This window comes from Nymphaea colorata, chromosome 11, assembly GCF_008831285.2.
Source record: "Nymphaea colorata isolate Beijing-Zhang1983 chromosome 11, ASM883128v2, whole genome shotgun sequence".
In the NCBI taxonomy this organism is placed as follows: Eukaryota; Viridiplantae; Streptophyta; class Magnoliopsida; order Nymphaeales; family Nymphaeaceae; genus Nymphaea; species Nymphaea colorata.
The window spans coordinates 7,329,141-7,390,176 of record NC_045148.1 but is presented as its reverse complement, the minus strand read 5'-3'; the positions used below and the strand labels follow the sequence as shown (position 1 = coordinate 7,390,176).

Below are 61,036 nucleotides of genomic sequence, written 5' to 3'. Positions count from 1 at the left end.
TGCTTGACTATTCGAATATAGTTACTGATTCATCCCAAGTATACGTAGTTAGAGGTTGAACATCAGAGGCCTAACCAATATCTATGTCTAATATATATAGATATATATATGTTGTAATATGCTTAGCTTGTATTGTTTCCGTTCATACTGTATTGTTTGCCAATAAAAGACAAGAGTCCTCCTCCCAGCAAGGTTTCATTGGAATGTGCACCTACCCATACTGTTCCAGTTTCAAGGAAGTTTGTCGGACGTACGGTAGATTAATGAGGTGGAGCAATGGGAAAGTTTGGTGGTTTTGGCACGGTTACGTTGCCAGGATGACAAGTCGGTTAATGGTAGGAAGAAAAGTCGGTAGAACAGCGGCGCGAGCATTTGCTTTGTAGCAAGCAGTCATAGACCTCAGTCCACACAAGTTGGGTTGCACTTGCACCTTCTAGCGGACCATCAAAACTTTACTGCTACTCTAACTGGTGTGCGAAGGAAATGAAGGAAGTTTTTGTCCTTTTTGTTCTCGTTTGACCGCAGATAACCTGCTGCTCAATGAAAAAAATATCATTTCAATAACCATAGAAACAACAACAGGATAAATGAAAAAATTTCTTGATTTCTGTCTTTTATACCAAAAGTTCAGACCAATGAAGACCTACTTTACTTTATGACCCCACAAGATCTTCCCTCCTCTCTCTCCTCTTCCTCCTCTACGGTCTAAGGCTGTATAGGTTTGTACAAGCAGTTGACTCACAAAAACTCAAGCCAGCGATCAACCTTCTATCAATAAATGAATCAACCATAACTATCTAGGCTTGCTTGACTTAAGGGGCACAATATGATACAAGGGGGCGGCAAGATGACTCACACTCAAGAAGAAGGAGTTCAACATTCAAATTATATGTTCATTGTGGCTCTCCAGTATGTTATTCTTTTAAACTATAAATATTAGAAAATATGATGTTCGTAAGTTTAAATCCCAAAACGAATTAAAACCTTAAAAATGATCCATAGCCAATTTTTATTAAAATAAACATTAAAAGAAACCAATATGGTGCACAAATTTTGATGTGCTAATATGGTTAATGATTAAAATAAGTTTATACTAAAAAAGCTTTTTGTCAAGACAAAATTAAAAAAAAAAAAAAGACCGTAAACAAACATTTATTTTTTACAAATTACCAAAATGTTTTTTCCTGTTTCACCTGGAGGTCATGACCGTGACTTACCTTCCTACTGAAGGTGAGACGGTGCCCATTTTTGTAGACTACCCACGTGAACAATGGGCGGTACCTACACAACAATCGAATTTAATAAAGAGCCACCAACAGTCCATCAGCCATTAGAGAGGAAGGGAAGAGAAGAGAAGAGAAAGGGAGAGAGATGGGAGAGGAGTGGCTTGTTCAGGGGCAGGCTATGATATGGGATCACATCTTGGCCTTCGCCACCTCAATGGCGCTCAAATGCGTCGTCGAGCTGGGCATCGCCGACATCATCGACCAGAACGGCGGCCCCATGACTCTGCACCAGATGGCTGCCCAGTTGCCGACGCCCTCGCCGGACCTCCACTGCCTCCGGCGCATCATGAGAGTCCTCGTCCACAAACGCGTCTTCGCACAGCACCAGCCCACCGGCAACAGCGGCGAGCCCACTTTCGGCCTGACTCCGGCCTCCAGGTGGTTGGTCAAGGACGGGGAGCTCACCCTGGCGCCCATGGTCCTTATGCACAACCACCTCTCCGCCTTGGCTCCATGGCATTGCTTCAGCAGGTGCGCGATGGAGGGCGGAGTGGCCTTTGAGATGGCCCATGCTGGCGTCGATCTCTGGGGGTATTGTTCTCGTGACCCTGGATTTGGCAAGTTATTCAACTCCGCCATGGCCTGCAACACCAAGCTCGTGACCAAGGCGATCATAGACGAATACAAGGACGGCTTCCGCCAACTCAACTCGCTTGTAGACGTCGGCGGCGGGGTCGGAACTGCAATCGGCGGGATCGTCAAGGCGTATCCACACATCACGGGGATCAACCTGGACCTCCCCCATGTTGTGGAAACTGCACCAGACTATGAGGGCGTCACCCATGTGGGTGGTGACATGTTCGCTGAGATTCCCAAGGCCGATGCCGTCTTCATGAAGGTTAGTAATGAGCAGGGTAGCTTTAATTGGTGATTGATGTGATCATTTAGCATAATTGACTGTTCTGCTAATGCACGTAGTGGATTTTGCATGACTGGGATGATGAGAACTGCTTGAAGATACTGAAGCAATGCCGGAAAGCGATTCCAGAGGAGACGGGCAAACTGATAATCGTGGACGCCGTGTTGCAGCCCAACGAAGAAGGGGGGTGGGCCGATACGCGGATGGTCTTCGACTTGGTGATGATGGCGCACACATCCGGTGGAAGGGAGAGGACGGAGATGGAATGGAAGAATCTGCTCAAGGAAGGAGGGTTCAATCGCTACAACATCATCTCCCTCCCTTCCCTTCCATCGCTCATAGAGGCATTTCCCAACTAAGACAAAGAATATTGAACCAGCTGGTAACTCCATAGATGGAGTTAAAGAAGTTGCCCAAGTAGGATAGCGGCTCCAAAGCTCTTGTGGTTGTAGTGAAATGGGTTTGATCAAATAAGGTAGTTGCCGTCCGGTTAAATCTTAGTTCCTGGCCGTGCTTAGTATGGGTTCAAGCTCCTTTAATTTATGTTCTATGCAACTCTTCTCGTGTTAATACTTGGAATGATATTGTTGTGCAACATTTGGATAAAGTATCTAGAAAACCACACGCCAAGGAAGAGAAGAGAAGAAGATACCATTTAACGTGGTTCAACTTTTAGTCTATGTCCACGATAGGAAATATCTCTTTCTTGTTAATTTTTACAAGAGAAGAGATTTTATTTATCTTCAATCTTTGTATCAGTCCCACATTTCTTGGGATTTAATTGATTTACAAAATCATGAGTTTCCCTTTTTTTTTGAGATAGTTGTCATACTGAGATCGACGTTATCTTTAGCATGGGTGTGATCTCTTTTAGCTACAATTTTGGATCTGATGTTGTTGGCATGGGCGTGATCTCCTCCGGTGTCAATATTGGAGCTGGTTGTGCTGTTGCCGAGTGTATCGTTTTGTGGCTTATTATCCCCTTGCAAGATGAACGCTCGAAAAAGAGTGTTTAGCTTGAATTTGAGGTTGTGAAAAGTAGTTTGAGCGAGAGGTTTTGTGAAAATGTTAGCCAGTTGATCAGCTCTAGGAATATAGTGAACCTGAAGATGATTCTTTGCGATGTGATCTCAAGCAAAATGAACATCAATCTCAATATGTTTGCTTCTATTATAAAATATAGGATTGGCAAAGAGAGAGGCAACACTTATGTCGTTACACCACAAACGAGGAACAAGCGGCATAGTGATGTGTATTTCCTGAAGTGAAAACGTGAGCCATAAAACCTTAGAGGAACAAGACGCTAGAGCATGGCATTCAGCTTCAATGCTCGATCGAGCAACAATAGGCTGTTTGTGAGCAGACCAAGAGACAAGAGATGAACCCATGAAGATCACAAATCCTCCAGTAGACTTTCGATCATCAATATTTCCAACCCAGTCTATATCTGTGTAAGCATCAATTTAAAAATTGGTGGTTAGTTTTAAAAGTAAACTGCAAGATAGCGTTGCCTTAATGTAACGTAAAATACGTTTGACCGCAGTCATGTGTACAGTAGTGGGATGCTACATGTACTGACAAACTTTGTTAACAGCAAAGAAGAGATTGGACCTTGCAAGTGTAAGATATTGCAGTGTACTAACAAGTTGCCGATAAGGAGTGGGATCAAATAAGGGTTCCCCAACATGTTTGGACAGCTTAAAGGTGGTCGACATGCGCGTTGCTTTCTGGAGAAGATCAAGCATGCCATTTTCTTGAGAAAGAAACAGACCTTTGAAAGAGAACATTGCTTGTATGCCTAAAAAATAGTGTAGGAGGCCAAGGCCTTTGATGCCAAACTCTTGATCTAGAGTGTGAATAATAGACTGAATCATAATAGCATTATTGCTTGTAATAATGATGTAGTCAACATAGATGAAAATATATAGTATTGAATCTTGCCGCAACCGCGTAAAAAGAGAGGGATCCACTTTAGAGCCAATGCAACACAATGAAACCAAGAAGGTAGTAAGTCGATGAAACCAGGCGCAAGGAGACTGTTTTAAACCATAAATAGCCTTATGCAACTGATAAACATGATGAGGAAATCGGTCATCAATGAAGCCCGAGGGCTGAGCCATATATACCTTCTCAGTGAGAATGCCATGAAGGAAAATATTTTGAACATCAAGTTGTTCAGTACAACAATAGGTGATTGCGATCGTGAGGAGGACTCTTACACAGGGGTGTTTGACTACTGGATTGAAGGTTTCAAGGTAGTCAATACCATGTTCTTGGGTATAGCCCTTGGCGACTAAGCGAGCTTTGTACCATTCAAGTGTGCCATCAGCTTTCCTTTTGATACGAAAAACTCATTTTGAGGCAGTAATATCAGTAGAGGAAGGCGGCAGGACAAAGGTCCATGTGTGATTGTTGTTTAGAGTTGCAAGTTTAGCTTTCATGGCGCGAACCCATTGAACATGTTTCAAGGCTTGAGACACAGTATGAGGTTCAGTTTCAAGGTTTAGATGGGTGAGATGAATTTCAGGGAGAGGATATTTGGAGATGTTATAGGTTTTTGGGCTTTAGAGAACCAATTTGGAGGGGGTGTAGGGTTCGGTGTGGTGGTATAGGTTGAATTGGCATATCCTGAGTAGGGGAGATGGTGGTAGAAGGGGAATGAATGGGAGAGGTTGGTTGAGTTAAGAGATCTGGAGGTGGTATAAGATTTGATGGATTGTGGCACGGTTTGGTGGACGTGGTACGGTTTGGGATGACATGGTTATGACTAACGGGAGTGTGGGTGTAGGTTCATTGGGTTTGGCTGATGATGCCAAGGTTTTGAAGGGGTATATACCTTCATCAAATACCACATGCCTACTGATAAGAAGTTTGCTCGTATCTTGATCGAAGCAAATGTGTCCTTCGTGCATGCTGCTGTAACCAAAAAAGATATATTGCTTGCTGTGAAACTGCAATTTGTGAGAGTTGAAATCACGTAAACATGATTAGCAGGCACATCCAAAAACCTTTAAAAATTTATAATCTGGAGAGTTTTTGAACAAAACTTGATACCGTGACTTCATTTTAAGAACCCAAATTGACATTCTATTGATCAAGAAGACAACAGTTCTAAAGGCAAAGTCTCAATATTTATAAGGAAAGTTAGCATGTGCGAGAAGCGTCAATCCGATGCTAACTACATGCCTACGTTTGCTTTCTATGCTGCCATTTTGTTGGTGAGCATGTGGACAAACATCTCTATAAACAATACCAATCTGTTTGAGGTAGGTGAAAACAATTGGATATTCTCCTCCTCAATCACTTTGAACAACCTTGATTTTTCGATCAAATTGTTGTTATAACTTGAAAAGTTTTAAAAACAGAGAGATCATCTGATTTATTTTTTATAATGTATATTCAAGAAAAGTGAGAGAATGCATCCATAAAGTTAACATAGTAGCTATAACCATATAAAGATGAAAAGATGAAATAGCTGATGGTCCCTAAACATCAGTGAAAATCAAATCAAGTGGAGCTTCAATCTTATGTTGTGTCGGTACAAAAGGAAGAGCATGACTCTTCCCTTTTTGACATGCATCACATATCTTAGTATAAGACTTGCTGTCAATAGGTAAATCAAATTTATTCCAAACATGCATCACAGTTCTAAAATCAGAATGTCCAATTCGACTGTGCCAATCATCAACCGAGACTCCTTCTCCCACAAGTGCTGTTTTCTAGCGAGCTGGATAATGTTGTAACTTTAGCTGATATAAGCCTCATTTATTTGCTACCTCCATAAGTTTCTCCCCTACTGTCTGATTCTTAACATCGCAATGATTTGCGTCAAATTCTAAAACAACATCATTGTCAGGGGCAAATTTATGCACTGATAGAAGATTCTTGGAAATAGTAGGAACATGCAGCGCATTATTTAAAAAAAAAATGTGAGTCTGAGCTGGAGAGAGAAACATTACCAATATTCTTGATTTGAATACCAGCATCATTTCCAATTCTCAATTGATCCTACCCACGATATTCTGAGTGAACAGATAACTTGTTTAGATCGGCAGTCATGTGATGGGTAGCGCCAGTGTCTGGATACCAAAATCTATCATTGGTTTGAGGTATAGTTTTCATATCATAAGCTTCTCGGGATGATGATTCATTTTGAAATTTGTATAATTTGCAGACTAATTGTAATAACCCCAAAATTTTTTGAAAACAATTGTGTTATTTTACCCAAGCACAAAACCCAAATTTACGCGCAAGATTCAAATCCAAAATCCAAATTTCAGATCCAGATTAGATCCAAAACCCAAAAATTAAATCCAAATCAACATTTCAAAGTCAAAATCCAAAATCGAGTTCAAAACAACAGAGTCATATGCTATAAGTGTTGCGTGCCCATGCACAAACTTCTCCCCATTTTATGTTTCGTCCTGGTACCAAAATATATTTTTGAAGCTTAAAACGAAGTCGACCTCCTTTTTTGTAAATAAAACTAGGTTTATATGCCTTTTAAATAAATTAAACAAAAAAAGAAATTTTTATGATTTTTTACGAAAAACCCTTAGGAAAAAATAATAAAATATAAAAAAATAAAAACAAAGGATTGCGCGTCCCATGACAATTGGTCGCACCACAGGGCGTCGCAAGACAACACGTCGCCCGATGCGCAGACGCGATTGCGTAGCGTCGCGCGCTACGCTATCGCGTGAAGTTACAACATTATGCAACAGCGATCATTGCAGTGATCACTGCAGCGCCCGTCATGCGGTCACAGCAGCGCCCGTCATGCGCGAGGCAGCGCGCAAGGCGCTGCCGCGCGTGGTCTCCAAGTGCCGGTCGCTGTTGCGCTTGGCATGCAACAGCGCCCGGGCAGGGGTCTGCTATTGCAAGCCTCCCTCCTTTTCTTGCAAAAAAAACCGCCCCTTAGGGAGCGGTTTTGATTTCTTTGGGTGGACAATAGCCCTGCCCACACCTCAAAGGGGTGTTTGTAGGGCTAGTGGCCAATCCCACTTAGTCAAAACCTATTTTTTAAAAAAAAATTAAAAATAATTCAAAATTCTTTGAAATTCGAATGAAAATTTTATGAAATTCAAAAAAATTTAAATTTTGAGTTTTGGCTCCAAAACTCTCTATAAATATCCTCACAATCCCCCCTCTTGAGTATGAGATAGCCCTTAGAGAAACTCTAATGTATTCGCACTTTGGGTGGGCAATAGCCTTGAGCGAATTAATCCGAAATTGTTGATTGTATGTTGAACGTGCGAATTTTGACGGTGCTGCAGTCGAGACTTGAGAAACCGTGAAGAACACCGATAGACCGTCGCGATTCAATCACATGGCGCTGTTAAATTCAGCACTTCCAACTATCAAGCAGGGGTCCAACTGATTTCTAGGTCCCTGCAGATCATCCCTGCACATTCTTAGATTTCTTGGAGATCACGGGAGGAAGCGGTCGAATTTTGGAGTGCCGCCAGATTTCAGTGAGTCGCCTACGACAGCCGGCGGCCGATGCTCATCTGCTTCCACAAATCTGATAAAGATTGGGTATTCTGTGCCATCCGGTGACATGTTCTCACACTTCTCAATCGGAGGCATATTGGTGCTCATGGCATGATTGAACTACAATGTTGTTGTGCCCAATAACTAAAATACCCGGATAATAAGGAGGTGGGCAAGCATAAAAAGGTCACAAAATTGCACCTTCACAAAAGGACGAGCCCCTACAGCATGGTGTTCTACCCAGTGCCAGCCGTGTGTTTTGGGTCAAAAACACTATTGATGTAGTGATTCCTTGTGAAATGACTTTTCAACTTTTTTTTACAATCCCTTTTTACCATTTCAAAAAGTTTCTTCCTTTTTATTTTAATGAAGATATTTTGGTAATTCTACGCCCTCTGCAAGATTTTTTAGTGAACAGAGACTGAGGGATATGAGAGAAGGGTGAAAGATTCTGCCTTTCAATTGAATACTAGGACGAAATACTCCATCTTATGACCAGAATTCAATTGGTTCTTGTGTCGATCTTAAAAATTGTTCCGTTTTGAACAGCAATGCAGCCTTCACACATACTTGACCCAAAGGTTGGACACCGATATCAGTCAAGTCTTGACACGATGAAGAGTCGCATAGATCATAAGTTAAAAAGGAGACTGAACTTGTACCAAGCATAGCAAGGAACTAAGATGTAACCGTTCAAGTGGCGTTGGGAAAGTTACCATTGGCAAAAAAGAAAAAATCCAACAGTGGTTAATCACTAACAAATCTCTACCAGTGGAAGACTCTGGCCAAGGTCAAACCCATATAGCGGAGATTTTACTCGCCGCTATATAATTCCATAAAAAATGAAACAACCCTCCCACTTGAACATGATGGTTGAATACTGCTGCCATAATTTATTGACGGTAACTAATCTCCATGTCAAGGGTGAAGCTCATTTTTCCATAAATCAAAGTAAAACCAAGTTTGACTCAATCAATGGAATGTTTCTCCAACTTTATTAAGTTGACATTGCAAATAAGGTACACTAAAGACCTTTGAAATAGTTCTCCCCAGAAAAACTATCGCTTCAAAACAACTCCATGATTGAAAGGAGACATTCCCTTGGAATGCTTCCACCTTTATTCCCTCCTTTCATTTCATCAATTTCCGACCAGTTGCTCCATCTGTAACTGCTCTCTGCAAATAGAAGGATCACTGGTTCTTTCAATAATTTATTTTTTCTTAAAAAAAAAAAAGCACAATGCTTTTTTACTTGAAATGTGAAATCTAAGCTATCAGACCATTAATCCAAATACATTTCTAAATTACGTCATACTAGTTCATGGAAGCACTGTCTTGAACAAGATCAATTTTCTTTTGTAGAATGATAATATGCTGAGTCTCGTAATTCAACAGCGGCAAGGTTCTCTGAAGTTTGAGGCTAAGGACAGCTTTCATTGCTTTCAATTAGAAGCAATGCTATCCATGATGGCTGCCCATTAAGCATTGCAGCCGCAACAACATCATGACCCTCAAAATATGCAGATAAAATAACTCTCAAAAGGGAACAAGGTGGGCATCTTAACATATTCTCCTGAAGGAGTTGCACCACTGAGGCAAGTATTTGTAACTTATTTAGTCATGAAAAAAAATATAAAGTTCATGCAAACTGATATCACATATGGCCGAAAATATCGAAATAGAGAACTATGGTTACCAACACTGGGCTCAAATGGTTGTCCATCCGTCGGCAATCATTTCTTTTTTCATTAAAGCAAATACACCTAAGTTCAGTGTTGTACGTATCGTATGATATGGGACCGTATAGTACGATACGTATCGTCGCGTTTCAAAAAATATGATATGATACACCACATGTATCGTACAGTTACGATACAGGCACTGTATCGTGTGATACAGTTACGATACGTACGATACGGCTACGGTACGGTTACGATACGTACAATATAATTACGATAAGGTATTTTCTATTAATTTTTTATTATTTTTTGAGAATTTCTTATATTTTTTCTGATTATTTAAAAAAAAATACAATACAGTTACGATATTTTACGATACAACGTATTTTAAAGTCAAACCGATACGGCTTACCATACGCTTTTTACAACATTGCTTAAGTTACATCATACAATCATAATTGATGCCCAAGCAGTCTAAGTGGTTAGAATTAAGAATTACAATTGGCATTAACATACCCTAACCTAATCGTGATATTACGCTCTTCAAGAGAACAGTTTAGAGCAAGGCAATTCCAATATTAGCAAACATGTAACAGTTTCAAACACGATACTCTTTTGAATTGGAGAAATAGACATAACAACCTTTCCAAAATCCAAACCTCTATCAACCAACAAATCAATTATCCTTTTGATAAACTTCCTAAGTAGAAAATTACAAGTAAAATATTAATGACTTAAGCATAAAAGTCATGCTAAGGAAGGGGGACAGAAAAAAAAAATTGGCTTTTTGGGAATCATATCATCGATTTAACAATATAGTTGATTCTCCCTGTGCCACTTGTCCAATTACACCTGCAGAATTGGAATGAGTCATTACTGAGCTTACTATCAGGTGTTACACACGCCAGCATGACTAGAAAAAGTTCCAACCCATAAACCAAAATTCCAAAACAGTGGAACTTGAATCATGACAAGAGAAAATCATAAGAACAAACAAACACAATCACACATTCAATCAGCAATAGTTGTCTAACTCGATTATTTACATTTATTTCAAACGGTTACCAACCTATGTTGACGGTAGCTTGAGGGAAATTACTTCCAGTTAGAGTGGATGCAATTTTGTCAAACCAAGCTTACTAGGTCCTGCTCCATTAACATCTTCCCTTACTGTAGGATAGAACTTGACACTCCTATACCAAAACAATAGAACTTACTTCAAAAAAAGAGACTCATTCTTGTCATTAGAGAAACACCATCAGCCTTCTTGCTGTTCTAGGGCTTCTGGTTGAAACTGGTTATGTACGCCGTGCAGGTGCACGAAATTTGGTGTGCATATCAACTCTTGGTCAAGCACTTTGTGTTTGGTAAAAATTGAAAGAAATTGAAGTGGCTGTTGCTTGAATGACTCTTGCTTAAAAGGTCCCTAAGAGTGCGTTTGATGCACAGGGAAGAATTTAACGTGGTAAATTTTTCTGGAAAAAATTTCAGGATGAAATTTAACTCGCTTCCGATTTGAGGTCATGTTTGATGCACATGAAGAATTTAACCTGGTAATTTTAACCTTGTTTGATGCACAATGAAGAATTTAACCATGTTTGATGCACAATGAAGAATTTAACCTAGCAATGCGTAAAAACGAGTTTTGTATAAGATGAGTTTTGAAGTCACTTAAACAGACGCCATCAAAGTCGTTGTACATTGGAAAAATACACGCCATCAATGTTGTTTGCAGCCCTTTCATACAAGCAATCTATCCAGCCCCATTTGTATATGGAGGAAAATACATCAAATGCTTGGTTACATACTCTGCGAGCTCCACATTCCCGTGAAATTTACAACCAGCCAACAGAGAGCCCCAGATAAGACTATAAGGACACATTGGCATCGTTTCAACCATCTCCCTTGCTTCATCAAGCTGCCCAACTCGTGCAAGGAGATCAACCATGCATCCGTAGTGCTCAATTTTGGGGCTAACATTATACACTGTACTCATCATTTCAAAATACTGGCGACCTTCGTCTACCAACCCTGCATGAGTGCAGGCACAGAGCGCTCCAATAAAGGCAATATCATCAGGTTCAATGTCCAGTGCCAACATATCAGTAAACAAATTGACCGCTTCATTCCCGCGCCCATGCATTGCTAGCCCTTTGATCATAGTGGTCCATGCCAACAGGTTCTTCTCATTCATGAAAGATTTTCAAAGCAAGATCTACGCAGCCACACTTGGAATACATATCTATAAGTGCGGTACCAAGTATGACGCTCAGTTTCATACCGTTAGATCCAACAAAAGCATGAACCCACTTGCCCTCTTCGAGAGCGCCCACATGGGCACAAGCCGAGAGCACACTCACCAAAGTGGATTCATGGGGCATAACCTTATCAGCTTGCATTTGAGAAAAGATATTCAAGGCGTCCGAAGATCCCTGCTGCACAACATTGAGTTCCAGGACACAACATCTCGTTCAGAGATTCCATCAAACAGTTGGCCAGCAGTTTCGACGCGCCCGCAGAACCCATACATATGAATCAAGGAAATCCCCACGTACACATATGAGCTAAATCCAAATTTTATCACCTGCCCATGAATCGTTTCTCCCTGCCAGACGTCCGACAATTGTGTGCACGCCTTCAGAACAAACGGAAAAGTGTAGAGATCGGGGGCTTGACGAGACCGGAGAAGGTGAGTGTCGAATTGAATGGATTTAGTGGGAGTGGGACTGGTTGAATATCCCCTGATAATGGTATTGAAGAAGAAATCGGGACTTCGAATTTTGGGTGAACACAAGGTGCGCGTAGTGCAGATCATCAGAATCTGTGTCCGCGCAGAAGGGGAATAGGCGGCCAAGGAGGAAGACGTTGCTGTCGAGGAGGCCGGCAGTGATAAAGTGGGCGTGAATTTGCTTGAGCTGCTTCATAGTGGCGCATTTTTGGAGGATGACAGGTGGGAGAAATTTTCCGGTGATTAGGGCACTGATTTGGGAGAAGACGAGGGCATCAGAGAGCAAGAGAGAAAGGGGGAAAGATCACCGGCAGAAGAGCGGAGCGGCGACGGTCAGTGCGGCAACGGCGGAGCGGCGACGGTGGGTGCGGCCTCTTGTGCGACAGTGAGAAGGCGACAGAGTGAGAAGGCGACAGAGCGAGGAGGAGCTGCAGGCGCGGGTGATGGGAGGAAATGAGAAAGGTGTCGGGGGGGGCGGGGGGTAGGGGTGTCGAGCGCAGGGGGAAGGCGTCGAGCGGGTTTTGTTGATTGCATACCATGTGCACAAGTTTTTGGTGCACGGAGTGTGCATAGGAAAGAAGGGTGGGGCCTTTAATGTCAATTAGGATGTAATATTCCTTCTAACGCACCTCGAATTCAATTATTAGAGCCTCTGTTGTGTCAATCTTAAAAGACAGTGCAGCTTTCATGCATACCGTATTCAAATTTTTAACAACGATATCATTCTAAGTCTTAACACGAGAAGAGTTGCACAGAACATAAATTAAAGGCGCCTGAACCGATACTAAGCACGGCCAGGAACTAAGATTTAACCGGACGGCAACTAACTTATTTTATCAAACCCATTTCACTACAATCACAAGAGCTTTGGAGCCGCCATCCTACTTGGGCAACTTCTTCAACTCCATCCATGGAGCTACCAGCTGGTTCAATATTCTTTGCCTCAGTTGGGAAACGCTTCTATGAGCGATGGAAGGGAACGGAGGGAGATGATGTTGTAGCGATTGAACCCTCCTTCCTCCAGCAGATTCTTCCATTCCATCTCCGTCCTCTCCCTTCCACCGGATGTGTGCGCCATCATCGCCAAGTCGGAGAGAATCCGCGTATCGGCCCACGCCTCTTCTTCGCTGGGCTGCAACACGGCGTCCACGATTATCAGTTTGCCCGTCTCCTCTGGAATCGCTTTCCGGCATTGCTTCAGTATCTTCAAGCAGTTCTCATCATCCCAGTCATGCAAAATCCACTACGTGCATTAGCAGAACAGTCAATTATGCTAAATGATCACATCAATCACCAATTAAAGCTACCCTGCTCATTACTAACCTTCATGAAGACGGCATCGGCCTTGGGAATCTCAGCGAACATGTCACCACCCACATGGGTGACGCCCTCATAGTCTGGTGCAGTTTCCACAACATGGAGGAGGTCCAGGTTGATCCCCGTGATGTGTGGATACGCCTTGACGATCGCGCCGACTGCAGTTCCGACCCCGCCGCCGACGTCTACAAGCGAGCTGAGTTGCCGGAACCCGTCCTCGTATTCGTCTATAATCGCCTTGGTCACGAGCTTGGTGTTGCAGGCCATGGCGGAGTTGAATAACTTGCCAAATCCAGGGTCACGGGAACAATACCCCCAGAGATTGACGCCAGCATGGGCCTTCTCAAAGGCCACGCCGCCCTCCATCACGCACCTGCTGAAGCAATGCCATGGAACCAAGAAGGTGAGGTGGCTATGCATGAGGACCATGGGCGCCAGGGTGAGCTCCCCGTCCTTGACCAACCACCTGGAGGCTGCAGTCAGGCCGAAAGTGGGCTCGCCGCTGTTGCCGGTGGGCTGGTGCTGCGCGAAGACGCGTTTGTGGACGAGGACTCTCATGATGCGCCGGAGGCAGTGGAGGTCCGGCGAGGGCGTCGGCAGCTGGTTAGCCATCTGGTGCAGAGTCATGGGGCCGCCGTTCTGCTCGATGATGTCGGCGATGCCGAGCTCGACGACGCATTTGAGCGCCATTGAGGTGGCGAAGGCCAAGATGTGCTCCCATATCAGAGCCTGACCCTGAACCAGCCACTCCTCTTCCATCTCTCTCCCCTTCTCTTCTCTTCCTCTGACTCTTGGTGACTATTAAATTCGATCGCTGTGTTGGTACCGCCATTATTTACGTGGGTGGTCTAGAAAAGTAGGCACCGTAAGGTAACTCACGAATATGGCCTGTAACTGTATTGTAGAGAAAGTTGCGTGCATCTATTATTAAAACAGGAAAAAATATTTTGGTAATTTATAAAAAAAAAATTACTATCTTTTTACTTTTTTTTTTTCAGTTTCAATTTTGTTTTGAGAAAAACATAAAAATTCATGCACCATATATGCACCATATAACCAGGTTCGCTATAATGACCAAAATGCTCTTGAAATGTTTAAAAAGGAGTATTTTTAGAGGACAAAAAGCGGTTATGAAAAAAATTAAAAGTTTAAAATGTATATATTTTTTTCACAAAAAAATTCTAAAATACTTCAACTCTCCTTTTATTCATGTTTGTTGTGTGTATACCCCTGCGCACATAATTCGATCTGGTAAAATGAAGCACGGCAAAGTACGTAAGTAAGAAAGTATTGTGAGACCCACCAAGTGCGCAATGTCTTGAAAGAAGACGAAGAGAAGTACTACTCCAATGCTGTATTTGATTATTACATCTCTGTTTGCTTTTACTGTGAATAAGAAGAAGGAGCAGCTAGAAATTGTGTTGCATGATTTATGAGAGTACCATACTCACAAACTGATAGCTGGTAGCGGTTGCTGACTAGTGTCTGTGTGTGGGGCCGCCTTGAAATTTATATGTAAATTTTAAAAAAGTTATTAACATATATAAAAAAAATTGATAATTTTTAGTTCGTCTCTTACTAAAGTTTTGAAACTATAGTTCTGTTCATGTGATAAAAAAAAAATTCTAGTTCATCTAAGCCTTAGATGTCTGCAACATTTTGTGCTACAAAGCTAAGCACTGAAATACAAGTATATCACAAAGGGACACCAAAAACAGGCCTGCTTGCCTGTTCATCAAAAAGTAAGATAACATATAAATAATATAATAAATCATTGTCTAATCAAAAGTTCACATATTTAGAGACGCAATGATGAACTTTAGCTTCCTTTATTTGCTTATTTTCTCCTCAAAAAGAGGAGCTGTCTGTCATTTGTGGATGTCTATTGCTTGCTTGGGCAACGTATGCTACACGATATTGATCCGTTCTAAATCCAACATTTTTATTTGGTTTGCATGGTTCTAAAACTAGAAATGTGCAATTTTGAAGCCGGAATTAGCAAAGCTAACATATTTTTATAGTTTCTGATGCATATAGACAAACAGATTAAGAATAGGAATTTGATCCCCATACTGAGAAACACTTGAAAAGCTACCTGCTTACCATGACTAGCGGCAGACATCTATCTGATCATTATGTTCGAAAACCGCAAAGCCGATCTAAACATGTCGTTTTTTTCTTTGCTCATGTAAAAATGTATTTTGTGAACATTTTAAAAACCGTTTTGATCCAAACCTTTTCGATTATAAAGTTTTATTACATGTAATCGTAACTTTTTCATAAAAAAACTAAATGTATGACATTTTTTTGTTATATATATATATATATATATATATATATATATATATATATATATATATATATCCGTGTGTGTGTGTGTGTGGGTGTGTGTGTGTGTTGGGGAGGGGGGGTAAATACCATACCACATAGGTAGTAGACAAAAATGAGAAATCTTAAATTTGTTTTGACAATATTTTAATTAAAATGTGAACATCTTAATTAATGTGTTCATAAACGTTAATTTAATATAAATCATGTTCTAATTCAAGTTATTTTTACACAAAGTTTGTTTTTTCTACTATCAAAATTTTGATGTTATAGAAGTCATTTATTTTTGGATTATTATAAATGCATTGTAATGGTAAAAAAGTGACTAACCTAATACATGTTTATCATCAAATCACTCTTAACATCACATTTAAGCTTAGATAAGTACAAAAAGTGCATTTGTTAACACCTTAAATTTTTTCACATCAAAATTGAAGTCATGTCAAAATTTTACAAAAGAATTGTGAAAAATTACAATTTCAAAGCCAATTTCGAATCTAAAGAATATTTAAATTCAAATCATGAATTTGACTCATGACATGAATCCCGAAGCAGGATTACGAGTCCAAACTAGATCCAAATGTCATTTAGAAGGATGAGGCCTTTGCCCCAATTCAATTATTAGAGCCTCTATTGTTGCAATCTTAAAAGACTGTGCCTTTTTAAACTGCCATACGGAGCAACCTTCCTGCATACTTTAACTAAATGTTGCACAACAATATCATTCTAAGTCTTAGCACGAGAAGAGTTGCATAGAACATAAATTAAAGGAGCTTGCTGAGCACGGCCGGGAACTAAGATTTAACCGGACGGCAACTAACTTATTTGATCAAACCTACGTCACTACAACCACAGGAGCTTTGGAGCCATCCTACTTGGGCAACTTCTTCAACTCCATCTATGGAGCTACCAGCTGCTTCAATATTCTTTGCTTCAGTTGGGAAATGCCTCTATGAGCGATGGAAGGGAAGGGAGGGAGATGATGTTGTAGCGATTGAACCCTCCTTCCTCCAGCAGATTCTTCCATTCCATCTCCGTCCTCTCCCTTCCACCGGATGTGTGCGCCATCATCGCCAGGTCGAAGATCATCCGCGTATCGGCCCACGCCCCTTCTTCGTTGGGCTGCAACACGGCGTCCACGATTACCAGTTTGCCCGTCTCCTCTGGAATCGCTTTCCGGCATTGCTTCAGTATCTTCAAGCAGTTCTCATCATCCCAGTCATGCAAAATCCACTACGTGCATTAGCAGAACAGTCAATTATGCTAAATGATCACATCAATCACCAATTAAAGCTACCCTGCTCATTACTAACCTTCATGAAGACGGCATCGGCCTTGGGAATCTCAGCGAACATGTCACCACCCACATGGGTGACGCCCTCATAGTCTGGTGCAGTTTCCACAACATGGGGGAGGTCCAGGTTGATCCCCGTGATGTGTGGATACGCCTTGACGATCCCGCCGATTGCAGTTCCGACCCCGCCGCCGACGTCTACAAGCGAGCTGACTTGCCGGAAGCCGTCCTTGTATTCCTTTATGATCGCCTTGGTCACGAGCTTGGTGTTGCAGGCCATGGCGGAGTTGAATAACTTGCCGAATCCCGGGTCACGGGAACAATACCCCCAGAGATCGACGCCAGCATGGGCCTTCTCAAAGGCCACGCCGCCCTCCATCACGCACCTGCTGAAGCAATGCCATGAAGCCATGAAGGAGAGGTGGGTGTACATGAGGACCATGGGCGCCAGGGTGAGCTCCCCGCCCTTGACCAACCACCTGGAGGCCGGAGTCAGGCCGAAAGTGGGCTCGCCGCTGTTGCCGGTGGGCTGGTGCTGCGCGAAAACGCGTTTGTGGACGAGGACTCTCATGATGCGCCGGAGGCAGTGGAGGTCCGGCGAGGGCGTCGGCAGCTGGGCAACCATCTGGTGCAGAGTCATGGGGCCGCGGTTCTGCTCGATGATGTCGGCGATGCCGAGCTCGACGACGCATTTGAGCGCCATTGAGGTGGCGAAGGCCAAGATGTGCTCCCATATCAGAGCCTGACCCTGAACCAGCCACTCCTCTTCCATCTCTCTCCCCTTCTCTTCTCTTCTCTTCCTCTGACTCTTGGTGACTCTTTATTAAATTCGATCGTTGCGCAGGGACCGCCATCATTTACGTGGGTAGTCTGGAAAGATGGGCACCGTCACACCTTTTGTAGGAAGGTAAGTCGCGAACATGGCCTGTAACTTTATTGTAGAGAAAGTTGCGTGCGTCTATTATTAAAACAGGAAAAAATATTTTGGTAATTTATAAAAAAAATGTTTTTTGCTATTTTTTTACTTTTTTTTTCATTTTCAATTTTGTTTTGAGAAAGACATAAAAATTCATGCACCATAGACGACAAAAAAGAGGTTATGAAAAAAGTTAAAAGTTTAAAATGTATATATATATTTTTTTTTACAAAAAATTTCTAAAATACTTCAACCCTCTTTCTTTTTTTCATGTTTGTGTGTATACTCCTGCGCACATAATTCGATCTGGTAAAATGAAGGGCCACAAAGTAAGTATCTACGTCTTGAAAGAAGACGAAGAGAAGTATTACTCCAATGCTTTATTTGATTATTACAGTCTCTCTTTGCTTTTACTGCGGAAGATGTATAAGAAGAGGGAGTAGCTAGAGATCGGAGCGCCGACGTCAGCCGTCACCCAAATCCGGCATGCATTTTGGCCTGAGTAATGAAGGTGGAAGGTGAAATTGTGTTGCATGATTTATGAGAGTATCATACGTACTCACAAACATCACTGACATGCATAGCTGGCAGCGGTTGCTGACTAGCGTGGTGTGTGGGGCCGCCTTCAAATTTATATGTAAATTTTAAAATAGTTAATTTAACATGTATAAAAAAAAATTGATAATTTTTATTTCGGCTCTTACTAATGTTTTGAAACTATAATTTCGTTCATGTGATAAAAAAAGTTCTTAGCTCTGTCCTTTGATTTCTGTTTCAAATCCCCATAACATCAACTTTTTGTACAAAGCCGAACACAAACATACAAGTATATCACAAAGAGACACCAAAAACAGGACTGCTTGCCTGTTCACCAAAAAATAAGATAACATATAAATAATATAGTAAATCATTATCTAATCAAAAGTTCACTTATTTAGTGAGGCAATGATAAATCTTCCCTTCCTTTATTTGCTTATTTTCTCCTCAGGAAGAGAAGCTGTCTGTCATTTGTGGATGTCTATTGCTTGCTTGGGGCACGTATGCTAGACGATAATGATCCGCTCTAAATCCAACATTTTTATTTGGTTTGCATGGTTCTAAAACTAGAAATGTGCATTTTTGGAGCCGGAATTGGCAAAGCTAACATATTTTTATGGTTTCTAATCCTTATAGACAAAAAGATTAAGAATACGAATTTGATCCCCATACTGAGAAACACTTGAAAAGCTACCTACTTACGATAAAAAAAAAATCTGTGTAAACATCTGATCATTATGTTCGAAAACGGCAAAGCCAATCTAAACATGTCTCTTTTTTCTTTGCTCATATAAAAATGTTTTTTATGAAGATTTTAAAAACCGTTTTGATCCAAACTTTTCCGATTATAAAGTTTTATTGCATGTAAACGTAATTTTTTCATAGAAAACTAAATGTAGGACGTTTATATATATATATATATATACCACTTAAGTAGGAGACAAAAATCAGAAATCTTAAATTTGTTTTAACAATATTTTAAATAAGATGTGAACATTTTAATTAATGTGTTCATAAACATTAATTTAATAAAAATCATGTTCTAATACAAGTTATTTTATAAAAGTTTGATTTTCACTACCAAAATTTTGATGTTATATAAGTCATTTATTTTTGGGTTATTATAAATGCATTGTTACAATGAAAAAAAGTGACTAACTTAATACATGTTTATGGTCAAATCACTCTTAACATCACATTTAAGCTTAGATAATTATAAAAAGTGCACTTCAATAATATTACGTTTTTTAATTTTAATGGGTCTGCTTGATATTTAACAGTCTCTCTCTCCCTTTTTCTCTCTCTCTTTCTCTCTCTACATATATATATATATATATATATATATATATATATATATATATATATATAAAGAGTGGCCGAACCATGACTTCATGATTTATTTGTTGAATGAACAGCTCTTATGCTGTCCAATTTTTTTTTTCTCACACTCTCTCTATCCTACTCCTCCTTCCCCAACTCCCCCCTCCCTCCCCAACTAGATTCACCACCACCACCGACGGCTGCTGGCGTAGGGGAATGGCACCAGCGGCCGCTTCTCCCCCTCCAATCTGCCCTCCTTTAACAATAGATGAGTGGAAAACTCCACCTATCTTCTCCCTCCCTCCCTCCTACCAACGTTTCCATCGGCTGCTGTCGGTGGCATCCCCGGCACCGCGGTCGCCCTTGCTGTGGAAATGTTGTTGAGAGGGACTATATATATATATATATATATATATATATATATATATATATATGAAAAATACTCATGTAACTTGAAAAATAAACTCGATTTTTTGTGCTAGAATATTAATTTGTTTTATGTGTACGATGGGCAAATTTGATGTTTTCCTTAAAATCATGAATATGATCAAAAAATTAGAAGGCCAACTTGGAAAGAAGCACAGGCCAGCTTTAAATTCGATTACGAATATTTTGGGTATAGATAAGTGCAAATTTTTAAGTGATTGTGCCGTAATAAATATGTTACAGAATTTCTGGGTCCTTCCGGGCCACCGAATCTCATGCGTCAATGAAGCAAGCCCTAATCTCACCAAGTAAGTTTGAACTTAAAATCCTTATTAGTGATATAAATTTGGAAAGAATAAGGTGAAAAAATATTTTATTTTTTGTTTAAGAGGACTTTCCGCACATAGATTTGGATGAACAGAAAATTCAGGTACGTTATGAATAGCAAAAAAAACAAAACACGAATGGTAGTGGCTAAATGAATAAAATGCCACAAACATTCATTATTTGGTTTTATATGCACTCCTTTAGGGCATATATTTAACTGAAGATAAAGAAAATAAGCTTTCGTAAAAAAAGACTAAATAAAAGGGGATATACGTCATATATATATATATATATATATATATATATATATATATATATAACGTGCAAGATTCTTAGGTAAGTAGGAAGAGCATTTTGTTTTACCATTGAAGAAGAAAGCTGAAGCCTCCCTGCAACCCTCATTCCCATCGAATATATGTAGGTCTGCGCTTCAACTTATGCCTATGTGACCCTTATTTTGCAGTACAAATAGTTGACACTTCAAACTGACTGCCTACCATGCTTGTGTTGTAAATTGTGTCAATCCCCTCTAAGACTCTTAATTGCAAGTTTCGGTTACCAGGTTTTTTTTTTACGTATGCATCTGAATTATCAGAAAATGTAGGCATCATTTTGCAAATAAGACCAAACTAAATGCCACGCAGTTGGGCCTGAATCGGCTGATTCAAATCAAAACGGTGGCAAACCAATTCAATTCGGCCGCTGACTCACTATTTTAAGGTTTTTTTTAATTGATTTATATATATACATTTAGTTTGCTGAGACATGACTTTTAAAATATCTTGCCGATTCACAATCAATTTATCCGAATCGGTGAATCTGCTGATTCGCCCTCACTGGTTCGATTGGACAACCGATATTTACAAGACCGGTGCGAAGCTTTATTTAGGTAGCGATTAGATACTAAAAGACCATTCATTACTGACTTTTAATTTTAGGGGTCTCTAATTTTCAACGACAAAAACAGCAAGCACCAAATTTTTAGCCATCAAAACCCTCATGCTTTCCTTCTGTCTGCATGCTATTTTGGCTCTGCACGCTGCTGAAAGGCTTCTAATTATAGCCCATGATTAGCTGTATAATGGGTTCCATCCTAAATGAATTCATAGGGTGAAAGATCATCATTTTTTGTCACTTTCTTCTCGCCCTCTTTGCTTAAAATCTCATTCTAAGACATGGTTCGATTAGCCATGCATGGCCTCCTCCCAGTAGATGCCTGTGATGGTTCAACGCAGAATCTGAAAACCGGGTTCTGCATTTCTGGTATCCTTCCTCTGAATCAACCTCGGTAAATGGAGATAATGGAAAGATTCATCAGTTCTGGTTTCTCATGAATGCAATGAAAGATTCATTGGTGGAAAATGGAAATGCAATAAAGGAGATTGATGATATCCAGAACATTTGAGCGAGGCCTTCAATGAATGCAGAGGAAGGATATCAATGGAGGCCTCGGTCTCAGAACAAGCTCCATTGGAGGTATAGATCTTGTTAACTTTTACATCCGCCATAACGAGTTGAACTGGATCATGCGCATCTTTCTTCCTCTCTAGAGCTAGAGCTCCGCCAGGTAGCTCTGGAGAGTTTTTGCGTCGAGGTGCAATGAGGACGAAGGGAGGACAAAGTGTGGCTGCCTCCGGTCAATTCGCTTGCACCAACCTTCGTCGTTTTTTAGACTGTATGACACCTGTGGTTCCAACTCGATGCTTGCCAAAGGTTAGAGCAGTACCAATGCGTGTTTCAACCTTTCTTTTCTTGTTTTCAACAAGCAGTAGCGTGTGCTGCAGCTTTTCTTACATGGAACAATTTTTTCTGCTGTGTGAATTTGCAGGCAACTTTTAAAAATCCTAATAGGTTATGGCAGCCGTGGGAAGGGGATGACATTGAATATTTCACTTTAGGAGATCTGTGGAACACTTATAGCGAGTGGAGTGCTTATGGTGCAGGAACGCAAGTTGTATTAGATAATGAAGAAACTGTATTCCAATACTATGTTCCCTATCTTTCTGCAATCCAAATTTACATCGATTGGAGCTCTGTGGAGGACTCTTGCAGTGACGAAGGTGATACAGGAAATATTTGGATGGTAAAAGGAATGGACTACTTATCGGGGAAGAAAAATGGAAGCTTCTGGCATGGAAAGGAGAAACTGGGCTTTCTTTATTTTCAGTATTTTGAGACAGCATCCCCCTATGGAAGGATTCCGCTAGTAGACAAGGTACATGCCCCTTTTATTTAACTGTCTGTTTCTCCATGGTGAACCTGAGATCAAGTTTGATTTGAGACAAAATAAAAAAAGAAGATAATAACATGCTTTAAAATGCTGTATGACTACTGTCAACATGAACCTAATTCTGCGTGGAACTGATGCAGTCAACAGTATAGATTGTTAACAATTATAACTAGCTGGTATGAGTTCATTCTAAACAGCTAAAGATGAATCACGTCGCTTCTACATTCAGCAATGCATGAGTTGCTAAGTTTTTGCAGAGCTACACATTATTGGTAGGAGAAAAATGTAGCTTTGAGGAACTTGTTCACGCTTCACAATTGTTATGTTAACATAAACGCAACCAAAGGGTGATGTAACCACGTACCTATGTCCCTTTATATTGAACTGATGGCAAAAAATGAAACTCATGTCCTAGAAAGAATTATACAAATGTTCTAAATTGTTAAGAATCTGTATTGAAACCACACAGCAATCTGTTCAATAGAGGTCCAATAACTAACTAAACTACCTAGATGAAACTGTGACCATGAAACTTATAACATCAGCCTGTAATAGTCTAGTGGTTGAGATGTACAAATCTATAAACTTGGCTATGTTGCATCATGCCGCAGCCATCACCTATGAAAATTGTACCAACATTAGCTTCTTGATTCTTCTGATCATCCATCATCACCCATCTTGGCATGACAGTGCTTGCCTTTCCAATACATTACAAGAATGGATTTTCATCTGAGAAATGGTTGCTCTTTATGTCACAAAAACTAGTCGCAGATCAAGATCATTTGAGATAGGCTGCCAACTTTGCTAATGTGTGGGGAGTAACAGCATGTAACTATGTTGAATTTGCTTTGTGCTTTATGCCATCATCTTGCATTACGTGCTTGAAAACTCAATGATGAGAGGGAAGGCAATGCCCCAGTATCTTAACTCAGATTTTATATTGGACTACTTGTGCACTAACCGCCCAAAGGCATCATGTCACGCACATAAGAGCTCCTACGTTCACAAGAGGGGAACAAGACCAAACTCCCCACAGCCTTTTTGTCATTAATATGCAAAAGAACAGGAATTTTATTCCTGAAGTTTTTATCATATTTCACTCTACTAATAGTATTCTTAACCATAATCCATTAGTTAACATGTCTGTCGAGATCCATTCTCACTTTAGCTAATATAATCTAAAAGTGATGAATTGCATAAGCATTTTAATTCAGCTATTATTGTAGCTTTAACAATTTGATTTTATGATTGTTTTGCGTGCTAGATTAATGCATTCTCCCGATCACATCCTGGGCTGAAATCATTGAAAAGTGTAGATGTTCTTCCTGCCAGTTGGATGGCAGTTTCCTGGTATGTATTTCTTCCTTAAATTTCAATTCTCTTTCAAGTTGGTCCACTGTCCAGAGAGGAAAACTTTCCTTGATAACAGATTACAAGTGGAATTGCTGTTTCAGGTACCCAATTTATCATATTCCCTCGAACCGAACTGTGAGAGACTTGTCAACCTGTTTTCTTACGTACCATACTCTATCTTCTTCATTCCAAGGTTGGCCTTGATAGCTATCTCTTTTCTTCTACAAACTTTGTTCTGGTTAAACTAAGACGAAATTCTGAAATATGACTGCAGAGAAGGAAGCTGATGACCCTATGAGAAAAGTAGAAGATAGCGAAAGAATGATGCCCTTGCCACCCTTTGGCTTAGCCACTTACAAAATGCAAGGCAGAGTTTGGAACGATCCAGAAAGCACAGACCAGGAACACATCATTTCCATGTTAAGCGCAGCAGCCTCATGGCTAAAGCAACTCGGGGTCCAACACCATGACTTTAATTATTTCATGGGGCTCCGGCAATATTCTTAACATCAATTTTCACTAAAGCTATGATGATCAACAATCACTTCTAATGCTAAACCACAATCATCATTGTCATCATAGATGTCTACATACACATCATTGAAGCAAGGAATACGTGCAAGATACAAGGTAACAAGAAGCACTATATTTAATGCCATCAAAGGGACCATTCTTTGCTGTCAAAGCCCTGTTATCTGTTTATCGTTCTGCAGTAGTCTCTAACATGCTAGCTGTCTGGCCTTCAAGCGAAGAGAGTTACTCCTGGTGGATGATTTGAGTTCTGTCTTGGAGTTTCTTATCTAGTTTATTCTGGATTTTTTGCTTCAACCATCAGAATTACAAACTCAAGCAGAAAAAGAAAATGCAAATGTGAGAGATTGTGCAAGTCTTGCATGATATTAGTTGCATATATGTTCACTGCATTCCACGTTTCCCTCAACCTCTTTTATACTCAGAAATTTGAATGAATGATCCTCAAATATCCATAAAACTTTGCAAATCAGGTATATTAGATTCCTTAAGGGTGCATTTGTTTCACCTTAGATCTCAGGTCCATGGTGATCTGAGATCCCTAGGATCTCAAATCCATAGATTTATTAAGATGAGACCCCCCCCCCCCTTCTTAAATCCATGGTTTTTAACATGTAATATGGATTTGAAATCCATGCTACTGAGATTCTCAATTTGTTTACACTGAGGATTTCTAAAACACACCTTTTTATGCAACCTCGGATCTAACATCCAAGGCTATTAAACACAACCTAAAGGAAATGCAAGTTCCAATTAGTTGATGCAAGAAGAGAAAGAGAGAGAAGCAGTTATTAGAGTTCTGTTCCTTAAATAGAAGAGCCATGAGAGATTGCACAGCTATAGACCATGACATTGCTTGCTGTGTGCTATACATTCTTTAACCTTTTAGGGAAAACCTAAAACAAAAAATTGATCAGCTTACCATAGAAAAGCACCATATCATTATTGAAAAGTTTGCAGGAATGCTACAGTTTTAATAAAGGGCGCCCTTAATTTGTCTTAAATGGCTCTGTGCATGCATTTCCAAAATGGCTCTGTGCATGCATTTCCAAAGCAGAGAGGGTAAAAATGATGAAGATGCAGAGAGACACATTCATTTCACAGATATTTATTACAGAACAGATAATTCATTGCACATATCATTTGCCTTACGGCTTTAGCTTCCCTTAAATTTTTTTCCTCTTAGAGGGGAGTAAAAATGTACATCTTACAAGCATGAGGTCCAACATATGCTGCAAGCTGGAATTGCTGACTCCTTGAAACATATAACTGCTGTAATACATAAGAAACTATGTCAATAACGACCCATAACTTGGTATGAATTTAAGTTCCCGCACATTTTCATGAAAAAGATTCCACACATTTTCATGATAAAGCCAGAGATGCAAGAGTTAATATTTACCGCCCATAGATCTCTCACAGCAACACGGGTGTATAAGGATATGCCGATCTCACTCCATCCTGCAGTTATAAGAGCACGCAATGAGCTTCTATTCCATAGGACGACTGCAATTCTTCTCGCAGACAGTGGTCCAGCCCATACCTATGCCAAGAAAATTATTTCGATATCAAATAAATGCAAGAAATAAAACACTTCTGATTTAAAACTCAGCTGGCACTTTATTTTCTAATTTCTAAAATTGCCCATATTACTTGTGAACTACCTCCAACCCATTTGTTGATCTGATTTTCCTTCCTGGGACACCCAACGGGTCTTGATTAACAGATATAACCTCTTTATTTCCAATGATGTTCAAGGTTGCTCTGCTTGCAGACCGAATATCGCATCCAATCAGCAATGGAGCCTGTCAGTAGTTTGAAAACTTTGAAGCAGGTAATAGAACAAAAACAAATGATAAAGCAACATAAAGAATGACAGAAACTAGGGAAGTCTACCTTCATCAGTGCCCAGATACTAAAATGTGAACGATATTCCTCTATGTTCATCCCACCATTTCCTACTTCCAGCATATCAGGATCTGTCATTGGGAAAACAGCCGATCTCAGATGGTGAATTTAAAATGCATTGTTTCAGAAAACAAAATGGCACTTTGATACCACATGAAGAAAATTTGACAGTAGTTCTTACAACTATACCCAACTTCCTTACACTAGCCAAGAGAGTTTGACCTGAGGTTATAATTTTTCCAGTCACCAATACTTGAAGACAGGTACATGCTTTCTACCATGATATAGAAATCACTTTTACATGAGCTGCAAATACTACAGTTTGATTGTCTGTTATGCACATCAAGCTATCCATAAGGTGAATTTTACAATTTTCCTTTATTCCTCATGTATATGTTAGTCCCTTTATATTCAGAATGTAGGTATGTCTGTGTCGGTATTAGTTACTTTCAAGTTACCTTCCTCCGGGTGCATATGTATACTTTTTCTTTCTATTTTGCTGCTAGAATTAAAGGTATGTTAATGCATTTCCATGTACCTCTTTCAATATAATGAATGTGTGTGTGTGTGTGTATATGTTTTTTGCCTTACTCAAGCTATCATTATGTTGTGTTCTGATGAAATAGTTGCCCTTCCTTAGTCTTCTGACATGCAAGCACTTTTTTATATGACAGTCTTTCTTCCTTTATTTTTGATCTATGAAGACAGGGAAGGAGACAAGAATCCCATGCATCTGTGCGCATGAAATTTGAAGTGCATTCAGCAAACGTTATAAAAAGGATCCAACTTCCAAGGTACTGAAGCTAAAAATGCTGAAAAGAAGAGCATTTACTTAAGTACACATGCACTGGTCTGGAAAAAGTGTGTCCATCATGTAGAGAAGTTAAACGTCAGGTTATGTTGTTCAAACTCAGCTAAGATGACCAAGGGCAGCCTCAAGCTTGACCAAAGGTTAAATTACCACTCAGTTCAAGTTTGAATGTGGTCCAAACCATCTTGACAAGCACAAGCCCCATACCAAATCCTATGAGTAACAGCTTGGAGTTGCTATTAGCTCAGCCTGATCTAACCATGCTTTTTCATGTCCTTGTTACTGGTAAAGAGACAATGTAATTACCCCATCCAAAACTAATCTGAGTGCTCATTATAGCAGAGAGGCAAACTCTTTAGCATTCTTTCCTATCTTTGTTTTGTTGAGTTAAAGAACAGATTAATGGATTATGATCAAACCATGAGCATCTAAAAAATAAGCAAAAGAAGCCCCATCATATTGCATCGCATATTTTATGGCCCAAAATTTAGTGAAGCTCAATGTATGCAAAACATTCCATTTATGTTAATGACTTAAGGACCATTAGTCCAGGCTTAAGTCAATGCTTGTTCACTAAGGAATAACAAAATGGCTGGTCTCATCTTGTTTATGAGCAAGCTGTCAAACCCATCTGAAAATGCCTAGACTGTCAATCACCCTTATCTGTTATTTAGGCAAATTCTGTATTTTGAATCAATTGTTTAAATAACAGAATCCATAGGAACTAGAGGTTGCACTTTGTATCCATAAAGATGACAGGTGAACTGCTCGAAAAGCTTTAGTATCGTTTAAAAGTTTTTGAAATTCCAGTTCGGCCCTTGCCCTCCCTGATCCTCATTTGGCTCCTTCCCTAGCAATCACTATGTATCATTACACATTATATAATTGCTCAACCTATAAATGAACTAATAACAGAAAGAACAAGTGTGCAATAAAAATCAACAAAACTAACACAGATATGTCACTGCACGTTTGTCAAAATGTGTGTCCACTGTCTATGATAGACGACATATATTAAGGGAATAAAATCACTCAATGTACAGGTTCATATACCATTCCATCTACCAGGTCCAGCATATCTCCCCCACAGATTATTGATATCTGCAATAGATGTCATGCTGAAAGAGGAACATGAGGAAACAGAATATTAATCATAAAACCAACTCGATGAAGAAAGTCAACTATGGGTTACAATTGAATAAAAGAATTCATCATGCAGTTGAGGTTTGTAAAAGCAGTGGGAGGTCAAGACCTATCCCATGTGTCTTTAATGTCTCCGGTAGTCCGCCATGCATTGCCAATACGGGCAGCCCATTGTGCTGGATTTTGATCACCCCTACAAGATGATCACTTTATATAAGATAACCAAATGCCAAAAACGTACAAAACAAATGTGCAAGACGTACAAATGGAAACATCCAACACAAAGCAAGAATACTCTTGGTGAATAATTTTATGAAGACTTTTTGTGTCAATGATCTGGTCAACACTCAATCTACCGTGCAGCAAGATGATTTCTCAAATTTTGCCAACACTTCCCACTTGCTATGCATTTTCAGACGATCAAAACAGGAAATGCTGCTTGTTCTTCCCATGTATGTCAAGCATCCCACCTCTAAATTGATAACGCACATGCTTAAGATACTTCTCCTACCCATGCTACTGACTGAAGCACAAAACAGTAAAATTCCTAGTTTTACGTATTTGTAATTTAGTTTACCATTCACAAATAGAATAGAAGATTGGTCTTCCAGAACTTAATAATGCCTGGCTCATTTTCAAATACCTGCATTTAAAACAAGAGCAAATGAAACTGAAACAATGGAGCAACTCAAGGAAAAAAAATTGTACAAGCAGGAGAAGATTCGAAGAAGATTAAAGCATAAAGCACACAGAAACTCGTGCTTGAGACTTGTTATCTGAACCAAAATAGTCCCACAAAAAGGTCAATTGTTCATCTGTTGTTGGAGCACCTGAGCTCATCAGTGAAGTCAAAAAAGAAAAATCAATAAGATGACCATAAATAGTGGTCGGCCAAATCCTCATAGAACCTTTTCAACCACCTATGAGAAAGGTGATAGACACTACACACAACTTCGAACGGTACAGTTAACAATAAATTTTGTGCATATAGCAGACCTGAATGGTAGTACAAACATATAGAATATTTATAAATTTATTTACTTGTTGCTACCTTTTGCTACTTAATGCAGAATAGTTGAGATTCTAACACCGGATAGATTTTTTAATCACTTATTCGGTCATTAAGTGCATCCCATGGCCAAATCCATCCACATGGATTTCCCATTTCAGCAACTAGAATAGGTGAACGTTTGTATGTGCCAGTGCATGTCACGTTGTAAGTTTTGTAAAAGTTGCCGACTCCTGGAATCCAGTTCCACATCCATGCGACATGTCTCGAAATTTTACCTTTAATCAGATGAATGTCTAAACTTTTAGATGATCCAACTAGATTCACAAAGGAAAGAAAGCAGTCAAAAGATATTGAAAAAAAAAAGCAAAAAGAATGAGAAACTCAACCTATCTTGAGGCCTGGCACCATCATTGTAGCAGTTATCATATTTCAAATAATCAACACCCTGTGAAAAATAATATCTTATAAAATCAAAAACATGTCAAAATTATTCTACATTCTTTTTATGATGAGAGAAACTGCTAATCTTTTTGGCATGGTCGGATATGATTACTGATTTGTGAGGCTGAAAACTAAAATGCCCTATTCTAATTGTAACGTTTCTAACTATTCCTACCCTGACCACCAAGAAATTTCTATTGCTTCGACCTTGCAGCGAATGAAGCAGCCTTCGGTATTGAACCGCGTACCTACTTGAACGTTGGAGCTTTTAAGCCAACTGGCCTAGTCAAGGTGAACCAGGTTGGCAATTAAAGTTTTACATAGAGTCTAAGACTAATGATAGGAAGAGGAAAACATTCAGTGAGAAAGATATTTCTAACCCAAGAGGCAAATATTCTCGCGTCTTGCTCCTCATGACCAAGAGAACCAGGCATGGTTTTGCTGCAGGTAGTGTAACTGAAAAGATAACATGGAAGAAGATCCATCTCAATGGAATTAGTGATTACAGTAAAGTTCACATTCCAAGCCATGTAAAAAGAGTCATACCCGGCATCAGAGTATATCCCCAACTTCAATCCCTTGCTGTGAACATAATCCGCAAGAGCTTTGATGCCAGATGGGAAAGTCGAAGCTCGGGCAACTAGATTACCATATCTATCTCTGCTTCCCTCTGCCCAACAATCATCTGCTTTGCGTTCAAGTTATTAATGCTAAAGTTCCAAATCACTAATCAACCTTACAGGAAGTCTAACAACCATCTTTTCAACTCAAGTCTCAAACTGCACATTTTCTAGTTTCAACATTATCTGCGCTCTGGCACGGATTCCTCTTATCATCAGAAATCACTTAAAAGCTATCTCTATCTCTCTCTCTCTGTCTCTCTCTCTCACGCATCAATCAAGGTAAGGGCTAAACACTTTTTAATGGATAACTAGAAATAGTCTTGAAAATAAAAACAGAGTAGTGGAAAAGGTCATCAAGTGAATCATTACCAATGTTAACATATCGATATCCAAGTGAGGCCAAACCAGTTGCAACCAGAGCATCAGCTGTATTCGGCGTTTGATCAGTAAAAATAACCCGGAATAAGAAACCATTTCGCAGTTCAATGTCAGACGGTAAAGCACATGGAGCAAAAGGGTCGCAGCAAGTTACCCGTAGATTTCACTGTCCACTCATCGATGTTACAGTAAAAATGGTTCCAACTATTCCACCTGCAGACACCATCTTCACAAGTTGCAGTGAAAATCCATCATCACCCGAAACGGGTAAAATAAAGGAAAAGAAAGATGAATAGGCGAAAGAACATCGACGTTTATAATTTTTTTTACCCCATAGGGGGGGTGCGGCCGACGCCATTGTTCAGCAGGAAGCGTCGGTAGGCCACCATTGCCTCCCCATCTGAGATATTATAGCTTTGGGCTGCTGATGAAGATTGCACACAGAAGCCCAACAGAAGAAGCTGTATGAGGATCATCATCATCAACATCCTACTCACTCTGGCTAATGCTGCAAGGAAATCCCAACGGGCAGTTCCGTGATGAAACTCCATTGGAGCGTACAGCACTCAAGTATCACCCGTGGCTTCTAATGAGAGCGAGACACGGCATCCACCAGAGGCATAGTATTATTGTTGGCTGTTGGCCTTGATCAATAAATAGAAGTATTTATAGCGCACCTCTCGAACTGAGAAAAATTCTCGGAAGACGATTTCCCATGTCAGAGCTTTCAGTGTCCTAAGAAAAGTATGTATACGAGCATCTTTTTTTCGTTTTGTAGCCAATCTTTCGTGCTTATTCTCAAGCAGAGTTATACGACGGCAATTTCAGTAGAGTCGGTAAGGATCTCGATTAAATGAATCGACCGAGTCAGCCATTCAACGGAGTCATAAATCCAGGTGAACAGAAAGATTAATCCCACCGTTTGGGTAAGAGCTGAAGTTTTCTTCCTTTCTCAGCCTTGGAATTGTGTCGATATTAAATGGCAATGTTTCTACATGTTTCAACTCTGCATATAGAACCCACATTCCTCACGATACTCGTTACTACGAATCAAATTAGAGACATGCCACATAACGTGCCTCAAATTCAATCGTTTGAGCTATGCTTCTTGAGACAATTCAACAATGTCATGAATCATTACCAAATATCACATTATATTTGCATGCAAAGTTAAAAACTTTAAACTAAACAAATGCATCTCTTTGCATGGAAAGATGGGTCGAGCCGGTTTGAGATTATTTCAATTGGAATCAATTCATTCCGCCGATTTTAGAGGGTCGTTTCACATTTTTTAGCTTGTCGGACATTAATTAAATAATATTAAAGGCCAATACAATTTCGTATTCTTTTATAAGTTTTTCACATTTCAACTTAATTTAAAACATTTCAAATGAATTTTTTAGTTCTGTAAAATAGAAAAATAAGGTGATACAGGTCATTATGTATCATATACTAAACAAACCAATAACATTTGCAACGGCGCTAGAAAGAAAATTTTAGCTAAGAGGTACTAGTTATATAATTTTAAATTTTTAAAAAGTACTTATATGTAAATGAGAAAAACTGTCATGTGGGTTTGTCTGGATAATTGTGCACACCTTACCCATACCAACCTACCTCCACCCACCATGCCCACACCTACTACCGACACTATTTTAAACATTGGTCTGCATGTTCCCATCCATGCGTCAAATTCTAGTTTGATTTACACCTATTCTAACCAGTCCGACTAAACTCAAGCGCAAAATCTCAGTTCAATGTGGAAATAAATTAATTGCGGTCAAATTCGAACTTGGTTTGGTAAATTTAGAAGAAAGAAAAGCACCTTCCTCGTGATAACCGAAATCTTGAAATTATTTGACAGATAACCCTGTAGTCTATCCAATAATGCAGCAAATTATGTCATATCATTGTTAAAAACAGATGGGTTTCCAGAGAATTCAGGGTTGCGGCACTTGTTTTCCTGCCGGACGAAAGGCCATATATATTCCAAAAATCTTTATGCACTTTGGCATGTAAAATGAGTTAGAAAGATTAAGAGGGTTCATATCATTATTCTAAAAATTTATGATGAATATGGAAGCCAGATCTATGTAGACTATTTAAACATGAGTGAAAGATGAAAGGTTTGGAGACAGAGAGGGACAGAGAAAGAGAGAATTAACGGTTGTTCAGGAACAAATGCTGTCATAATCGAAATATTTCTCTCACAAAAAAATTTCTTTTGGTAAAAAAGGTAAAAGATAGTACTTTGGTACCACCCACTGGTTAATTAAAGAGGAAAAGAAGATGGAGATGCATGGAAAAGGACAAGGTATCATACTCATCTGTATGCCACCACCCCACCTCACAAAGTCTTAAAGGTTTGCCCTCAAGTCATTTAATTCTCTTTTCATATTTTCAACATCAAATATTCCCTCTTTCCTTCAGTAGTTTTTGCAGTCCAACTATGGAAACTTGAATAATAGACAGTGCTTTTGTTGAGAATGGGTGGTATTTAACAAAAGGCCAACTGTATCTCTGGCCCACTTGTATTGAGCCTTTGGCCCACTCTTTTGGAGTATTAACATGCACATGAGCTCATGCACAATGCGATTATTATGCTCAGGCCTTTGGATATAGCCAGGTTATGCTTTAGTTAGCCATAGCCTCCTTCTTCACGCCATAGATGATGTGCCCAATGGCATTGTCTCTGTCAAGGTTATTGAATACATAAATAAATAAACATAATATCCTTAGATACACAGCTTATAAATGATGTGCCCAATGGCATCACCTTAGCCATTGATGTTTTTAAGTTGGAGAACAAAGAAAATCAATGAAAAAAAAAAGAGAGAGAGAGAATATTTTGATCATCTAGCATTAATCGACAATTTTTTTTTCTTGTTTTTTGTTTCATTTTTTCATAGATCAATGACCAAGATTATTCCCTTACAGGTCATGTACCTAAGGGACACATACCTACTAATTTCTAAATCCTTACCTACAAATCTTTTTAAAAAACAAGAATATATATATATATATATATATATATATATATATATATATATATATATATATATATAAAAGGTGTTTCAGTCAACCATGTATGTAGGCTCATACTGACAGGTGGAGGCTCATTTTTTATAATGTCAAAAGTCCCTGAAAACTGATCGAGTACTTGATGAATAGTTTGTAACTGTTAAACAGTCTTGAGCTCGTTTGGCAAATGGCATAGTTTAATAAATCTGCTTCAGACAAGTTCATAAAACTTTTGAAAGACAAGTTCATAAATAAAACACTTTAAAACACTTTCGAAAAGTGCTTCATTAATCTACCCCAATGAATAGTCCATAATAGTTAAATATTGCTCTATTTGCCAATAAGGTGACCTCATTAAAAAACAAGGAAGGTTGTGATCTTGAAGCCAGCTGACATCCAAAAAAAAAATTAAAAAATTAAATTGACAGCGACTATGCCGATCTTTCTCAAGGAGACGGCTAATAATATGCCTGGAGTGAAGGATAAGTTTTTGAAGGATCAGGGGATCGAATATATCATTATGTTTTCTTGAAATGCAAGAAAGAAACCAACAAATGAATGCGATTAATTAGGAGGAGGTGCGAGTATGTCCGGATCGATGCAGCTCAACAGATTAGAGGCCAGGTTGGAAAGGAAAGGAATACAACCAAAAATCTCAAACCATTATTATATACTTGCGTTTGAATCAATTCCACGATAGCCAAGAACGACAAAACCTTGGTCCCATCCAGCCTTGTGTGCACGTCTGGTGAACTGATCACAAAGATGGCTCCTTGGGTTCATCCCCAATTTGAGTCTGAGAAACGATTTGGACTTCATAAATAAGAAATTTAAATAAATTTTTTTATTGCTAAAAAAAATAAAAGCAACTTACATGAGAGAGTTTTCCTACATTTGTAATTAAAATTAAGACATTCAGATTGAGAAAGATTGCTTCAAAGGGCATATTGTAGCCGGCCAAACGAAGGGCTGTGATAACTCATGTTTCCATTTCGATTCTCATGAGCACTATATACTACGTCCCTGAGTCATGAAGTGGTGTGTGATGCCATGGGCAAAGTGCATCACTATCTGGATGGAGTAAAGGGGGGCTCTGTTCTATCCCATCTAAAAATTAAAGGAGATCATCAACTAAATCACATTTCTTGACGTAGTTACGGGGCGAAACTGACCCAGCTTGCCATTAAGTAAGAGAGTGAGAGAGTTCTAAGTAACATAAGGTTTTAAATACGGAAAGGCTCAAACTGCTTACTGTTTTTAAAATCACCAATACAATATATATATGCTGAAATCCTCTGGCCATCCGGGTGGTCTGGTCTTTCACACATGCAACGCGATATGTCATAACTACTCTTTAAGATTAATGTTAGCTCCGAATATCGCTTGGTTAATCTATTAAATATTGCAGTATCTTGGAAGGATATAGCATCGCCCACCAAAACAGCTGGAGATAAAGCTCTCCAACCTCTTATTCCTTCAATTCATTACACTAATTCTTTCTTTACAATGGGCCACCAAGCAAGTGACTCAATATAATTTGGGTGGGTTGGGTTGAGTGATGTGATGCTAACGTGCCTTCAGTTCAATTCTTTTGGGTGTTATTTTTCTTAATTGCAAATAGTGACATGCGCAATACTCGAGTTAAAAGGTATTCTATAGGATTACCTAGGTCTTGAAGCAGCTCTGGACTTTAAAGGGACAAGAGAAAGGAGAGGGCTTCAGCCTCTCATTTGAAGGCTATTTCCCTTCATGTTTCATAAATTTCTTATCCTAAAAATGAACCACACAACAAAATGAAAACAAGCTTTCCACCATACAAGCTCAAGAGCTCAAGAGTAGGAGGTTTGACAACACCAAACTTCTTCATGATATTGCACCATGTATTTCTATCATGCTTGCAAATAAAGAATGAATGGATTTCATCTTCCACCATTACTTTAAAAAGCTAATATTTTGAAGCTAAACTAATTCCCCTCTATTGAACTTTGCCATCTAGCACCTACCGCCCCTTACAAGTTATAAACAACATGGAGAGTCCAATTGGCTTGAGGAAAACTACCATGTTGCCAAAGAATCTCTCCAATTTTCTGTTTGAGGCACTGCGATGAATGCGGAATGCATTCCAACTACTTGTGTTAACATCTTTCTTGGATAATAACCACACCAATCTATCCCCTCTAACTTCTTGTTATCTCATGAGAGCTTCCAATTAAGGATCATCCCATAGGGAACAACCTTGGGAAACAAACTACTGATCACTGGATGGGCTTTCATATCATGTTTGCAGCAAGAAAATAAAAGAAAAGACACAATAGTTTTATATAGGTTTGGCCAATATGACTTACGTTGTCATGTTCTCGACTCTCTTTTACACATTGTCATGAGAAGGAGTTTTCATTATACAGCTTAACTTGATACATTTAAGGGTTGTTTGGCAACAGTAACAAGATGTTACTATCTCATAGTATCCTAAGTGTCTCATGAATCTGCTCCAACATTTGGGACATACACATGGAACAGTAACAATTTGTTCTTGTTCCATAAATTTGTCACAAAAATTAGCTGGATAGATTTATGGAATAATGTGTGGCAGCCTTTAATGAATTTTCCTCATTTTTTGTTACAAATTCATAAGATAGCAACAACTTGTTACTGTTACCAAACGAGACCCCTTAAGGGATGTTTGGAAATACAATTTTTTTTAGATTCATTAGACATATTAAAAAGTGTTCCATGAATCCGCCATGTTTTTTGGAGCAGATTCATAAGAATGTACTGATCATGCTAAACTACCTCTTATGGGTCGTTTAGCATCAGGGCACAAACTGAGTGTCCATGAATATGCCCCAACCTTTTAGGGCATATTCATGAGGCACTACTAGAGTGCCCCTTATGCGAAACCACCTCTTATATCTAAGTTTTGATCATGATCTAATTTTGATACAAGATAGGAAGCCCTATCACATTTAGATTCAGCTACGGAATAAAAATCGAACCCTTTAAATAAAGCCTTCATTTCAGATCCACAGATATTCATTATTTCGATCTTTCGTCTTCATCTTTAGCAGGAAGTTTGTGTTTTTTCTTAAAATTTAATGAAAGGCAGAGTAAGCATCCCTATGACCACAGTTCTATGTTTTTTTAAATGTACAGTGGATCTGAAATCCATGCTGCTGCCGAAGCTATCAAACACTACCCTACTGAAAAGCTAATAGGCCGATTCATGTTGGTATTGATAATGCTGGTTTTGTAATCATTCTCAAATTTCAACAAAAAAAATGTGTATTATAGTTCAGGATGGACAGTTCGGTGCCATTTATTTACCAGATGCTAAAAATAGTTGCTCGGTCATTGCATTCAGGTCTTTCTTTAATCACAAAAATTTCAAGTGTGACACAATAAACTCCCATGTTTGTACTGAAAATTTTGAAAAAGATGCGTATTTTACATTATTAAAAAGTTTGCATGTCTTTTGTATGTCCCACCACTAGATGCGGGCGGACAGATCTATGTTCATAGAAGATCATTTTTATGATTACTTTTTCTCGCTGATGGATTAACAATGGCGTTGAATGCTAGTCTACATGAACAGTTCAGAAGCAATTTGAGCGTTACATACACCCAGCCAGATATTACTCCTGAAACTAACTCTCTCTCTCTCTCTCTCTCTCTCTCTCTCTCTCTCTCTCTCTCTCTCTAAAGTGATGAAATCATTTCATTGCCACATTAGTTCGGGCAATCCTGATAATGGACAAGGCCTCATCGTTTTTATAGCCAATCCCAACAGCAAAGCTCCAACTAGTAAAACCCATGTCAGAAACTGCAATTTTACATGGGCCAACGATGTAGAAGCAGCGGAATGAATACCAAATTAAAGGCCAACGGTACAAGTTGGTTTTACGCATTTCACAAGGTGTGCAAAAGGACGGTTACGCGAGGGAGAGGGGGAGAGAGAGATTTGTTTGTCTGCGAGCGACGATAATGTAACGTGCACCGCTTCTTCTCTGCAAGCTATTCAATAATTTTATGTACCTGTGCCTCCATTATTGCATCAGCTGGCAAAAAATAATTAAACCTCAAAGGCTCCCAGTGCGGTTAAAGAGTGTCTCAGCTTCTCCTCGCAACAAAAACGTCATATGCATGTGGAGTTCATGACGTCTAATTAACTTGGCAAAAATTTACACGATTAGTGCTGCAACATAGAAGCTCTAACGGGTCAGTAGAGAAGCGACTCTCTCCCCCAATAAGTTGCCAACGAATCTGCAATTCAGTAAAAAAGCCTTGAACACGAGGCCTCAACAAGAGGCATTGCCATCAACCACGCCGTCTGATCCACATCAATGCCAAGTGGGTAAAGCCAAATTGCAAGGATAACAATGTTGCCCATCAAAAGAACTACAAGAAACGCCTGACTAGAAGGTGAGAACGGTTGTTCAACAAGCTAGTGGTCAGCAGCAGATAGAATGGTACACAAGCATTTACACTCTTCTTCAATGAACCTCCGGCACACAGAATCGTCGGCAGTGGTAGCGGTCTTCCATAAAATTTTGAACGCACAAGTTTCTGAAAATTTTGTACCTTTTATTTTCATTCAGAAAAAATCTAAAGGGGGAGCGGCAAGGCGCCAGGACCCACCCATCATCATCCAAGCAAATAAATACTTCTCTGAGCTCCCAACCCAATGAAAAGAAATGTAGCTATTTTCTTCTGATCCATGGTTTTGGAGGTGGGAGCGAAAGAAATGGGGTTCGGCACAGAAGTGCTGATTGGCGTGGTGGGCTTGTGGGGTGTCTTCCTTCGACCATGGCTGATGAGATTTGCTGGGGAAATGGTGGCTGTCTTACTGGACGCTTTGCGCAGGACTCTGAGTGGAAGGCCCTTTGTCATCTTCTCCACAAACCTTCCTCATTCAATCTCTCTTTTGTCAACTGCAGGTTATCAACAAGCTGGTGGATTCTTGTAGTTCACTTGTTTAGCTATTCTTTAATTTCCATTCTTTTTAGCTCCAGTCTCGCGCATAATATGATGGACACAATATGCAGTTGCTTTCAGCTTCATGAAATTTAGTTCATGGTGTTGATTCTCTTGAGGTTTATCTGGGTAGCTTTTAACTTTACTAACGTTCGAGAAAAGCAGAAGAGAAACGAAGCGCACAGATGGTGGCAGGAACAAAGGAAAAGGTGTTGCAGATCGTATTTAATTTTACGAAAGTATTTTGATGCATTAAAAGAAAACCTACAGAGATAACAGGTTGTGTGCTGGTAGATCCCGAATGTGGTGCACGTCTTCAAGTGATAATTCTCTTTCCAACTGAATCCTGGTGGCCTGTAAAACCTCCTGAACAAAGAAAAAGCAAAAGATCTTAGCTGCTCTTGTGTGTGTGTGTGTGTGTATATATAGATATCTTTGGCGAAGGTACAGAACTTACATTGAATTCCATGTAGGAAGCACGCATAGCAAGCCATTGTGCATCCATCATTGCAAATGATATACAATATAACACGTCAAAAGCCTCTTCATCCTCTGCAAAAGCAGAAGGTAAAAAATTATAAAACGGTACAAGTTATACCCGTCAAATAAAATTTAAGAAGTCAGAATAGTTAGTTTCACATGGATAGCTTTACCTGTCAAAATTCTCAGAAAGTTGATCCCTGGGATAGATTTTGGTCTATCTGTAAAAAAGAATCATGAAGAAGTGAACTTAAGAACAGAATGCATTTACGGTCATTTAACAGAAACAACCAAAACAAAAAGAAATGACGCTTCACCTGAAAGCAAGTCTAACATTTTTATTAGCATAAAAGAGATGTTGATGCCAGCAACAGCAAATGGATATTCCCACGTAGCCCGTTCTCCTCCACTTTTTAGGAGTAACTTCTGAAAGTGTTCCTTCATTTGAAGAAGAACCCAAGTCAATCAGATGTAGAGTAAACAAGACAAGGTGGGAAAAAAACAAATTTATGCTTACTGGATAATTCCTAGCAAAAAACAGCAGGTTCTCGAGAGCAGTAAATCCACAGCCCCTGTAAAATGAAAATTATTAAAGTTCACGAGCTCTAACCAGAACTTTTGCAAACAAACCAGAGAAGAAAATGCTGCTCACACATGATCATAGAATTGTATAAGTGAAAATGGGAAAATAAATCGATATATCATATCTTAAAGGCTGGAGATCGTCAACCAAAAGTTCCCATTGATGCCAAAAACGCATGGAGGGTAATTGTTGTTTTTTTCTACAAGCTGTTAGATGAACCAGATCTTTAGCTAAACATTTCCCATAAGCCAATTGAGCATGTGACTGAAATTTAAATTGTACACAAAGAAAGGACTACAGTACAAGTTTTAATATCCTGAATCAGTATTCAAATGTCTACATAACTGCAATTTCTCAAGTACCACGTTTTCTTGCATTGGTATAAGAATATTATTCAGACAGTCGAATTTGCACATTCTAATTCAGAAACAAGGAGCAAGTAAACTTAGAACATCAAGAAGTCAGAAGAAACAAGTCCAGGGTAGTATAGGAACAAGACATTTTAAGGCATCAGGCTCATTTGCTGAACTGAAATCAATACACAGGAAATAACAGTGAAAAAATAGAAACCTTTTTTTTTTCTCTAGATAGGAGCTTGGGGTAGTAAATTGTACCAGATCATGCCAGTATGGACACAACTCAGGTACCGAACCCTTAATCTTTTCCAACTGGAAGGTCTCAAGGTCAACTGTTAAACCATGTAGCCACGTGGATGGGGCTTGAGATTTATAAGAAAAAGAAAAATACAAAGTGGTAATAACTTGAACGTAGCACAACAATTAAATGAGGGACAATACCACTGTAGGAATCCTACAGATAACTGCAGAAAGCATTAAGGCTTAACAGATGATATGGGAATAAATTGAAGGAATGCTAGCTAAGCTTTAATGTCACATGGGAGCGGAGTGCAGGTGCTGGTCCGGCTGAGGGATGAGGTAAGTTCCAAAAAAAATTGCGTGCGGGTGCGGTGAGAGCTTATATATTATTTGTTATATAAGTAAATTTTACTTGTCTATATTTTTAAACTTTTTTTTTTTATCAAGGTTACCTTAATCTCATACAAAATTCAAAGTTTTATTAAATAAAATATGGGGAGAGAGAGAGAAGAGGGAAAGATAGGAGAAGGGAAAAAATGAAAAAAAAAAAAAGAGAAAAAAAGAACGTTTGCTATCAGCAGCACCAGTTTCGGTTTGACTGAGTGAGGTGCCGTGTCAGGCCGCACCCGCACCCACATCGATGCAAGTGCACCACCATAGTTGGCGCACCTGTGTGACTTAGACATTTTGGCAAGCTCACCTCGGCAGACACACAAAATAAAACAGCACAACATGCACATAATGAACAAAATGTCCTTGAATTCAAGTCAAAAGAAAAAAAAAAGCTGATGAACTAGCTAAATAACATCCTGATGTCCACGTGCATGAGTAACAGTTAATAGTACAGGAGAGCTAAGTACATTATAGCAGGTGGTTCTGACAGAACAAAATTGAAGATCTGAATGAGGGAAAAATAGATAAAGGTGTGTCACCTAAAATCTGTTGAGGGATTTGGACCTTGCCAACCCATTTCTTTCCACTGCTCAGATATGCAGCCTTCAAGAGCAATATCTGGAAATGCAGCAACCCATAAGGCTTTGAGTGCTTCCTGCCATTAAAAAATGAGCACTTTTAATATGAACGAGCCAAAAAAAAAAAATTCAATCATTACTTGTTAATAGTTAATATGAAAAAAGAAAAAACCAATACTTTCAATTGTTTAAAAGCATGTAACCTGAAAAATATAAAAATCTGCAGAGAATGAAAAATACAAACATAAACCATCTACTGAGGTTGTAGATAATAATAAAAAATGAAAAGAGGTTCCTTTCTGTTTCCAGTGGAAACAAAAAGATGGTCGATGGCAAAATTCCACACCCCAGAGGCAACAATTCTAGATTTGTTCTAAACATTTAATATCATGGAGAAGGGCCATTAACATCATTTTGAACATATATGAACAATTTTAGGATCTGCAGCTTAATCTATCCTTCTTTTTTTATTGAACCATTTAGTATAGTCCTTTACCTAAATTCTAAATTAAAAAAAAAAAAAAACTTTCACAATTTGCAACAGCCATCATCTTGGTTACCGAGCTTCATGTGCAACCAAGTCAAAGTAGGATTATCTAAAGCAAGAAAAAATTTCTCCTGAATTATATCCCATTGGAGCAGCAAATAGTCTGCTGAACCAGAGATGGATGAGCACCAGGCATTCCATGGATGCAGCTGCCAGTTTATATATAGCCAGTGTGCCATTTTCCAAACAACTTAGGAGAGGGTTATATATATATGTTGACGTTGAGGTAGTTTTTTGGAATATTAAAAAACTTGACAGTTCTTTAATTATTTTCAATAACTTTTTGGTTTACATTGTAATTTTGTTCTTGACCCTAATTCTCCCTTAAGGGTCAGGGTAAGTGATGAATAATAAGTTGGACGTGTTTTCTTCTCTCTCTTTCTCTCACGACAACATGGTATCAAAGCCAGCGCCGTGACCACTTCAGGCTGCCGGCGACTAGCAGATTTTCAGCGATCTCCTCTCCGGTGACTGTTAGATTTCTTCTTCCTCCTCTCTCGTCTCCCCCTTTCCTTTCTCATTTTTTTCTTCCTCTTCTCTCTACTGCTCACTGGTGGGTGGAATCTGATCACGCCTATGTGGAACCCATGATCAGATCCACTAGTGGAACATGGTGTGGCTGCTGGGATCCTGTCGTTGTTGCTGATTAAAGATTGCCTGTCGCTAACATGGTGTGGATGCTGGGATCCTGTCATTGTTGCTAATCAGAGATTGCTTGTTGCTGCTGCTAATCGTGGAGATTGCTTGTTGACGTTGCTGATTGTGGAACAACAAGATGTGGACTTGCTGTTTGAGAGTTGAGGTTGGGAACAGAAAAAGCAGCGGTAGTCTTCGTCTGTAAGTTTGTTTCTCAGCAGTAATTATCGGCAAAGTTTTCTGCTGTTCAGGGTCGTGAAGGAGGTGTGACTGCTACCTGCTCTGAATGCATGTTAACAACATCTAGACATTAAAATATGTGACTGGATTTTTTTTTTTCCTGCACGTTCTTTTTTTTTTTCCAGCAGTCTACATTCAGTGTGCAGAGATTTTTGTTTGATTTTCACTATGGAGCAGAGAGATACTATTGTTGATGCGCAGGGAGAATAAAAAGTCTCTGGAAATCTTCTTTCATTTGGGTCTACCGTGAAGTTAGACGGCTCAAACTATGAAATCTGGTCTCGCGTATTTATGATGTCTGTTAAGGGGCATAGAAAGAAACATGTTATTATGGGAGGAAGAACCCCTAACTAAGACAAGGAAAATATTCTACGTGGGAGGAAGATAATAATATTGTGATGTCATGGATTATGAATAGCGTGCAAGCACACATCACTCCTACGATTGCGTATTATACCTCTGCCAAGCATATGGAGAATTTCTGAAGCAAACTTACTCTCATGATAAGAATATGAGCAAAGTCTTGCAGGTTGAAGAAGAACTTCTCAAACTCCAACAAAGTGACTCAGATCTGGCCTAATACTTTGCGTCAGTCAAATCAGTCTATGAGAGGCTCAAAGCCCTACGTTCCCCGTGTCAATCATGCTACAAAACCCACTTTGAGCAGCACATGGTGGCGAAATTTTTAGTTGGGTTGTCTCCTGATTTTGCAGTGGCCAAAGCCCAAATGTTGACTGGGGCTGAAATTCTAGACCTTGCTGAGGCCTATAACAGGCTAAGTCGTGTGGTGGGAAATCCTTATCCATCTTAGGAAGCTGAGGACATGCCTTCAATATGGGGAGAGGAGGTCGTAATTCAGGAGGTGGACGTGGTAGATTTCAATGCACGTTCTGTGACGTGCAAGACTTGGTCATCTAGAAGATAGATGCTGGAATAAACATGGTCACCCAATGATTCGAGGATATGAGTCATCACAAATCAAGAGTTCGTCTCATATCCCAAAAGCTTCACATGTTAAAGATGACCATATAGATTCAAATGCAGAAAAAGTCACTATTGGTATGAGTAAATCAGAGTATGAACAATTTCTGGCTCAGAAAACTTCATCTTCCTCCTTGGCGTCTATAGTTGTGGGTGATTCTGCTTTTTCCACCACTATGCAGAACCAAGATCCAGGTATGTCATGGATGCGGAGACTCTTCTTCTTCTTCTTCGGCAGCAAGCTCCGTGGAGGCTCGCCTCAGTAGGACTTTCAGTACAGTGAGCTGTGTTACCTCGGGGACTGGTACTCACCCCGAGGTCATCTATTCGGTTCAGCCAAGTTCGTCTTGGCCGGTATCACTTCTCACCCCCCCTTGTAGCTTCGGGAGGGAGTTCTTGCTTTCTGTTTTTAGGTTGCATTTAGTTTGCTTTATTCCTGTTTTAGCCCGGGCTCTGTCCCACGTCCCTACCACGGTACCTCGAAGGCACCTTTGCCAACGACACGCCCGCTAAAGGACTAGACCTTCCTACTGGGCTCGGGTGTGGTTTGCTTCGTTAGATTGTGGTTTGCATGGTTTGTTGAGTGAGTTGTGAGTGTATTCTTGTACCGCTTCGCGTTTGTACGGCCTCACAACCCTTTAGCGTTCTGTAGTAGGATTTCCTTAGTTAGGCTTTGGGGGTTCCCAGCCGCACTTGTACATCTCTCCCATCGGGTTTGCGCCGGGGTCCTGTCCGGCCGGGTAGAACAAGTGTGTAATTTTTCTAGGATTTTGGTTTTTTAGATTGCTCCTCAAGAAGGTCTTGGGAATTTAGGGCTGCTTCGGTTCGGTCTTACTAGTCCGCCCGGGTAGTGCCTAACAATTGGTATCAGAGCCCTCTTGAGGAGAAACCGGATTTCGTAAGCACTTGGACCGTGAAGATTCAACGTCAGGGGCAGCTTATAGTCGGTTTTCTAGCAGCTTCAGTTTCGGCAGTGGTTTTCTGGATTTCAGTTTTGGTCTTCTTTAGTCTTCCACGGCGTGATATTAGTGTTGTTCACGGCTAGGCTTGCTCCATTTTAGCAAGTCTAGGGTAGTACACATCGTACTCCCGAGGGTAGCCAAACTCGAGGTGCGTCACCGAGACACCAGGCGGGTGTGGTGATTTAGGCTCTTTGAGCTCGGCGGAGAGTGAAGCGGGACTGCCGAGGCACTAGGCGAGTGCGGCAGTAGGCGGGCCAACCCGTCTCCCTTGCTTACGAACACACGGGCAGCAGCAGGGCAGCGGCAGCGTGTGGTCAGTTTAGGATTTCCTTGAGAGTGGCAGTAGATAGTTTTTGGATTTTGAGAGTGGCAGTAGGCAGTCTTGTTTGGATTCAGCGTAGTTAGGTTTTCGTGTGTTGTGTTCAACGTGTTGCCTTGGAGATTTTCAGCCCTAGTCTTACAAATGGGCAAATCCAAGAAGCAACTTGCTCTTGAGGAGACCGCCGTACTAGAAGAGGTCCCTCAACATCAAGAGGAGCCAGCACAGGCCGAGTCCATTGAGCTCCAAGACCCTATGGTGGGGCGCATGACGCATATTGAAAGGGAGCTAATAAGAATGCGTCGGGATATGGATAGGCAAGACTCCATCCGTAGAACCGAGATGGAACGCCAGGACTCGGCTAGACAACGGGACATGGACGAGTTTAGGAGCATGTTCAGGCTCCTAAGCGCCTCCATAAACCCGCAACAAGAGGCCGTCACCCAAGGCCCAACTCAGACAGGGCGCGAAAAAGGAAAGGGCGTAATGGGCGGCTGTCCAAACTACTTCACCGATAATGAAGTAGACCCACGGGTGTCTCACGTAGGCACCAGCATGGACGGGGCCCGAACCAACAGAATGGGACCCCCGGGGCCTCCTCTAGCCGGACCCACATTCCGCCCGCCCTTAGAAGAACACCCTCGAGCCTCCACGCGTGTACAAAGGTTCGCAAACTCAAGTCAGAATCAAACGTACTATGATTCTGAAGAAGAAGAAGAGTCTCCGCATCTTCGTAGGAGGAACGAGAAAGGACACCCCCGACACGATGACAGACGGACACCCACGGTCCGTTACGAATTTCCAAAGTTCAATGGGGAACAGTTGAGAGAGTGGATGTTCATGGCCGAGCGTTACTTTGTGTGCCATCGAGTTCTTAGGGATGAATGGATAGAAACAGCGGCAGCCAACATGACGGGAGAAGCTACAAGCTTCTACTTATGGTTTGTCCACAAAACCTACGACCCTACCTGGAAACAGTTCAAGAAGAGCCTTCAGCTCAGATTTGGCGACTCCACCTTTATAGACTACGACGAGGACCTTAAGAACTTGGTCCAGACCACCACGGTGCAAGCCTACCAAAAACAATTCGAAAGGCTTGCAAGTATGGTACAGTGGTCGGAGAAGGCCCTCATCGGCGCCTTCAAGGGTGGGCTCAAACAAGAGGTAAAGCTTGAAATGAAGGTACAACGTTTCGAGAGCCTAGAGGAGTGTTTCGCCATGGCTCGTATATACGAGGAGCGCATTGATGAAAGGCGTGCTATGAAGAAGGCACGCAAATTTGATAAACAAAAGAAGAAACCCTCGCAATCTTCTGTTTCTCGGTTTAGAGGCAGCGAGGTTACTCCCTACCAAAAGGGGAGAGATTACAAGCCCGGAGATAAAGTATATAACCAAACATCTAAATCGGGCAGAGGTCCTCCAACCAGATACCTCACACCCAAACAAATGGAGGAGTATAGGCGCAAGGGATTGTGCTTTAGGTGTGAGGAAAAGTGGGATAAGAACCACCAGTGTAAATCCTACAATAGGATTCAAGTACTCAGCGATAGTGAGAGTGGGTCTTGTTCCGATGATGATTCCTCAAGCGATACAGAGTATAGCTCCAGCTCCTCATCTGAAGAGGAAGTGGAAACCAAGAAACGAACCAAGAGGAAGGAAAAGGAAAAAGAAGAGGCCCCCAAGTCAGAAAACAAGGTAGACGAGGCCGAGTCTCTTCACTCCATGACCGACCCCCACAAACCCAATGCCATGCGTATCTTTGGTAGAATCAACGGGCACAAAGTGTTGATATTGTTAGATAGTGGTGCCACCAACAACTTCCTTACAGAGGAAGCCGCCAAACGTTGCCAGATCGCGCTACAATCTAGCAAGCCCCAAACGATCATTGTGGGAGGAGGCTACCGCCTCAAGTGCCTTCATGAAGGGCAAGGTATAGAGGTCGTGCTAAACAAGAAAGCCTTCTCAATCGACTTCTTACTGATCCCACTAGAAGGAGTCGACCTGGTATTGGGAATGCCATGGTTCCTCTTTTGGAAAGCCATCAACTGGGACGTGAAGAGTTTTACTATGACTTTCACCCCAGAGGGAGAAGAGGAATTGATTACTTTGCAAGGTCTCACGGGCAATACACGTCCTAAGGCTGCTCTACGATGCCTTAACCAAGAGCAGCCAGCATGTTGGGTCCTTGCCTTAGCAACTGATGTGCCAGGGCCGGACAACGAGCAAGAAGAACCCATTCCGGCCGCAATTCAAAAAGTTTTAAACGGATTTCCAGAGGTTTTCGATGAGCCCAAGGGCCTGCCTCCAAAGCGGGCCTATGACCATCGGATCATCCTTACACAGGGAGCAGAGCCTGTGAACGTCAGGCCCTATAGGTATGGGCATAGCCAGAAGGCGGAAATCGAGCGCCTAGTGAAAGAAATGCTACAGAGCGACATCATTCGGCCCAGTTGTAGTCCATTCTCCTCGCCCGTCCTCTTAGTTAAAAAGAAGGACAACACATGGAGGTTCTGCGTGGACTACAGGGCGCTCAATGAGGTGACCGTTAAGGATCGGCACCCCATACCAGTTATAGACGAGCTTCTGGATGAGCTGGCCGGCGCCACTATTTTCTGACCTTAGGGCCGGTTACCATCAAATACGAATGCATGATGAAGACGTGTTGAAGACAGCCTTCCGAACACACGACGGGCATTACGAATTTTTAGTTATGCCCTTTGGTCTAACCAACGCACCAGCCACCTTTCAGAGGTGTATGAATGACGTGTTTCGGGCACATTTAAGGGACTTCATTTTAGTGTTCTTCGACGACATCCTGATATACAGCAAGAACGAAGAACAGCACCAGAGGCACCTGGAAATCACGCTTCAAATTCTTAAAGAGCACCAATTGTTTGCGAAGATGTCCAAATGTAGCTTTGGACAGTCTTCAATTGAATACCTTGGACACGTAGTGTCCCGCGAAGGGGTTCGGGCAGACCCCGAAAAGTTGCAAGCCATGGAACGATGGCCACTGCCCAAGGATTTAAAAGGTCTACGCGGCTTCCTTGGGCTGACAGGATACTACAGGAGGTTTATACAGGGCTATGGGATAATAGCCCAGCCTCTTACGCAGATGCTGAAGAAGGGAGCATTCTTGTGGACCGATAAGTCAAGGGTCGCCTTCGACAAACTAAAAACGGCCCTGATGACCGCGCCCGTCCTTACCCTACCCGACTTCACAAAGACGTTTACTATAGAGACAGATGCATGTGATGTAGAAGTTGCGGCAGTCCTCGGACAGGAGGGTCATCCCATTGCATACATGTCGAAAGCTCTTACTAGCCGAGCCAAGCCTCTTTCAACGTATGAAAAGGAGTTGCTTGCAATCGTCATTGCAGTGGAAAAGTGGTGTCCCTACCTCATAGGACGCCGATTCGTGGTCAGGACCGACCAGAACAGCTTGAAATATATGCTCAAGCAACGAGTCTCTACCCCTACGCAGCAGAGATGGCTAGCTAAACTTCTTGGGTACAACTTCGAAATTGAGTACAAACGACGTTGTGGCGACCAGGCAGGCGACAGTGTTGGAGGCGACAGCACAGGATGGAGAACAGCGGCAACCGGCACACAACAGTCGACCTCTACAGCAACAGATGAGAAGCGACGGAGTTGGGCACCAGCGTACTCTGGGCGACGCTCGATGACGGCATAGCATTGGGCGATGAAGGAACAACATCGGGCGATGGAGAGTTACGGGCGTGAGCTGGCTGCAGCTAGAAAGCAGCAGCAAGAGCAGCCGGAATCGACAGCAACAATGGAAGCGGCAGCGGCCGCGGCGGTGGCACAAGAGCAGCGAGCAATGGAAAGGTCAGGGCTGGAACTTCACGGCCAGCAAAAAATTTCACAAACTAGTCATGGCTCTGATACCATGTAGAAACAGTAAAAGCGAGGGAACGAGAAACGAACACAGATGTAACGTGGAAAACCCTTCAACTAGAGGGAAAAAACCGCAGGTGAAGAAGACTGGTGCCCACTAGCAACCAGACTCTATCTCTCTTAGAAATTTCATTAGCACCAGAAATTAGGGTTACAAGTCTTTAAGTAAGGCCCACAAGGGCTACAAGTTGGATCGGGTCTGGACCTAGACCCGGTCCCAAGACCCATCTTTACATGCTTACTAAGTTTTAGGTGGTCGGCATGAGAATCCTTGTATGCGGCTTCGACCATCCTATGTAAGCAACTTGAGATTATTTTCCTTTCTTACCTCCCCCGTGATGTACAAGTTTTCCAAGATGAATACATTGCGAGTTTTCCTTATTCACTCTCTGTTTTCTTTATGCACTTTGCATTCCAAAACGATCTTTGCGCCCCTTTCGATGGTTTGAAGGCTGACGGAAAATAAGTTCTTGTCGTGCCGCACGGACTGAAAGAGTCAGCCGTGACATATGTATATATATATATATATATATATATATATATATATATATATATCATAACTTGAGGAGCGGGCACTGGCACCCGCTCCTGAAGTTATGCGATACAACTTTTGAATAATTTTTTCACGTACTAGCCTGTGCGAAAATATACAACTTGACAGTGATGAGTGTGAACCACGTACTGCCATCATGTGATACTAAACCTCGACTGATAAAAGTTCAGTGATTCAGATGTTCCTAGTTTCCTCTTTTCTAATAACAAAGTATGATAGGGGTTCTAATTCCTGGGGATGACATCATGTTCTAGCAGTAATTTCTTATTAACCAACTAGTTTATGGCATTAAGTGATTACACCTTCTTGAAGGATTTCTTTTTTCATCGTTCTTTACCAGTTTTGCATGTCACTGAGAAGTTTTTTCATATTCTTTGCAGTTGAACATTCACAAGTTTTTAGAGTTTGTGACTTGAGATACAAATCCACTTTTTTCGGGGTCATCTTTATCTGACACCACTACTTCCCTTAGATCTTCCTGGTGCCCATGTTTAGACTGTAAGGCACCATGAACTCGAATAAACACAAACAACCATGAGAAGTTCTTATAATTTTGGACAATATGGTTTTCAGCAGACAGGTACAAATAGATGAGAGAAAAAGAATGAGCAATACTTGATGTTCATGACATGCCTCATCAAATGGCACAGCTATCCGATCCTGAAGTTTCTGTAGTCGCTCTTCCTGCTAAGTAGACAAAGAAACCACAAAAGTTAAAGTGAGGATTGCTAAGATACAGAACAAGATATCACACAGAAGAGTTTCTTCGGCCAACCCATGACACAGAAGGAATTTTGTGCTGCCTGTATTGTAAAAATTTCTTATAACATTGTGTTCCCCCAAAGATGCATCATGCATCTCATTCAACAAACAGAAAAGCAGAAAAGAAAAGTTGGCTTTAAACTGACACCAAAGTTCTTCGTGGAACAGAACAGTGGGAAAAGTGGATGAGCAATCACTGTTTTCACTCACTTAAGCATGAAGATTTCAACCATTCCCCAGAAAAGTATTCTAGATTAGCCTTCTGGTAAATAATACAAACAACAGAACAGAGATGAATCCTGAAACAAATGCAATAATGTGTGGCAGCAATATCTTATTAAATTGGCAACAGAAAATTGAACTTTGATAAAAGATCAACTAGAAAGAGAATTATAAAACCAGTACTAACTTGAAGAGGGGTCAATTTAAAATCTGTAGTCTTCTCAACAATCCCATGGTGCTTGTTGCTAGCCCGATAGAAGAGACCAGTAATCCATAAATGTGGACCAACCATAGCATTAGCTGCAGGAATAAATAGAAACTAGTAAATTTCTGTAAATTCAAAAAGGGAAATTTCTGAATGCCCCTTGAAGATTTAAGTTTGAAGGCAAAATTTCTAAATGTCCCTCAACACGCAAGTTTGAGTCAAGCTTTAAAAACACAAATCCTTTGACATAAGAAAGAAGAAGATGATCACAATCAAGAAAAGATGGATAGTGGTCAAGAAACTGGTGAGGACCAAATATAGAAAATCCATCAAATTGCATTACTAACAGCAAGATACACAAATTTAGCTTCAAGAAAAGCCAAATAATTACAATAAAGAAGCTACACGAACCACCACAAGAAGTGACCAGGAAATCCTTGAAAATAGCAGACAGGAGGCTGTCTAAAAATGGCAGGCAGGTGGCATATGCAAGCATTAATAAACGAAAGATTGCTACCAGGAATGCACCTAATTGGCTAATAACTTACCAAAAACAGGAAACTATTCATTGCAAATTGGAATCATTGTGTGACACTGTTGTGGATGTGAATATGCAGGGAATGAATTAGTGGTGGACAAAGTTTACCAGTATTTTGAAGGAAGCATTACAGCTTGACAAGCCAGGCAGATGCCTGTACACAGAATTCTATAAGACATTACATCCATCAGTGGTGCCAGGCCTCAAGCCCGCACTTTGGACATGACAGTTGTTCCGAACAATTTTATGATTTTATGTGTTACAGCATATGTTTAAAAAGGAGAATAGCTCATCCGATTATCTGCTCTCTCATGCATTCTAAATGGAAAGAGGGGTAAACTGCAGTTGACATATTCGTTGACTGTTTCACCTTGATTTAATACAGTAGGGACATTCTTCCCCTCCCCTATGTAAAACAAGTGCAGGTGCACCATTCTTCAAAAAAACAAAGGATGCTGGTTTGGCAAGGACTTTTGTATATAAACTAACACAGTAATTATCCACAAACAACAAAATTAACAAGCAACAGGTTATCATTATACCAATGCTTCAAAAAGAAGCAAGCTATTGGTTGCTGCATCAAGCCTCACCCGCACCCATACCTAGGTCATGTTGACTTGGATGAAGTGACTCTTTTGGTGAGACCATGTGACTTAGTTCCTCCCTTTAACAGGGGAAGAATGTGCCTGCCTGTCAAAAACTACCATCCATCTAGCTTAAGGGATCCCCTTTCTTTGACTTCATCTACTGCCATCGACACTGACCTTTTTGAAAATAAAAACTGAAAGTTGGTACGAGGTCAAGAGAGGCTAGTCATATTATTTAAAGTAATTGAGCTCAAACAGTATAGTGCAGAAAGGAAAATTTAACCAACCAAATCATTACAATCATTATTTTGCTAGCACTAAAGAGAAAAGCAGAAAGAAAGACTTATTGAGAAATCAGGAAGGATTCTCTCTCTGTCTGTTTCTCTCTTACATGTCTCATGGACACATACACATGTTCTCCCCATCCTAAGTGGCACAAGCTAATGGTCGTTTTTTAATCTGTCTACACCAAATTTCTCTTCACCTTTGTCTCATATGTTGCAGTACTGTTCTAAGACTAGATTCAAGGCCTTACATAAGCAATCCCCTTTCTTTGATTTTATCTAGTGCCATAGACGCAGCACCTTCAGAAGAAAAATGTTAAAGATTTGACAAGAGATCCAAATCGAGGTAATGACATTGGTACGAGGTCAAGAGAGGCTAGTCATATTATTTAAAGTAATTGAGCTCAAACAGTATAGTGCAGAAAGGAAAATTTAACCAACCAAATCATTACAATCATTATTTTGCTAGCACTAAAGAGAAAAGCAGAAAGAAAGACTTATTGAGAAATCAGGAAGGATTCTCTCTCTGTCTGTTTCTCTCTTACATGTCTCATGGACACATACACATGTTCTCCCCATCCTAAGTGGCACAAGCTAATGGTCGTTTTTTAATCTGTCTACACTAAATTTCTCTTCACCTTGGTCTCATATGTTGCAGTACTGTTCTAAGACTAGATTCAAGGCCTTACATAAGCAATCCCCTTTCTTTGATTTTATCTAGTGCCATAGACGCAGCACCTTCAGAAGAAAAATGTTAAAGATTTGACAAGAGATCCAAATCGAGGTAATGACATTGGTACGAGGTCAAGAGAGGCTAGTCATATTATTTAAAGTAATTGAGCTCAAACAGTATAGTGCAGAAAGGAAAATTTAACCAACCAAATCATTACAATCATTATTTTGCTAGCACTAAAGAGAAAAGCAGAAAGAAAGACTTATTGAGAAATCAGGAAGGATTCTCTCTCTGTCTGTTTCTCTCTTACATGTCTCATGGACACATACACATGTTCTCCCCATCCTAAGTGGCACAAGCTAATGGTCGTTTTTTAATCTGTCTACACCAAATTTCTCTTCACCTTTGTCTCATATGTTGCAGTACTGTTCTAAGACTAGATTCAAGGCCTTACATAAGCAATCCCCTTTCTTTGATTTTATCTAGTGCCATAGACGCAGCACCTTCAGAAGAAAAATGTTAAAGATTTGACAAGAGATCCAAATCGAGGTAATGACATTGGTACGAGGTCAAGAGAGGCTAGTCATATTATTTAAAGTAATTGAGCTCAAACAGTATAGTGCAGAAAGGAAAATTTAACCAACCAAATCATTACAATCATTATTTTGCTAGCACTAAAGAGAAAAGCAGAAAGAAAGACTTATTGAGAAATCAGGAAGGATTCTCTCTCTGTCTGTTTCTCTCTTACATGTCTCATGGACACATACACATGTTCTCCCCATCCTAAGTGGCACAAGCTAATGGTCGTTTTTTAATCTGTCTACACCAAATTTCTCTTCACCTTTGTCTCATATGTTGCAGTACTGTTCTAAGACTAGATTCAAGGCCTTACATAAGCAATCCCCTTTCTTTGATTTTATCTAGTGCCATAGACGCAGCACCTTCAGAAGAAAAATGTTAAAGATTTGACAAGAGATCCAAATCGAGGTAATGACATTGGTACGAGGTCAAGAGAGGCTAGTCATATTATTTAAAGTAATTGAGCTCAAACAGTATAGTGCAGAAAGGAAAATTTAACCAACCAAATCATTACAATCATTATTTTGCTAGCACTAAAGAGAAAAGCAGAAAGAAAGACTTATTGAGAAATCAGGAAGGATTCTCTCTCTGTCTGTTTCTCTCTTACATGTCTCATGGACACATACACATGTTCTCCCCATCCTAAGTGGCACAAGCTAATGGTCGTTTTTTAATCTGTCTACACCAAATTTCTCTTCACCTTTGTCTCATATGTTGCAGTACTGTTCTAAGACTAGATTCAAGGCCTTACATAAGCAATCCCCTTTCTTTGATTTTATCTAGTGCCATAGACGCAGCACCTTCAGAAGAAAAATGTTAAAGATTTGACAAGAGATCCAAATCGAGGTAATGACATCATTTAGAGTAATAAGTTCAAACACTAAAATGCACACAGGAATATTGTTGAACTAATCAAATCATTATTTTGGCTAGCACCACAGGTAAAAGAGGAAAGGCAGACTTATTGAGAACAAGAAAGCATAACTCACCAATACAGTGAGCCAATTGAACTACTGCATGAGACAAATTTCGTGCCCAAATGAATTTCTTACACTTTCCCCTCCTCGTTCTATACAACTCATCCTCATGAACCTGCTTTCATCGGCAAAGAAGACTAAATGGTTAAAAACTTAAAAGAAACTTCCGACCATATCAAGTGCAAAAGAGGAGTCCAAAGGCCACATTCGGTAAATTCCGGTGCTGATGCAAAACCACACTTTTCATACTGCGGAGAAGACCACGTTTCTCTAAAAACATTCGCACTAACAATTTCCGAAACGAAATTCCCTAGGCCAACTTGAACACTGCTCTACAACTTATGTTAAACTCTCCAGATGAGAAAAGACTAACAAAAGATACCAGGAATTACATGAAGAAAGAATATCTGTAGAAAAGCATCAGAATGCTATTCTACGGTACATCTGAGATCATCCGGTTCAAAGCTCTTAAAGAGTTATACGTGCAATCACCTCCATTAACTACTTCCCTTCCATAGCAATACTTGACAACCCACATTTTTTAGCCTAAATATGTAATGCTGTGAGGTCGGCATTCCCATTTGGAGAAACAAAATGTTGAACTTTCAAAGAAAATAAACAAAGATCTGACCCTTTTCAAGGATGAACACGAAGGAATCAGTTTTTTATGTCTAAGTTTCATCTCAAGCGGACCACGCAATAACAACGTAACTCATCATCCACCTTCTCCTCCTACTGATCAACAAAGCAACAGACGGCACATCGTATTAGATAAGGCCGACGCCGCACATGCTGCTTGCCCGTACGTTGGTAGAGAGCTAAATATTTGATTGGTAATGGAAATGTACCTCAGTCTTGGTTGCGTACCATCAACAGGGAAGAGGCAGAAGAAAATGTGGAGCAGAGAAGAGGTCGACTCCCTCTCTGACAGAATCACTACAAAAGGATGCATGTCCAAATGAAATGATCCCACACTACCACCACTTTTTACTGATCCTTCTGGCCCCGGCAGCAAGTGCAAAATTGACCCCGAGAAACGAAAAAAATAAAAATAAAAACAAGTGTTCATAAAAGGGAGCCTGCTGCGGAAAGTGAGTAGCCTTTTCCCGAAAGCAAAATGGAAAAGACAAGACACGTACGTTGAAAACAATTCAGAGGAAGAAAGCAGACAAACAATGCACCACTGATATTTCACACAGCGAAAGAGACCAAGTTCTAACATAATAATAGAGAGAAAAAAAGAGAGAACGCCATTGGAGAGTCGAAAAGATACTAAACTATTTGACAGAATAACGAAGAGAGAGAACCTGGAACCCGAGGTGGTAGGATTAACGGCGGGCAGAATCAAGTTTGGGAATTCTGGGTTGAAGAGAGAGAGCCCGCTTTCTGCGACTCTCCTTTTCTCGCAGCTAAACCCTCCAGCCCTCCCTCCTCCCTCTGGCGCCCTCTGCTACCACGTCGATGGAGGTGGCGGTGGGAAGGAAAAGGAGAAGCAGTAAGATCCATGGCAGCGGAAACCGGCCGTGGGGTAGAAGAGAGGGAGGGAGGGAGGGGAGCCATCGTACTTTCCGGTCGGCAGCAACGGAGGAGAAGGCTCCTGGGTTTGCTGGAGGGGCGGACGGTCGGCCCGACAACAGTAAGGCAGGACAGGCCGACTGCAGTTGTTGGCTTGTTGCCCGACTATGAACGGCACTATTTCAATGACTTGGGCTTTGACCCTGCCAAGTGCCAATCCCAGCTTCTCCGATTTGTATCTCAGTTAAGATCTCCGATTTTTCAACTTAAAAGAACAAAACAGAACAATTTCCAGTCAAACACTTCTAAGAAGTTTGGGTTTGTAAACGAGTTGAGCTCGTGAAAACACAAAGTTTATAAACAAGCTAAGTTACATGAACTCGATTCGATTCAACTCATTTAATTTAGGATATTTTTTAATAATTTACAATTTTTTTAAAAAAAAAAAGAGACCAAGTTAAATTGGAAGTTGGTAAACAAACTTAAACTAGCCGAGTTCACCGAGCTTGAGCCAAGCAATATATGAGTTCAGTCGAGTCGAGCTCTTGAGCTCGACTCAACTCAACTCATGAATAAGCCCTAGTTTAAGGTGCACTATCAAATTGGGTTTATAAAGACCTAGTTTTAGAAGGTGTGTGAATGACATGACCCTCCCACATTTCTCATGGAAAATGTAGTTTTCGTTTTGTCATCCAAAGGTTTCAAAAATTAGTTAGTTAAAGATCTAAGATTTTAGAAAACCTTATTTTAAGAAGAAACTTTTTTTTTTGTGTCGTCCAAATGCAATGATAATTTTATCAAGAAGAGGATTACATTTATGGCTAAATTTTATGGGTTAGAATGTGTTTTTTGTTTTGCAGTTCAAAACCTGTTAATATTCTTATTGCAGTTCAAAACCTGTTAATACCGTACCCTCAATATAAAGGCTGCTAACTCTATGTAACAATCTCATGATTAGTTATGAGAATACTATAAGCCTTTTTTGCTCAAGTCATGTATATAAGCAATCTCTAGGGTTGACACTATAGTGTTGAAGTAATGGGTAGGGATGGGGGCAGAAACTATTAGGTGGCCAGTTTTCAGTTTAATTCTTTGACACATCAATTTTATATGTTGTAAAAGAGGTCATTGATATACAAGTTGAAGTATAGTAGGCACCTTACTTGAGGTACCAAAAATAGGCTTAGACCCTAAGAAGATAGGAAGAAAGAGTGGGGTTTTGATCCTCTTGTTGTGTGGTAGGACAAAATACTCATCCTATTCACCCCACATATATATAAGTACTTGAAAGTTAGAGAGCATAATAATGGATACCAAATTCCCTATTCACGACTTTGCCTCTGGTCTTAACACGTTTCTGCATCATGTTGCCACAAACTTGGCAACTTTACTCATCGTTGGAAAATCACACAATGAATTTGATGAACCTTGTATATTCAATTAGAATTTTTCACTTGCAACGAAATGTTTGCCAAGGTAAAATATTTACTAATAACAGTTCAACAAAAATGCATGAAAGATTTAGAATTGAAACAATTGAAACACAAATACATGGACGGAAATCAATGCAAATTACTTTGCTTCTTGACCCTCAATGGGGAGATGAGCAGTTGAGGACTAGACCCGCACAAATTCATCCACATTGGTAGAAGTTAATTTTAACATAGCCATCAATAGCATGGGCAAAATTCAAGCTTGTAAGTGATTGATTTGCTCCTCACACTTGCAAAATCCACAAACACGTCAGATACTAGAATCTAAATGATCAGGTCATTTGCAAAGTGGTGCCACACAGGACGTTGGACAGTAAGAACACTATATGATTAGCTCATAAATTTATTCAAATCTTTAGGCAGGTTCATGGAATACTATCCATGAATCTATCTTGATCTTTGAACATATTCATGGGACACTTACAGAACACTCACAAAGTACCCTTGCTGCCAAACAATCCTATTGCAAACATGCAGCAGCCTATTTCAAGATCTTATTTGAGGAACAAACTAGCTACTTCGGTGGCCATTTAAAAAAAAAAAGGCCATTTAAAAAAAAAAAAGTGTCTACTTGAATAGCTTGTAGGTTGGCCCCAAAGTGTATTAATCATATTTATTATATACTTTTTCGTTATCATGTAGCTCTGCTATGTGTATATTTTTTGTTTGTCACACAATGTTAAGCCTCCCATACTGCTGTATTCTTGCTTATTAGAAAGTCGTTTTGTCTTCCCTAGCTTATGCCCTAGTAATAAGCATAAATACATTGAAATACTTCAAATGTCTAGGAAAGAACTTGAAAATAGTTTTAATGTGCGTAGACTTAAAAAAAGACTTTTATATAAAACAAATTAAGAAAGACTGAACAAAGTTTGTGTAATACAATGTAGTATTTTAAAATTTTAGCCGTTTTAGAAAATGACCACTTTAGGACATGAAATATATGAGTATGGAGCATTCAAGTCAACGTGTACATATTGAGCCGAGTTGTCAAACTTAGTTATTAACTTTAAGTCTTTCCCAAATTGTAAAGCTTGATGGTTAAAAGGTCACATTTTTAGTAAATTTTATTCAAGCTAAAGCATAGTTTGTGATAAATAAGTTAATAAACACATCCACCTATTTGAAGTAAGGAAGAAAGCAAGTTAAATATGGTACTCCTTGGAATGTTAATTGATGCCGTTGTGAAACAGGATTCTAACAACCAATTGTTGGGGCAACTATTACTTTTGACTTTATTTTCATTGAATACTCAATCGTAAGCATTTAATGACAATTAATCGAAGTTAAAATCATGTATATTTATAAATATAATTCAGCAAATAAGAACTGAGTAGATATAAAAACTACATATGTATATACCATTTACAAGTCGTTTGATTAATTATTTAATTAATAAATACTTACATCATGTCACATATAAAAATTATTTTTTTTAAAAGACAAAAACCAACGATATACTTGTCTTTCGAATAATTTTACATCAACTTAATTAAGTTTTTTGTGTGTGTGTGTGTCTCCCTCTCTCTCTCATCCGCAAGGTACATATATAGAGTTCTCCGCAAGGTACATATATATAGAGCTAATTTTTTAAAAACGTGAGTGCCAGTTTACAGTTTGAAGTTGTACGAATATTCTTTATACATGATATATCATTTTTATATTGTACTTAATCCCTATATTCTATCAACTATACACACACATAAATTTGTCATGGTAAACATTAAATAGCATTTTTAAGAAGGAAATTATGTTCGAACTTAATTGGCTTCAACTCGGGTTCACCATGAGCACAAGTTTGGCTGTACACACACTAGCGGAGACAAGAATTTTGGCTAGCGGAGACATGAATTTTGGCTGGTGGGGGCATTAATTCAATAACTAATGTTTTAAAAGACACCTTTATATATATATATAAAACCAAATATATGAAATTATTAACATAAAAATAAGTAAAATTTGTGAAGCTGGTGTGGGCAATTGCCCACATCAACCACCATGTGGCTCAGCCACTGTCTACACATCAAAATGTCCAGTGCCGTCCAGTACGTTCATTGTTTACCTTGTTTACCTCTCTCATCAAAAGGGTAGTCTAAGTTAATCTCCAATAAGCTTATTGGTGTTAGTTAACGATGAGATGAGAAACTGATAGGCAGCCAGTTTTCAGCAAAAGTATCATCTCAAGTTATTTCAGTTTTCTACTAAAATGCTCATCTTACGTGGCTAATAAAACAACTAAAGAACTTTGCTTGACGCTGAACAGAGTCCAAAGCATTAGTAAGAAAAGAAGTGTAAGATATCCAGAAGATGAGAACTTCATGGCATCATTCTCAACCAGACCTGTCAATCTCTTACATCATATAGTGGACCTTAATGGAGCAAAAGTAAAACAGTGAAATAGGTTAAAAACTTGTGAGGGATGCGGTGGGCAACAGAAGAAAAGGACTTTTAGTAAGATACAATGGAGTCGCGAGCTGCTTCATGTTGCAGAGTTTACATAGAGTGCAGCTTTAGTTTCAGCTAGAGAGAATCTCAAGGCACAGGGTAAGATCTGCTATTGCACATGCATTTGTAGGCCATGGGACATGTCTCTGCCTCTTCATACGTCGAACACACGAAGCTCACCATCACCCGCCTGCATGGCAAGCACGATCCGCATGCGTGTGAGCAATCGGGTAGTCTCGATCCTGCTAGCCTGACTGAGTTGTCCGCTTCCCTGGGCAGCCTGGAATGCCATCCATCGGTATAAAAGTCTGGTTTTAGTAGGTGTTCCATCTTCCTTGTGATTCTCGGCCTTCTTGTTTGGTGCAGCCTGTAACCTGTGAAAAGAGTCGTTCGAGATGTTACCGGCTGGATAAATTAAGTGGCATTTTACAAAATTTGTTACAGATCTAATCTTCTGAACGGCTGCATTTTAGCTTTGGAAGCAAGATGAACGATGACCAAAGCTATGTGATATGAGCGCAGGTGCAAGAACATATATATATGTATATACATTGGTTTTATTTGTTTGCATTTTTTATTTTTTACCAAGATTATGTTAATGGCATTCAAATTTTTATTAAATAAAATAATAAAAGGATGAGAGGTCTGAAGGACAGTCAATAGCATTAGTCGTCCTTTAAAAGGAGCGAGCAGGTCTGCTGTACCGTGCTTGTAACATTCATTACAAAAGTTTAAAATGTCTACCAATAAAGCATGGTTTCCTTTGGAAAGAACGTCAAATTTCTTTGAAAAAGCTTCCTCGATCCCTTAAAAGTGAGATAAAAAGAAATAGGATAAAGAGAGAAATAAGAGGCAAAAAGAGGGAAAGCAAGAAACCGTGTGACTTATGACCAAAGTCATGTTATTCAACTATGACAAGCAGAAATAGTTCTAAAAAATCTTTGGCCTTCAGCAACCAAACTAACAACGAATCAACGAAGGAGTATTCAATATTAGCTAAAAACGTGAAAAAGATTAGGAAGACACTGACGGACGGAT

The 61,036-nt window shown here is 40.0% G+C and overlaps 6 protein-coding genes and 1 long non-coding RNA gene across 21 annotated transcripts in view; 2 read left to right on the top strand and 5 right to left on the bottom strand.

Moving 5' to 3' along the window:
* The first annotated feature begins 1,348 nt into the window (after positions 1-1,348).
* Positions 1,349-2,815, top strand: LOC116264659 ((R,S)-reticuline 7-O-methyltransferase-like). Of its 2 annotated transcripts, none has more exons than XM_031644995.2 (2): positions 1,349-2,124; positions 2,244-2,815. In XM_031644995.2, exons 1-2 carry the CDS (start codon positions 1,372-1,374, stop codon positions 2,502-2,504), a joined length of 1,014 nt encoding a protein of 337 aa, XP_031500855.1. In that variant the 5' UTR covers positions 1,349-1,371; the 3' UTR covers positions 2,505-2,815. The 2 variants fall into 2 exon arrangements, with proteins under 2 accessions (XP_031500855.1, XP_031500854.1); XM_031644994.2 differs by having other exon boundaries at positions 2,205-2,767.
* A 9,977-nt stretch (positions 2,816-12,792) lies between these two features.
* Positions 12,793-14,271, bottom strand: LOC116264545 ((R,S)-reticuline 7-O-methyltransferase-like). Its single transcript, XM_031644840.2, has 2 exons — positions 13,369-14,271; positions 12,793-13,288 (listed from the first exon to the last, which is right to left on the bottom strand). Exons 1-2 carry the CDS (start codon positions 14,119-14,121, stop codon positions 12,989-12,991), a joined length of 1,053 nt encoding a protein of 350 aa, XP_031500700.1. The 5' UTR covers positions 14,122-14,271; the 3' UTR covers positions 12,793-12,988.
* A 2,140-nt stretch (positions 14,272-16,411) lies between these two features.
* LOC116264342 ((R,S)-reticuline 7-O-methyltransferase-like) lies at positions 16,412-18,392 on the bottom strand. The gene is made up of 3 exons (XM_050080569.1): positions 18,376-18,392; positions 17,004-17,802; positions 16,412-16,923 (listed from the first exon to the last, which is right to left on the bottom strand). The coding sequence occupies exons 1-3, from the start codon at positions 18,390-18,392 to the stop codon at positions 16,624-16,626; spliced, it is 1,116 nt and encodes a 371-aa protein (XP_049936526.1). The 3' UTR covers positions 16,412-16,623.
* A 3,249-nt stretch (positions 18,393-21,641) lies between these two features.
* LOC116264015 (uncharacterized) lies at positions 21,642-28,388 on the top strand. The gene is made up of 6 exons (XM_031643899.1): positions 21,642-22,223; positions 22,339-22,725; positions 24,005-24,090; positions 24,195-24,286; positions 24,368-24,723; positions 27,237-28,388. Exons 1-5 carry the CDS (start codon positions 22,110-22,112, stop codon positions 24,598-24,600), a joined length of 912 nt encoding a protein of 303 aa, XP_031499759.1. The 5' UTR covers positions 21,642-22,109; the 3' UTR covers positions 24,601-24,723; positions 27,237-28,388.
* LOC116264014 (alpha-galactosidase-like) lies at positions 25,694-31,659 on the bottom strand. Of its 3 annotated transcripts, none has more exons than XM_031643898.2 (13): positions 31,271-31,658; positions 31,095-31,153; positions 30,932-30,988; positions 30,486-30,624; positions 30,320-30,395; positions 29,885-29,943; positions 29,064-29,129; positions 28,596-28,679; positions 28,397-28,461; positions 26,521-26,603; positions 26,289-26,429; positions 26,027-26,085; positions 25,694-25,896 (listed from the first exon to the last, which is right to left on the bottom strand). In XM_031643898.2, exons 1-12 carry the CDS (start codon positions 31,489-31,491, stop codon positions 26,041-26,043), a joined length of 1,095 nt encoding a protein of 364 aa, XP_031499758.1. In that variant the 5' UTR covers positions 31,492-31,658; the 3' UTR covers positions 25,694-25,896; positions 26,027-26,040. The 3 variants fall into 3 exon arrangements, 2 of the variants coding, with proteins under 2 accessions (XP_031499758.1, XP_031499756.1); XM_031643896.2 differs by having other exon boundaries at positions 26,027-26,167; positions 31,271-31,655; XR_004174765.2 differs by having other exon boundaries at positions 25,709-25,896; positions 26,027-26,167; positions 26,278-26,429; positions 31,271-31,659.
* A 7,462-nt stretch (positions 31,660-39,121) lies between these two features.
* LOC116264016 (uncharacterized) lies at positions 39,122-56,250 on the bottom strand. Of its 12 annotated transcripts, XM_050080467.1 has the most exons (12): positions 56,111-56,250; positions 55,853-55,992; positions 54,558-54,660; positions 52,048-52,209; positions 50,890-51,002; positions 50,334-50,405; positions 41,524-41,639; positions 39,930-39,984; positions 39,730-39,850; positions 39,586-39,633; positions 39,390-39,484; positions 39,122-39,298 (listed from the first exon to the last, which is right to left on the bottom strand). In XM_050080467.1, the coding sequence occupies exons 4-12, from the start codon at positions 52,091-52,093 to the stop codon at positions 39,197-39,199; spliced, it is 768 nt and encodes a 255-aa protein (XP_049936424.1). In that variant the 5' UTR covers positions 52,094-52,209; positions 54,558-54,660; positions 55,853-55,992; positions 56,111-56,250; the 3' UTR covers positions 39,122-39,196. The 12 variants fall into 12 exon arrangements, with proteins under 12 accessions (XP_049936424.1, XP_031499762.1, XP_031499763.1 ...); XM_031643902.2 differs by having other exon boundaries at positions 55,853-56,214; XM_031643903.2 differs by having other exon boundaries at positions 52,048-52,226; positions 55,853-56,200.
* A 3,577-nt stretch (positions 56,251-59,827) lies between these two features.
* LOC126410551 (uncharacterized) overlaps positions 59,828-61,036 on the bottom strand; it is a 2,415-nt gene continuing 1,206 nt past the window's right edge. The window contains exon 2 of the long non-coding RNA XR_007574735.1: positions 59,828-60,372. This is a non-coding gene — a long non-coding RNA (uncharacterized LOC126410551). The remainder of the gene's footprint in view (positions 60,373-61,036) is intronic.

Bases quoted from the DNA above. Each gene is read 5' to 3' on its own strand.
- LOC116264016 (XM_031643900.2), bottom strand. From the start codon at position 55,227: ATGAAACTTAGACATAAAAAACTGATTCCTTCGTGTTCATCCTTGAAA. The intron at 51,003-54,557 runs GTGAGTTATGCT...TTATTCCTGCAG, and splicing joins TCAATTGGCTCACTGTATTG to CTAATGCTATGGTTGGTCCA. The intron at 39,985-41,523 runs GTGACACACCTT...TTCATTTTACAG, and splicing joins AATCCCTCAACAGATTTTAG to GGGCTGTGGATTTACTGCTC.
- LOC116264659 (XM_031644994.2), top strand. From the start codon at position 1,372: ATGGGAGAGGAGTGGCTTGTTCAGGGGCAGGCTATGATATGGGATCAC. The intron at 2,125-2,204 runs GTTAGTAATGAG...TAATGCACGTAG, and splicing joins CCGATGCCGTCTTCATGAAG to TGGATTTTGCATGACTGGGA.
- LOC116264014 (XM_031643896.2), bottom strand. From the start codon at position 31,491: ATGGAGTTTCATCACGGAACTGCCCGTTGGGATTTCCTTGCAGCATTA. The intron at 30,989-31,094 runs GTAACTTGCTGC...CGCCGAATACAG, and splicing joins GTGGACAGTGAAATCTACGG to CTGATGCTCTGGTTGCAACT. The intron at 28,462-28,595 runs GTCTTGACCTCC...TTCCTCTTTCAG, and splicing joins ATTAAAGACACATGGGATAG to CATGACATCTATTGCAGATA.
- LOC116264545 (XM_031644840.2), bottom strand. From the start codon at position 14,121: ATGGAAGAGGAGTGGCTGGTTCAGGGTCAGGCTCTGATATGGGAGCAC. The intron at 13,289-13,368 runs GTTAGTAATGAG...TAATGCACGTAG, and splicing joins CCGATGCCGTCTTCATGAAG to TGGATTTTGCATGACTGGGA.
- LOC116264342 (XM_050080569.1), bottom strand. The intron at 16,924-17,003 runs GTTAGTAATGAG...TAATGCACGTAG, and splicing joins CCGATGCCGTCTTCATGAAG to TGGATTTTGCATGACTGGGA.
- LOC116264015 (XM_031643899.1), top strand. From the start codon at position 22,110: ATGAGGACGAAGGGAGGACAAAGTGTGGCTGCCTCCGGTCAATTCGCT. The intron at 22,726-24,004 runs GTACATGCCCCT...TTTGCGTGCTAG, and splicing joins GGATTCCGCTAGTAGACAAG to ATTAATGCATTCTCCCGATC. The intron at 24,287-24,367 runs GTTGGCCTTGAT...ATATGACTGCAG, and splicing joins TCTATCTTCTTCATTCCAAG to AGAAGGAAGCTGATGACCCT.